Source organism: Microplitis mediator, chromosome 11, assembly GCF_029852145.1.
Source record: "Microplitis mediator isolate UGA2020A chromosome 11, iyMicMedi2.1, whole genome shotgun sequence".
Lineage (NCBI taxonomy): Eukaryota > Metazoa > Arthropoda > Insecta > Hymenoptera > Braconidae > Microplitis > Microplitis mediator.
Genome location: NC_079979.1, coordinates 3,454,305 through 3,526,393, shown reverse-complemented (window position 1 = coordinate 3,526,393; position 72,089 = coordinate 3,454,305). Strand labels below are relative to the sequence as shown.

At 32.6% G+C, this 72,089-nt stretch overlaps 5 protein-coding genes across 6 annotated transcripts; 2 read left to right on the top strand and 3 right to left on the bottom strand.

Moving 5' to 3' along the window:
• Positions 1–1,706: 1,706 nt before the first annotated feature.
• On the bottom strand, positions 1,707–4,117 carry LOC130677746 (uncharacterized). The gene is made up of 3 exons (XM_057484598.1): positions 3,806–4,117; positions 3,626–3,718; positions 1,707–1,844 (listed from the first exon to the last, which is right to left on the bottom strand). The coding sequence occupies exons 1-3, from the start codon at positions 4,115–4,117 to the stop codon at positions 1,707–1,709; spliced, it is 543 nt and encodes a 180-aa protein (XP_057340581.1).
• Positions 4,118–17,387: 13,270 nt separating this feature from the next.
• On the top strand, positions 17,388–22,594 carry LOC130677150 (hornerin-like). Its single transcript, XM_057483785.1, has 3 exons — positions 17,388–17,549; positions 20,851–20,934; positions 21,030–22,594. Exons 1-3 carry the CDS (start codon positions 17,501–17,503, stop codon positions 21,827–21,829), a joined length of 933 nt encoding a protein of 310 aa, XP_057339768.1. The 5' UTR covers positions 17,388–17,500; the 3' UTR covers positions 21,830–22,594.
• A 9,725-nt stretch (positions 22,595–32,319) lies between these two features.
• LOC130677605 (uncharacterized) lies at positions 32,320–37,969 on the top strand. The gene is made up of 5 exons (XM_057484448.1): positions 32,320–32,983; positions 33,053–33,119; positions 33,203–33,501; positions 36,413–36,522; positions 36,895–37,969. Exons 1-5 carry the CDS (start codon positions 32,815–32,817, stop codon positions 37,105–37,107), a joined length of 858 nt encoding a protein of 285 aa, XP_057340431.1. The 5' UTR covers positions 32,320–32,814; the 3' UTR covers positions 37,108–37,969.
• Positions 37,085–46,950, bottom strand: LOC130677607 (putative ZDHHC-type palmitoyltransferase 5). Of its 2 annotated transcripts, none has more exons than XM_057484450.1 (3): positions 46,660–46,950; positions 38,186–38,332; positions 37,085–38,112 (listed from the first exon to the last, which is right to left on the bottom strand). In XM_057484450.1, the coding sequence occupies exons 1-3, from the start codon at positions 46,685–46,687 to the stop codon at positions 37,607–37,609; spliced, it is 681 nt and encodes a 226-aa protein (XP_057340433.1). In that variant the 5' UTR covers positions 46,688–46,950; the 3' UTR covers positions 37,085–37,606. The 2 variants fall into 2 exon arrangements, with proteins under 2 accessions (XP_057340433.1, XP_057340432.1); XM_057484449.1 differs by lacking the exon at positions 46,660–46,950 and adding an exon at positions 43,647–43,806.
• Positions 46,951–53,020: 6,070 nt separating this feature from the next.
• LOC130677667 (keratin, type I cytoskeletal 9-like) lies at positions 53,021–61,815 on the bottom strand. Its single transcript, XM_057484497.1, has 3 exons — positions 61,659–61,815; positions 53,792–53,941; positions 53,021–53,709 (listed from the first exon to the last, which is right to left on the bottom strand). Exons 1-3 carry the CDS (start codon positions 61,705–61,707, stop codon positions 53,141–53,143), a joined length of 768 nt encoding a protein of 255 aa, XP_057340480.1. The 5' UTR covers positions 61,708–61,815; the 3' UTR covers positions 53,021–53,140.
• Positions 61,816–72,089: the final 10,274 nt, after the last annotated feature.

Below are 72,089 nucleotides of genomic sequence, written 5' to 3'. Positions count from 1 at the left end.
GTTTCGCCGGAAAAGTAAAAAGATCTCGAAATTTACTATAAATTTGACTTGAAGCTCGAATAACTTTTGATCAGATGGATTTATCAAAAAATCGGAGAAACATTTTTTTGTAAAGCGTAAAATTTCATTTAAAACTGTTTCCTGAGCTTATTTGTAAAATAAGCCAGGTATAAAATTCCAAACTTAAAAATTTTTTTTCCTTATGTTATTTAAATGGGGAATATAGAAGATCGCAATCAGGGAGTACTTAATATTAATATTAAGGGTTCAAATTTTAACAGGATTATTTTTTTTCCTACTGATACTTTTGAGTGTGTCCTTGAAAAAAAAAAAAAACATAGTTGGTTGATATATATACGGGATATAACGCGCCTTGTCACTCGGATGCTAGCCACTATTTTCAACGGATCGCGATCAAACTTGGCATACTCATCCTTTGGCCGATTATCTTGATCGAGTTCGAAAATGAGCCTATTTGGTCGATAAGTACGGAAGGAGTAGATGTTTGCTACTAAAAACGACTGATTGGACATGAAATGCTTTCGATATATGTATGACGATGCAGTATTATACGTACGAATATCCTAGTTCATGAGCCATATCACGAATAGTATAAAATTGATGAGTTTTCTGAACAGATATTGTCTTGGCAACGAGTTCTAATTCGTTTAAATTCTTACATGCCCCTCCTAAATATGATATACCACTATATCCATATTTGGTTTCTCTTGTAATCAACCGATTGCTTCAATGCAAACCAAAAAAAAATAATTATATTCAATTATTAAGTAGACTATAAAACTAATAAAATCATTTTGGTAAAAAAATTTTATGGATTAAAAGTTTAATAGTATATAATTGTGATGAACTTACGATGTCATTAAAACAGCGATATCGTAACTATCAATTGGAAATGCTCTTTGGTACCGGTACAACCATCGGCCAAGTGTCAACAGTAGTTGATCAGGATCTATTAATCCTGGAGAGTATTCTAATTTTGGAAAACCTTTTGGGTCCTGTTGAAATATATATTTATTCAGTGAATAAATGACAAACAATAAACTGGACTGTTTTTATGTATCAAGATTACAGTAAAAGGCATACATGCAATAGTTATTTAAATTATCAAAAAAATAAAAAAATCCATAAGATTTGCTGCGTGACGAGATGTTTTGGGTTAATTACCGTTTTATTATTACATTTCACTCAAATTCAGTGGTTTACCATAAAAATGAGTGATTTAATGTATATTCAATCATACTTTTGATCGATCAGAAAAGACTGTATATTAATTTAACATTTTATGAGAATAAATTTAGTCAGTTAGATGCGTATTCTTCAGCATGAGTGACATGAAAATATTTTATGGATCAAGAAACAAAAAATATTTGCTAAACTTATGCAGATGGTCTAAACTTAATTCAGTTTGGAAAAATCATTACCTCAATTATAAGAATTGCTTGAATATTGAATCGAAATTTTGGACTCTCGAGATTTCGAAACAACAAGTCTACGCCGTTCCAATATGCTAAAATATGTGTGATAACATCACGCACATTGCCGCCCAATTTTTTGAATAACGCATTGTCGACAATTACGAAAATCTCAGGATATACTATAGAAGGATATGGTTTTGGTACTGTCCCTTGAGTCATTTCTGCCAAGTCAAATCATTGATAATTATTATATTATATTTTATTGTTAAATCATATGAACAACTTACGACATTTTATATTTGATTCCCGATGGTTTATCTTCAGCATCTTGGAAATTTCCATGTTTATTTCCATCAGAGTTTTGTGTCGAGCAGATTTGCCACGAATTTTATTTTCAACTACAGTGCTCTAAATAATTAAAAATCAAGAATTTCAATCAAAATTGCATTGTATTTGAAAATCATACAAAATATTATGGTTGCTTATTTGCATAAGGAAAAAGACCGAAAGTACCCCTCGCAGATTTGAATCACGGTGGAAACACCGTGGAAGTGTAAACACCGTGGATCCACCGTGGTTACACGGTGGGTTTGTTCCATTTCACCACCGGGTATACACAGTATATCCATTGTGATTACGCGGCGTATCCACCGTGATTCCACGGTGGCTTGACCACTGTGTATACACGGTGTTTCCACTGTGATTACGCGGTGTGTCCACCGTGATTCCACGGTGGCTTTGTGCTATTTCACCACCGTGATTCCACGGTGTATCCACCGCGTAATCACAGTGTATCCACCGCGTAATCACAGTGGAAACACCGTGTATACACAGTGGTCAAGCCACCGTGGAATCACGGTGGATACACCGCGTAATCACAGTGGTAGAATGGAACAAACCCACCGTGTTTCCACCGTGATTCAAATCTGCGAGGGACGTTAAGAAAATGTTAAAGATAAATTTACGAGTTAATGTTGAGAGTGTGCGAGTAATTCAAACTTACGATTGTTTGTATCGGAACCACTAATTAGTGTAAACGTTTTATTACAAATTAAAAATATAAATTCTTTTTTTATAGATTTCTCATTGTAGGTATAAATTTTTTGTTAGCAAGCATTAATTTGTTAGAAAATTCAAGTACATTTTTAGACAAATAAATTTCGAGAAAAATGTTTTTTTAATTTATACATTTCGCTCAGATTCCTTTCAAAAATTATTTATATACATTAAGGCGTGTTGAAAAACAACATGATTTTTTTTTGGGCACCACCAGAAATTGATAGTTTATGACAAAATAGAAATTCTGTCAGATCAGCTCTTAAATTCAAGTTTGGAATTTTTTACTTTGACAATAGCTTATTGTACAGACAAGCTTAGGATATATTTTTGTAGGAAATCAAACGCTCTACAAAAAACGTCTCTCTTCATTTTTTGATAAATTCATCTGTTCAAAAGTTATTGGAGCTCGAAGTCGAGTTATAGTAAATTCCGATATCTTCTTACTTTTCCGACGAAACCATCCGACTTCATAAAATGTCGGGTTATCTTTTTTGTAGGCTATTTTATTTCCTACAAATTATCTATGAAAAATTTTTTTCGGATCCCGCATAATTTTCTAGTTATTCCGACTATAATTTCAAGCTCCTAAAATCAATCAGAACACTATTTTTTCAAGAGCTTGACATTAAAATGGAAATAATTAGAAAATTATACGTAATCCAAAAAACCTTTACCGTAGATAATTTGTAGAAAATAAAATTGTCTACAAAAAAGACTCTATGACATTTCATGATAAGTCTGATAGTTTCGTCGAAACAGTAAAAAGATTTCGAAAATTGCAATAACTCGACTTTGAGCTTCAATAACTTTTGAACAGATGGATTTATCAAAAATTGAAAAGAGACGTTTTTTGTAAACCGTTAAACTTTCTACAAAAACACATCCTGGGCTTATTTGTACAATGAGCTATTGCCGAGGTGAAAAATTCCAAACTAAACAAATTTTTTTTTCCCAAGTTATTTAAAAGGCAAATGAAAAATCGCAATGAGCTACCTCTAAAACTTGAATTCAAGAGCTGATTTTCTGACAGAGTTTTTATTTTGCCATATACTGTCAATTTCTGGTGGTGCCTAAATAAATAATGTTGTCTTTTGACACATTCAAATATGTATAAATATAAATATAATTACCTGTTCTTGATGAGCTTTGGGAGGTTTATTACTCGGTGTAGTAATTGCATCAGATTTGTTTTCACGCAAGTATGCAATAACATTTTTCATGGCCTAAATTAAATAAATTAAAAATTGATATTAATATGAATCATCGATCATCAATCCAGTTTATTTCATAATTGTTTACCAATTACTTACGTCCTTATGCTCAATAATTTCATATCCAGTGTTGTTCACAGAAACTTTTGGCTTGCTTACTAAACCATAAACAGGAGTATTTTCCGTTGCTAAAACTCCCTCATAAGGAGTGAGCCATGACTTAATGTCATCGCCAAAAAGTGCTGTTTGGGTAACATGTTTCGCATGAGCATTATTTACTTCAGCTTCCGATAAGTGAACCTTCAAAATTTTATGTTTTAATGTTATATAGAATTTTTTTTTAGTTTTATTAATAATTACCCCTTGCAACAGAACTCCAAGAACTCCACAGAGAAAAATTATTTTGGTCATAATTTCTATTAGTAAACCTTCAATTAAATTTTATATACATTTGTATAATTATACACATTTGAAAAAATAAAAAATCTTTTTATTTTTTATATTTTTATTTTACAATACTTCTAAATAAAAATCTTCTAATTGTTTGGATTTTATAAGCCAGTCGTCAAACAGGCGGACTGATAATGACAATATTTTTTGAAAATTCAAGTACTTTTTTTCTTTTTTTTTTATTGAAAATATACATAAAAGGTACAATAGGCCTTGGGAATTTCCAAGCTAGCCAAGAAAATTCAAGTAACATTGAACTAGCTCTAGGGCTATCTAACAATCACAGATCAAACTTGATCGCGACGGGTAAATTTTGTCATATTCGGAAGCGGTTTTGTTTATCAAATTTCTCACAAATGCCTGATCTAAGCAATCACTCAATTAAACCGTATTCATATCTTAATAAATTCAATTAATTGCAAATATAATTTTATAAATTGCTCAATTAAGGGGGGGGGGGGGTAGGATTTAAAAATTATTTTTTTAAATTTTTTTTCTGAATGAACAATATGTCGAGAATATCGTGTACGAAGTTTAAATCAATCCGAGTAAAACTAACGGAGTTACAGCGTTCTAAACAACCGTCCGTGATACCTGATTTTTATACCTGCCCGATAGCCGCTCGATATCTTTAGTAGAAAGCAGCTGAAATTTCCTTTGTTTTCCCTAATCCCTTTTCTCCGTCTATGTGTCTTTCAAAGGATGTAAACTGATGACTCTATGTAAGTATAAAATTTTATGTTCTTTCATTAATGGTTTATTTCGAATTTTCACGCATAAAAAACTTTAAATCGATTTTTCCGAAAACGTCATTTTTGAACTTCGTGAACTTTAGAGCTCAAAATGTACTGAACCGATCCTTTTAAAAATTTGAACATTTCTTCGTCACATAAATCAACAGGCAATCACGGAGAGTTACTTTGTATTTTAATTTTTTTCTATTTTTAAAAACAAATTAACCGCGATTTTTTGAGCTAAAGTCACGGTTTTCCCTTCCAAGTGCTGCAAAAAATAGAAAAAAAAAACTCTTCCTGATTACCTCGAGAAATACATCACCTTTAAAATGCATATCCATTTTTGTTTTTTCAAATGATCCGGTAACGAGTTATAATGTTTACCGCAAAACCACATTTTTTCAAGGCACCTCTGGAGATTTTACGTCACCGGCTTATTCGTCAATATTTTTCATTGAAAATTTTTTCTGATATACTTTGAAAGTTGTACAATAATATGAAATTAAATTTAATAGAATTATATTTCTCATCTTGCTGCGAAAAAATCACAAAAATAAGCTTTTCTTCTCCTTTAAAACCCTACCTCCCCTTCCTTGAGTGAAGAGTAAGTTTGATAAAAAAATTAAACGATTGCTTTTAAAGTAAATAAGACTTTATGATTTAACAGAAAAAAAAATCTGAACAACGGTGGACGTTGCGGGCTAGCTTCAAAATTTCTTGCTCCTTGAAGCCAGCCCCAAAACTTCAAGCACTTTGAGCTCAAAAATACTCTTGAATGTCTTTCTTTTTTCAAGCTCTTGAAGCTTAAAAAAAGTTATGCATTGCATTTAACTCCGATAAATAAAATCTCAAACAGTTAATAACAAGAAATTTTTAATTTTTGTCAATATGATCTAAAAAAAAACGTCTGGATTTGGATAGAACTGAATATAAATAACCCTGAAAAAGAATGAACGGAGTTTTGAATTAGATCGTATCCTCGGAATATGAAACATCTGAAAAAAGTTTAGAGAACAATCATTTCTCTAATATATTGTTGACAATGGAATCTATACTTACGAGCTGACTGTTATAAATTTTGCAGCGATTAAAAGAGACAGTGAAGGTGAGAATCTGGTATAATTTTTTAAACATTTAATACATTATATTGTGGTGGCTCTGAGCCGAAAGCTACGCCTCTGCAGCCAAGAGTGCCAAATAACGCGACCAAAGCACCGCCTACCAGGATAGGGCCTGCCAATACAAAAACCGACCGTCAAACCGCCAACGGAATGATTAAAACTAGCATTCAAAGTTCTACAAAGTGCCACAGCTGTGGTGATACATTCATTACTAACTTGTGAATGATACGCTACAAAGCGTGATACTACTCATAAATAATTACTGTATTGTTGATAGTGCTAAGTTACATAATAAAATATAACTAATATATATATATATATATATATATCGTTCGACTTATTTAGTGTCATAAAAAACCACAATTGGTGACCCCGACGTGATCAAACGATACCAAGTGACTTATTTGTGATCAACACAGGGACATGTGTCTGCAGTTAATCTCAACCTTCCGCAGTTTTTTCCAGACTCCCCTGAAGTATGGTTTGCAATCGCCGAAGCTGATTTTACAGCAAGTCGTATCTCCAGCGATAGTCAAATATACAGCCAAGCTTTAAACGCACTTCCACTCAGCATTTCAAAGCAGCTATAGGAAATTATCGGTGCACCAACAACGACAGATAACTACAAATCTCTCAGAACTGTTATTCTTAGTCGCTTTTCTGAATCCAATCACACTAAATTACAAAAGCTCCTCAAAGAGATGATGCTTGGTGAAAAAAGACCATCACAACTTCTTCGTGAGATGCGTAACTTGGCAAAAGATAGCCTTACGGATGAAGCACTCTATCAATTATGGAAAAAACGTCTTCCTGCTTGGTTACGTTTATACATTGTCATATCAGAGAACCTCAACGACCTTAATGCCCTGGCGGAAGTTGCAGATCGTCTCATAAGTTCATCTGGGAACTCAGTCATGGCCGTGCACGTCTTGGACAGCACAAAATGTATCAGGTCTAGCACAATTCGAACGCAAGCTCACTGAGATTCAAGCAGCGTTGAAATGCTGCCTGTCAGATGTCAATAACCTCAAAAATAATCAAGAGCTAATGCAAAAACAAATGCACGAGATGCAACAACAACAACAACTTCAGAGTCAAGCTTATAATAATGCACTCCTGGCACAGCAAGTGAACCAAAGTGACGCATACGCACGTCTTCACAGACCACGAAACAGATCTCTCACACCTAACCGTAACAGATATTGCTGCTACCACAACAAATGGGGAAATGACGCTCGTCATTGCACTCAGCCATGAAAATTAACGCCAGTTCAAACTCATAACCAGGGAAACTGAACCCGCTGTCACTTATTGGGGCAGTTGGTGATAGCAGTAAACTTCCGCCCAAGGAACTGCGCCTACACATGAATGATTTCACAACCACCGAAAAATTTTTAATTGACTCTGGCTCAGTGGTATCTATCATTCCGATAAGTCGTTTTAACCACAAATAGGAAAAAGATTCACTTACACTCTACGCAGCAAACACATCAGTCATCAGTACCTTCGGATCCAAGACCATCAATGTCAACCTTAATCTACGCAGGAGTTTTCAGTGGACGTTTATTATTGCCGATGTACAAACTGCAATAATTGGTGCCGACTTCCTGACGCATTTCAACTTACTCATTGACTTGAAAAATCAATAACTCATCGATCCTCTCACATCATTATCAACTAAAGGCGAAACTTTGGGCACACCTTTCTACAATATTTCAACTGTTGATTCAACGTTACCCCCAGCTTACGCGGAATTACTCAATCAATACATCGAAATTACAAAGCCAATCTTGAAACCAAATCTGACCAATCTACAATACGCACATCGCATCATCACGAACGGTCCTCCAAGTTTAGCCCGTGCCTGCAAGCTTGCAAGAGAAAAAGCAATCGCAGCAAAAAGTTAAATATCAGAAATTCTGGAGGAAGGAATAATCAATCTTCAAGTAGCTTCAAGTAGCCCTTACGCCAGCCCAATACATATGACACAATAGAAAAATAAAGACTGGAGACTTTGCGGATACTATAGGTCTCTCAACTCAAACACGGTACCAGATATGTATGCTCCACCACTGATTCAAGACCTCTTTCTACGCTTATCATAAAACCGCGTGTTCTCCAAAATCGACTTGGACAGAGCTTATCACCAGATACCCATGCCTCCAGATGACATACAGAAAACGGCCATAACTCCTTGGGGACTCTACGAGACTCAAGAACGCGACGCAAGCGTTCCAAAGATTTATGGACTCCATCTTTGGAGACATCGACTTCATCTTCGAGTACATTGATGACATTCTCATCATGTAAAAAAACATCGAAGAACATCAAAAACACTTACAAGCAGCATTTGAACGCCTCAAGACTCACTCACTTAGAACGAATTCCAGTAAAAGTGAATTTGGCGAAGCAGAAGTCAACTTTTCGGGTTTCACCATCGGTTCTCAAAGTTACACGCCTATCAGTGAACGTGGCGACACGATATTTAATTATATAAAACCCGAAACCAGTGAAGAACTAGGACGTTTCCTGGGTATCATCAATTATTACAGAAGATGTATTCCTCAAGTGGCTCACACTCAGCTCTCGTTGAATAGTTATCTCAAATTATCAATAAAAAAGACAAATCTAAAATTACTTAGACAGAAGAGGCTGAGAAAGCTTTCACTGAATGCAAGAAAAAACTCGCTAACATCACCCTTAGGCCTATCCATCAGCCACAGCGCCATTATGCCTCACTACTGATGCTTCATCAACGGCCATCGGAGCAAAACTCGAAGAACTAGTAGATTATGTCAACAGACAGCTTGGATTTTTTTTCGAAAGTTAAGCCCGACAGAGCAACGCTATAGTACGTATGATCGTGAGTTACTAGCTATTTTAACTTCCATTAAATTTTTTCATCATCTACTAGACGGCCCAAACTTTGTCATTAGACCGATCACAAACCGATAATCTATGCCTTCAAACAGAAATTGGACAAGGACTCTGAAAGACAACTCCCAATTTTATTTCCCAATTTTTCTACAGAAATAATTCATGTGAAAGGCGAAGAAAACACCGTGATGGATGCTCTTTCAAGCCCACATACAATCAGTATGCCAGCTGTTCTCGACCCAGAAGCTATACGCGATGCTCGAACAGAAAATGAAGAACTGCTAAATCTACTGCAGAATCCCAACTCGATCAACCTTCAAGAACTTGAGGTAGAACCTGAAATAAAAATCTATTGCGACATAAGCACGAGGATAGTAAAGCCATACATACCAGCTTCGCTACCTAAAACTACCTTTGAAACCATCCACAATATTGCACACCCTAACACACCACCAGTACTGGCCCGGAATTCGGAAAGACACCACACGGTGGACACGAGAATGTTTAGCCTGCCAAAAAGCGAAAATACATCGTCACTCTAAACTTCAACTAAATCATATCGACGTCACGGATTCAAGATTCAATCATCTCTACATGGACATCATCTTCCTGCCAAACGCCTCAAGATATCAATACTGCCTGACTATGATCAACCGCTTCTTCAGGTGGCCAGAAGCCATTTCTATACGTGACATGACAGCAGACACGGTTGCAACAGCTCCATTCGACAACTGAATAACTCGTTACGGATCTCCAATTACCATTACTACAAACCAGGGGACTCAATTTGAATCATCCCTGATTGAAGCTCTCACTAAAATCGTTGGCTCTGACAAAACTCGCACGACGCCATACCACCAATACGCCGTAACACTATCCAATAGAATAGTGGAACGCATGCACAGAACACTAAAAGCATCCTTGATGCCATTTATTATTTAGTGGCATAAGAGACCACAATATTATACGTATCTAGGGTAAAGTGTTGTGTCTAAAATTTTTGAGCATCGATATCTTTCAAACAAATAAACCACTTCCAACAGACAATACGGCTATCGACGCGTTTTATCGAGTTCTAGAGCCAATGTGACTTAGAAATCGATCGGTTCAGTCATCTTGAAGATATTCGAAAAGATTCACTTTTTACGCCTCGGAAGCGAAGCGGAGAGGTTGTGCTTTATAACCAACCTGTCAAGGTCACACGATTTCCACTCATTAAATTGCATATATTTTTTTTCTATTACTCTTACACATTATGAAAAACACATCAATATAAAGCTGAAACACTAATAAATAATCCTGATACTTTTTTTAATTTGTCTAATATGTATTAATATAAAAAAAAGTTCATTAAAAAAAATTTATCGTGGACGTCCATTAGTCTGTGGTTAAAAAAAACGGCGTGGTACGGATATCTCGAGAACGACTTGACGAAACTACTTAATTTTTTTTTCAAAATTTTCAGAAATAAGCAAAGAAGGTTCCTTTCAAAAATCACTACTGTAGGCCTTCTCGTTTTTTTAAAAATAAATCATTACATGTTACCGTATATTTACCATGGAAATTTCTATGGGAAAAGAGCGGGATATTCAATTTTATTCGAAATTTAACTTTAAAAAAAAAACAACATGAGCGTTCGAGGCGTGCACTTTTGGATTTTCCAAATTTTTTTTAAATTCCTCATGAATCGAACAACCAAACAAACAAACGTATATAATATATATTTTTTAATTTCTATCTCCAATAATATCGTTCGAATACGTTCATCGATTGAGATTTTTCTTGCGACAATTGACGCATTTTTTTAAGTTCTACAGCTCACCCAACTTGAACATTGATCGAGAGTGTCACAAGAACCATCTGAATCGGTTTGTTCGTTAAAAAGATACAAAAATTTACATACATACATACATACAGACACTCGGACACCATTCTGAAAATAGTCAGAATAGTTTCAGAGGACCTCAAAATGTCGACATCTGATGAAATTTCGATTTTCGAAAATCGGGGTGAAAACATTCACTTCCCGAATTTTTCGAAAATCGTCGATTATCTTAGCAGGAAATGAAAAAATAGTTGTGCGCTTTACAATATATAAAAAATTTAAGATTCTACAACGGAGTCAACTTTTCCCCAGATTTTTGAGTTTAAAAAAAAAACAAAATGTTTTGAAGCTGGTGCATTAAAAAAAAACAATCAGTCTATCAGTTGACCCTGTGGGCCAGCCCTAAAACCTCTCTCTATTTTCGAGCTCCTGGAGCTCGAAAACACTGTTGTAAATACGTTTTCGAGCTCGGAAACACTTTAGGATGCCGTTGTTTTTGAAAAAAAAAAAACGTTTTTTATTATTTTTCCTCCAACGATATCTCTCAAACGAATAGGCCAATTGAGACGATTAAGGTGCCAATCGATGCGTTTTATTGAGTTCTAGAGCTGATTAGATTTTGAAATTGATTGATTCAATTTTTATTCAGATATTCGAAAAAAACGATTTTCACTATTGCTTTTATCAACGATATCTCTCAAATGAATTGACCGATTAAGACGGTTGAGATGTTGATCGACGCGTTTTATCAAGTTCTAAAGCTGATCAAATTTTGGAATTGATTGATCATGTCGTTCCTGAGAAATGTCGAAAAAAGAAAACAAAAAATTTTTTTCAATTCTTTCGTTAACGGTTTCTCTTGAGCGAATGAACTGATTTTAATGGTTGAGGTGACATTCGACGCGGCTCATAAAGTCAGACCTGATTAGATTTTGGAATCAATCCATCGAGCAAATTCAAAGTTGTTCAAAAAAAACATTTTTGAAAAAACTTTATTTTTAAAATATCTCCGAACACACCCTACCGATTGAGCTTAATTTTTCACAGCTTATCGTATTTAACAAGCCGCGTCAAATGACAGAAGATCAAAATCGGTTTATCCATTGAAGATCAAAATCGGTTTATCCGTTGAAGATCAAAATTGGTTTATCCGTTCAAAAGTTACAGAATAGTTACATACATACATACGTACGTACGTACATACACACATACATACACTCGGACATCATCTTGAAATTAGTCAAAATAGCTTCCTAGAACGTCAAAACGTCAAGATTTAATAGATATTCGATATTCGAAAACCGGACCGAAACCAATAACTTCCCGAATTTTTGAAAATTTACAATTTTTTTAGCGGGAAGTTAAAAAATACAGAATTTACATAAAATTTAAATAAAACGATGAAAATTCACAAAGTAAACAATTATAAAATAAGGTGATGTACTTACAATATATTGATAGAACAGTGCCTCAAAATCGAACGCTTATGTATTGCAGCCAGTTAAACGAAATTTATGTCATTTTATATTTGCTGTTATCAGGGTAATGATGCTTTGAGATGTTTAATGACTCAAATAGGAACTCCTTAGGCTTCTTAACGTGACGTTTCATTTTATAATAGGTTCTTTGTCATAAAATAATAAAGTCAAAAATTCCATTACGTTAATGATACTTAGTTTGTTTTTTTTGTCGATAAGTTGAATTAGAGCAATGATTAAGAATAATCTATATATCGAGATACAATCTATGAAAAATATAAACTGTAAATTATAACATAGATGTTGGAATTCAAAAGTGTCCGAGCGAAAAAAAATTTATATAAATGGGCCATTCTATACCAAATCACCTGATTTCGAAAATTATATTTTTTTATTTCGCTGAATTTTTGACATCTTTTTGTATGTATCAAATGATGGTAAGAAATCAAAAGTGAATCCTCTCGAGTATAAAAAAAACCTATATACTACTCTATTACTTCGCATGTCGGCTTATGATAAATTTTATCGCCTATTTAAAAAATTTGCTGTAAAACACTTGTCTGCATAGTTTTGAACCAATCAAACAAAGTTTACATAGCCGAGTAGAACTTGTCAATACGTATATTGGGTCCCAATTGGGGATTGCTGTGACATGTCTAGTGGATCTATTCCAGCCGGGATCCAGTCGAGAACTTTTTGGGACATCCCAGTGCAAAAATTTGTTACCTGACATCAGTTTTTCCTGAGTGGGGCCTGATTGGGAATTTGTTGGGATAGTCCAATGCAAAAGGTATTATTATATTAATAACTTTGATGATTCATTTACAATCTGAAATGCTCAAAATTTGTTAATAAAAGTTTGTTTTTTTCAAAAAAGTTAATAATAATACAAATTTGTTTATCACGTTTGTATACGATATTTATGTTAAAATTACTTGTTTTCATCTAAATTGTTCACAAACAATTTCATTTTATCCAATTTATTTAATTATCAAATCGAATTATTTTTCACTTCTTCTGAACAGGATATTCTGTTTTGTGTCCCTCTCTCCTCTCGTTCCGATTCTTTCGAGTATAAATTTGATTGGATGATTTTTTTTCTTTGTTTAAAGTACCGTAAAGTTATGATTTGATAATCCATTCGACCGTAAAAATTTTTGTTTTTTAACTTTCCGCTAAGAAAATTGTAAATTTTCGAAAATTCGGGAAATTATTGTTTTAACCCCGATTTTCGAAAATCGAATTTTCGTCGTATGTCAACGTTTTGAGCCCCTCGGAAGCTATTCTGGCTATTTTCAGGATAATGTCCGATTATCTGTATCTATATGTATGCATGTGTGTGTGTGTGTGTGTGTGTGTGTGTGTGTGTGTGTGTGTGTGTGTGTGTGTGTGTGTGTGTGTATGGATGTAAACTCTCTATATCTTTTTAATGAATTAACCAATTGAGATTGTTATTGCGGCAATTAAAAGAGTTTGTTGACCGTCACTTGTTCTAAAAATTTCAGATCAATCGATAAGATAGACTCAAAGATATTAAAGAAATACAAAAAAAAATAAATTTTTAACTTCCCACTAAGAAAATTTTCAAACATTGGGGAAGTTATTGGTTTCAGTCCCATTTTAAAAAACTGAATTTCTATCAGATTTTGACGTTTTGAGGTTCTAGGAAGCTATCCTGACTAATTTTACGATGATGTCCGAGTTTATGTATCCATGTACGTATGTAAATATCTATAACTCTTGAACGGATAGACCGATTTTGATCGTTGAGGTGTCGTTCCACGCGGCTTTTTAATATCTAGAAGCTGAGAAAAATTGAGCTTAACCAAGAGGGTGCGTTCGGAGGTATTTAAAAAATAAAATTTTTCCAAAAATGTTTATTTTGGATAACTTTTAATTTGCTCGATGGATTGATTCCTAAATCTAATCAGCTTTAAAACTTTATAAGCCGCGTCGAATGCCACCTCAACCATCAAAATGGGTTCATTCGTTCAAGAGAAACCGTTGACGAAAGAATTAAGAAAACATTTTTTATTCAGTTTTTTTGAAATTTCTTAAAAAATGACTGGATAAATCATTTTCAAAATTTGATGAGTTGTAGAACTTGATAAAACGCGTCGATTGCCACCTCAACTGTATTAATCGGTACATTCGTTCGAGAGATATCGTTGATAGAAAACTAGTCAACAACGTTTTTTTCCAAATATCTACAAAAATCACCTCAACCATCTCAGTCGGTAAATTCGTTCGAGAGATATCGTTGGCGAAAGAAATGGAGAAAAACGGTTTTTTCCAATTTTTAACTTCCCGCTAAGAAAATTGAAAATTTTCAATATTTCGGGAAGTTATTGGTTTCGGACCAATTTGCAAAAACTAAATTTCTATCAGATTTTGACGTTTTAAGGTTCTAGGAAGCTATCCTGACTAATGTCACGATGATGTCCGAGTGTATGTATGTGTGTACGTACGTATGTATGTATGTAAATATTCATAACTCTTGAACGGATGAACCGATTTTGATCTTTAAGGTGTCATTCCACGTTGCTTGTTAATATCTTGAAGCTGTAAGAATTTGAGCTTAGTCGGTAAGGTGCGTTCGGAGATATTTCAAAAATAAAATTTTTTCAAGAATTTTTTATTTGGATAACTTTTAATTTGCTCGATGGATTGATTCCAAAATCTAATCAGCTCTAAAACTTTATAAGCCGCGCCGAATGCCACCTCAACCATCAAAATTGGTTTATTCGTTCAAGAGATATCGTGGGAGAAAGAAATGCTAAAAAATGTTTTTTTAGAAAACAATGGCCGGAATATTATTGTCGATTCTGTCAAGCACCTAAAAGTGAAGCCCAAAAATTAACATTAGAAAATGAAAATATTCTAAAAAATAAAAGCAATTTTTAAACAGATTTATTGAAACGTTGCAATGGTGTCAAAAATCCAGGTGTTTTCAATGAAATAAAATTTTTTCATAATACTTGCAACTGGACATTTGATATTATGCACGATTTATACTTAGGCATATATCGGTACGACATGGCAAAAATTATTAAGCATTGCATTAGTAATAAATATTTTACTTTATATCATTTAAATGATAGATTAAAATTCTTTTATTACTGTGAAGCTGATTGTGGGAATAAAATATCAGCAATAACTGAGAGTCATATTACAAAAGAGCACATAATTATTACAGCAGCAGAAATGTCTTATTTGGTAGCGTATTTTGGAATACTAATAGGCGATTTAATTTTGCCAGATGATTTATCGTGGCAATTGTACACTTACTTGTTTGATATAATAAATATAGTTACATCTTCAATTATGTCAAATGATGACATAATTTATCTCCGTGAATTGATAAAACATCATCACAAATTATATTTGGAAACGTTTAAAGGTCATTTAACAGCTAAATTTCACAATTCAGTACACTATCCAACTATAATAAAGATTCTAGGGCCACCGAAATTCTACTCATGTTCACGATTTGAAGCTTTTCATAAGATATCTAAACATCATGCTCATATTGTAAATTGTCGTATCAATATATTATATACTCTCGCTAAAAAATTACAGTTGGGTTAGTGTGATAAATTTATACATGATAAAGGGTCCAAAAATGTTGTTGAGCCTGGAAAAAGTACAACTGCTACGTTACAGACTAATAATAATTTGAGAACCTTTAAATCCATTAAAATTAACAAAATTTTATATCGGTCATCATAGGCTTTCTATGAATCTAATGATTCCGAAAATAGTCCTGTATCCGGCATTATCACTACTATTTTATCTGACTATAAATCTGTATACTTTTCTTATAAAAAATGTGTTACTATTGGGCTCAATAGTGATATTAAAGGATATCTATTAACGTTGCCAAAACAAAATGACCCAAATTATTTTATTCAGGTCGATTTTGTAAGATTTATCAAACCGTTAAAAACTCATTTACTACCAAATGGCTTATATGTCATTTCTCAACGGAGTTTAATTTAAAAATTTCAACTTATGTATGTTACAATTATGTGTATTATTTGGATAAATTAAACTTATTTGACTAAAAATTTGTTATTTATCTTAAATACAAAATTATAATAAAATAAGGTTTTTTTTTATAATACTATATATTTTTACTTAAAATTATTTATTGTTATCATTTGAATTTATTTTAAGTAAAACAATTAAGTTAAAAGAATTAGTTCTTTAATCCCAATAAATGATTGATTATGCCCCAATAAATCGTTTCTTAAATACTACTAAATATTTGTTTGGTGGAAATAAATGAGCTTTACTAAATGATTTGGTACCTGTAACCAAATATTTAGTATTGCAAGGTTCGTTACTAAATCATTTAGTAAATACAACCAAATCTTATTAAATACAACTAAATCCTTCTATCAGTGCACGTTAAAATTCGATGAGATACCCCAATTTTTCCTCAAAATTCGGTAGCAGTACGGAATACTACGGTATTCCGGTTTTTTACGGTAGCTTACGGGACTTTACCATAAATTTACCGAAATTTCGTTTTTTTCACCGTATTTCAGGTCCGCCAGGGACTGCCATTTTATTAAATTTCAGTTTTTTCCTTCGCCCGTGGGTCATGATATGGGAAATATCTTTTAGTTAAATTAACTTATTCGGTTTGTTTTTTATTTCATGCACTGTGAAGGTTGATATTACTGCAGCACTGGGGAGTCTTTTTTTTGAAGCGTTAGGAGATTTTGAACAACTCATGGAATTTTGAATTTTTTGGTCCGAAAATTGTATCCTGTATTTCTCATATATCCACAAACATATCTTTAGAAAATTAAAACATTCCATGATGTAATTTTCTTTTAAAAATTTCTCAAAAATCATCGCTTTTTCAGCCAGTCACTTAGTGGTCCCCCTTTAATCCCAAAGTTTTATAAATAATTAACCCAATAAACAGATTATTCACATCAAACGATTTTTAAATCAGTCAAATTGTAAATCAACATAAATACTTAATAATATAAATACCAAGGTCGCTTATTTGAAACCGTCAACATGATAAAAATATCTGACGCTGATGTCATTGTCATTAAACACACTAAATTTTTTGGGTTTGACCCACTATCAAATTTCCCAATGATTGTAGTTATCTCCATTTCTTACTCCTCCGTTTCTCACTCTGACCACTGCCGCACTCTTAATAAATATATACATGTAGATGTAACTATAACAAGTGACGCTTCAGTTTCATTTCATTGTAAGCTTTCGTACGAAGCGAGTATATTAATAAATATAAAAATTGTATCTCATTTGATATAGTGATTTTCAAAATGAATTTCGAATTACTTATTGGATTTATGATTTTGTTAATAATTTCACGTAAGTAATTAATTTTTTTTTATGATACTTCGAAAAGTAAAAAGAAAAATTTATTTTTTTACTTTTTATCAGAGTAACGTTAAGGGGTATAAACTCAAGCACCAACTTTGATTGTTTATAACTTGGTAAATAATGGTTCTGTCTGTAGGCTGATTTTTTTGTGGATCCTTTCCGAACAGAATTCATACAAAAATTTTTTTATTTTAAATTATCGCTATAATTTATAGTTTATCGTCACGGACTATCTTGAAATCTAATTAAGATACGAATTAGATTCTAATTTGTATTTACGTAGAAAGCGATATTAAGTATTTTACGTGAGTGATGACTAATGCTGATCGTGATTCATCTGAATTATAAGCTTTTTTAGTTTTTAAGCAGGTGTTTATGACGGTCATAAGCGTAATAACCTTTTGTAAGTGATACATAGCCCATTTTCGTAGTCACTGAAATATACCTGGACAACTGTATTTTGTTGTATTGTCCAGTCTAAGAACTATGGTCAGAAAATTTAACAAATAGTTTGAGAAATTGTTGAAATAAAATCTTGTTATAATATTATTAATAATTACTTTACATTGTTTATAGAACAAGATCTTGGTTCTTTATTTTATTTTAAAAATGTGCGTCGCAAGTATATTTTTTTACAATTTTAAGATATCAAAATAATTAGTTAATCGATTGTAATAAAAAATAAAATAAATTACAGAAAAGAACATATTTTTTATTTCTCATTTTGTTAAGAAACATTTAAGCTAAGAATTGAACCATTTAATTATTTTTTATAGGAATAAAAATTTAATTACTATTTAATTTTTTCATCAAATAAAATATAAATGTCTTTCAGCTAGGAAATAAAAAGTAACTTTTCAAATTTTGAATTTCCCGAACGAGCGCGCACGCAGCTTCGTCATGCACCGTCACGTTTCGGCAAGTTCCGGCGTCGGAACAGCTGATGTATGAAAAATAACATCGAGTTGACGAAAAAATTAATTAACATTTACATAATTTACAAATTACAGCTCATAGGAACTTAAATAAGGGCTCATTTTATTCATTATTTCTTTTTCTTTAAGTTTTATTCAGATATTTTTTGTCCATGTGCTATAGTTTATTAAATATTTGCGTGAAACCGGAATTTCGACCATTTTGTGATAAAAAAACATATTTGCGACGCACTCTGTTGTTGAATTTTTTCGGTTGTCGTAGTTTTAGCATATTCTGAATCATTCTGTGAACAAATTAGTCGGCCAGGAATTTTCACCAGCACAAATTACTTATCTCGACTGGACTATAAACGTCAGAATGCAGATCACACTTCTTATACTTGTAATTTTAATCAACCATTAAGGAACGTTACGATTTACTTATTGCTTACTGGCCATTTAATAAATTTTTATCACAATTAGACTGAGAGAATTTAGATAATGATTCTCAAAAGGGTTCTTCTGATCAAATAAAAAAATTATAATAATAACAAAAACAGTTAGGCTGATTAATTGTTGTAACTAGAGTTGTTGTGTTTAAAACTTTTTAGACATGATAATTGACAATCCCCGTTTTTGGGATTAAAATAATTTATATCTAATTAATAAAATAATTTATCGACTCAATATTAGGTTGAAGTCGTTAATTAATAAATCGTCGTTGTATTAGTTATTAATCTAAATACGTATTACGTTTGTTTTATACTTTACATAAAATTATTATCTAGGGCTGTGCGAATATTCGAATTTACGATTTATTCGTCTTGAATCGTATCGAATCATTCGAATAGTTCGAATTTTTCGAATAATCTGAATTCAAACCAAATAATAAACTAATTATTAAATTTAAAAAGAATTTGTATTCGTCGTATTTATTGACATTTTGTTTCATTTTTTGATAAATTTTATGTAGAAAAATTAAATAAGATACTAATTCTGGTGTGAGAGAAGTTCTTTTATGGGTTATCATATCTCATGTTAAAGAAAATAATCTTTCTCTTTCGTCAGCTTCAAAGTAAATAAATAAAAGTTCAGTTGCCGTTAAAACAAAAAAAATTTCCTTTTGCTGGCAAAATGGGGCACCCTTCAATAAAGGTGAACAAAAATTTCTGCATATGAAATAATTTTGATAAAATTAATTTTTTTTGTAAGTAATATTCGTAAAGAAAAATCACGTTCTACACAATTAATGGATGCAAAAGAAGGAAAAAAAATTTTTATTGGATTTTATCATAAAACAAAAGGCATTAACATTTTTTGACTGACACTCGATTTTTGAAAAAGTTTAACAACAAATATTTAAAACAATGCTAAATTATATTTACAAAAGTGATTTTCGAATAATTAAAAAACATTTAAAAAATAAAATTTTTTGTTTATGAAATTTTGGGGGTACCTCATTTAGCCTACCCTACTCCGTTTTGCTCCCCCCCTCCCCTAAATAAGCTCTAATTTCGACTGCTATAACATAGTTCAATGATGTGTCTTACATGTACTACAATGTTTGAACTATGTCTGTAGAATTCAGATAATGTAGAACATGTAGAAAAATTTGCAGATGAAATACTTATTGCAGACTGTCTGACGTGGAAAATTTTTTTAAATTTCGCGGTGTAGCATGTTTGATTTAATTTATGTAGAAAGTAATTTTCGAATTAAAATACGAAATTTACTTTTTCATTCCGGATATGACCGGATGACACTTTTTTAAACAATAAAATTTTTATTATTTTAGTAATGAGTTCTATGAAAAAATATTCAAATTGAGTCAAATACACCCGAACAAGACAACTTTTCCATCGAAATCGATTAATTTAAGTGCACAAGACAATTATACAAATAATTCGAATTAGTCGAATATTCGATTCGAATGATATTCACACGACCCTATTCTAATCATAAAATTTATAAAAAAAAAGTTATGTCTAGTAACGCAAAATAACCGTCAGTCACGACTTTTTCCAACTCTCGAGCAGTTGACAAGCACATTTATGACGCCTATCATTACGGATAACCCTGCAGGCTGACCACGGAATTACCCATTCCGTATAAGCTCAAAAACTCTGAAAATATAGTGACTGTGAGCACACTATCTACATGTATTACATAATATACTTGTGTTTACTAGATTGCTGTTTATCAGCTATTATGAAGTATAATAAATACTAACAGATATTCCCATCAAAGACATTGACCTTTTTTTTATCGGCCTGATAGTAACTGACTAGAAATGGGAATGACAGAATCTTAAAAAGTCAACAATCGATGAGTTTTATTTTCTAATGAAATCAAACGAAATTTTAAATTTATTATAGATGTCGATGGTTGTGGGAAACGTCATAGCAGAAGTCATAGGGGTGGAGGCCTCAGAAGTCTATTCCGTTCATCACACTCTTCAGGTTTGAGATTCAGTTATTTACATCTAATTATACTGTTCAAAGTATTGTTAAACATTTTTCGATATAAGTATTTAAGATTTAAATTTTTTTGGTAGGACACTCGAGTTCATCTGGATATCATGGATCTTCTGGATCATCTGGATCATCTGGGTCATCTGGATATCATGGATCTTCTGGCTCATCAGGTTATTATGGATCTTCTGGATCATCTGGGTCATCTGGATATCATGGATCTTCTGGCTCATCAGGTTATTATGGATCTTCTGGATCATCGAATCATTATGGATCATTAGGATCATCGTACGATAGATCATCTGGATCATCTAGACATAATGAATTAACTAATTATGGATCGTCTAGATTATCTGAGAATGATAGTCCCAGTAGCATCCAAACTACTAGCAAAAAAACGTCTCATATAATTCCTGTTATGCATTCCCCTGCTTACCATGCTTACCATCATACTGCATATTCTCATGGTTCCTCTAACCAAGTGAGTGAACGAGTCGAATCAACTACATCATCAACAACTAACGAACCAATGTATCAGAACAAGGCAAATTATCCCTCGTTTGACTTATCGCCATCATTATCTGATCCTATAGCTGATATGCGAAAACTCCTTAAACAATTAGATGATGATGCTAAGTCTGCTGTGTTAAAAAAGAATCTAACAACCTCTACTTCAACAACACCATCTACAGCAAATATTCCTGAAACCAAGAATCATAAATCGAAAACAGAAGATAAAATCGAGCCGACTCAATCAAACCCCAAGTCTATGTTATTTGATCCTGATAATCCTCTCAATTCTATCAAGAAAGTCTTCAAAGCAATCGGTCTGAACATGAATTTTGACGACGAGTTCCCCACGTTAAGACCTTTCAGACTCTGAAATGCTAAAAAATGAATTTCTCATGATACCAGCATTAAAAACTTCAAGCTTCAATATCTCTACAGTTAGTCAAAACAAGCTAATTTCAATTCGACACGAAAAAATACTAGCAAACGCATTAATTACGAATGGTTCAAGTCAGCGTGTAGAAACTTATGTATTTCATGTCTTGGGAAGAAACAAATAATGTTTCTGCCTACTGACTGAAGTCATTCGCAACATAATCTCTCGTACTTGACATTTATTTAATAGTAATTTCAGACCTTCAATGAAGGGAAGAGAGAGGGTCAGGGTACTAGAGATAAAACTGAGTTTTTGGGGACTCGAATATGATAAATCATTTTTTTTTTATGATATTAAATGTACATAGAAAAAATTTTTAGTCGCCATTAAAAAAAGTTTTCATTTGTTCCGGGCAAATGGAGTGCCCCCTGAAACAGGTGAAAAACAAATATTTCTGATAAGTAAATAAATTTGATTAAATTCAATTTTCTTATAATTGACATAAAAAAAAATCACGTTTTACATTATTCATAGATACAAAAGAAGAAAAAATAATTTTTAATAGTTTTTGTCATAAAACAAAAAGCATTAATATTTTTTGACTGACACTTTCGATAAAAAGCTTAACTACTTACTTTAAGTTGTTAAATTTTTATTTGTTATCACTACTTATTATTAACTTCGAAGTTTAAAGTTTAAGTTAGTTTCAATTCCAAAGAAGATATTTTTTAAAAAGCAACTTCATATTGGTTAGAGTAATAAAGGAATAGAGATATTGACATTTAATAAAATTTTAAAATTATAAAAATTTCAATTATGTTTAAGTTGGTTATTGAAATACATCTGAAGTAATTTGACCCTGGGAGTTTTTATTTTGTTTTGTAAATTGATAAGATCCAAATTGATTTCATGCTATTTTTTTACAGGGACAGAATTTTTTGAAATAGTAAAAATAAAAATTCGGAATAATGCTCAATTATATTCATATATAATTGCCAATCCAAACCAATAAGATGAGCGTAAATCTGACCGAGCAACCTCCACGCGATACGCTTTGGGTAACGCTAATGCCGGCGGTAAAAAAAAATTGAGGAATTTTTTTTGACAATGATAAATCATTGCGGATATAACTGAAAAAAAATTTAAAGCTTCAGGACACATTGAAATTTTTAGGGTTTTTTTAGGACACTTTGAGGTTGAAAAAAACACGACGGTATCCTTTGTTCATCCGTTATATCCAAAGTTAAACCAAGATTTCCGAATATCCTTAAATATACAAATTTGTACCTGTTTTTAAATAAACATTATCGCTTCAAATAAATTTTTTCCATCAAAAGCAACTAATTTTGACTTATAGAGAATGTTCTGCAGTTTCCAAAACCCTACTTCCATTCTCTGTACGACCAATACGTCCGGAATTATTGACCATCAAAGCCAAGATGGACTTTTTTGCTTTGATCAATAATAACTCGGCGCCAAATCGCTGTAGAGACTTTTTGAGGCCGCCAAATTGAAAAGCATTAAATTCCCTAAAAGAGTCATACGGTCAGATTATCCAAAATAATTTATTAAAGCCCATATACTTGTTGGCAGACGATCAAAAGTTTTGAAAATTTTTTTTTTGTAGGTTTTCTTAAGATTACCCCGGAACCGTGCATGATAAAAGTTAAGTTCCAGAAATGAAAACTAGAAACTTGAGGCTACAATTTACTTTTTTTAATTTTTTTTCTACGACTATTTTTCACTGAGTTACAACATGTTGGAAATCACCCAAAAATTTAGAATTTTTGTTTCCAATCCCTTAATTTTTGTGACCAGTGTATAATTGATTGCCAAATTAGATTGATCATTTTTAAAAACATTTATGTTGATATAGGAATACTCTATTAGTATCATGACGCCTAAATATATGATTGAATATTATTATTAACAGCTATGCCACGGGGTACAAAATTATAATAGTATTTGATTCGATATAAATTCATGAAAGATTTATAACATTCGTTTACGATTTCATCATTTTTGTCACATCGTTCGTCAAAAACTGATATAAACTTGTCAATTGAAGGATCAGCAGAGATAAAATGCAAAAACATGATACAATAGTGGCCGCACAGTTGAGAATTTTCCTGTTGCAACTGCTTGTCGGTATATTTGAACCATCGGCAATTGTGTTTGAGGCTTTCAAGGTGTTGAAGAATGAGTGGTGGTAATTCATAACTGTCAAAGTACCATCCATTTCATGTCTATCGATGTACATGAATTAATCTACCTTCCAGTTGATAACCTATCCATTAGGCCCCTAGCAGTTTCATTGTTGTAATTTGTACTGTCTTCGGTAGTTTCGGTCCCACCGACTTCTTTCAGAATTAATATACGTTGAGAATTTTTCTGAAAACCAAAAATTATGACACTGTTACAATATGATTACAATCATCGATATTAAATGAATGTTACTATGATTTACTTAGAAAATACTTTCACCAAAGTGGCTAATCATAGTTTCATTCAAATTTTCACTTAATTCAACCGCACAGCATAGAGCACTCCATATAGAAATATTTTCGTTTTGTAGTTTTATTTTTTCACGTAGGAATTTTTCAAAATTTAAGTAGTCCGGATTCCCATCACTGTTGGCCCCGAGCATTTCTGAAGTAATTTGAACTGCTCGATCAAACAATTGCAGCAGCACAAATAATAGACTTCATGTGAGGTTTTAAATTGCAGCATAGGAATGGCTGCGATTTGGTAAATTCACTGATTGCCACTTCCGGAAAAGATCCTAAAGAATAAGTACATTAATTATTGTCACATGTAATTAATATAATAAGTATAGGTCGACGATTTAAATTATGACGTCAACCGTTTTTTTATCTCGCGACGGAGACGCGAATAAACCTGGTAATTCGTATGTAGTCACCCACGTGTGATAAAAATAATAAACAGTAATTATAACAAATACGACTTAAAATAATAAATAATTATAAACAAAATAATAGCGTGTCTGAACCAGCTCCTCAGGTTAGAGTAGTCCACGAGTGTGCCAGCCCGTTTTTACAAAATGAACAATAGTATATGACGCACCCAGGGAGGAAAGTAGAACATTGCAACCTGCGTAATATTGTCACCCGAGCCGAAGGCGATCTTCGATTTGTTTAAACAAATAGAAAAAACGTCGAACATGGGATCCAGAGAAAAAGTCCCTGAGCGGGGTTGAGAGACGGAGCCTCAATTCAAATGTTTTTTTGTATAGCTTTTAAGAAATTGTAATTACTAAAATTGACATACATTAATGTTGTAATTACTATTTAAAATATCGTTATTTATTGATTGAGTTGTTCAAAATTGATATTTTAGGGTTCAAATAATAATAGGTTTATTTTTTGCTATAGTAGAGTATCAATTTTAGAAGAAATAGAACATTATTTTTTTTTTTTTTCAGAATTAACATTTATAGAATAGAATATAAATAATTAACATAAGTAATTAATAAGTTCATCATTAATAATTGATAATGAATAATATTGTAAATAATTATTCAACAATCTTAATTATAAACAAATAATATATTCATATATTCAGGCATTTATTATTGAGTTTAACAATTATTTTTATCATCATTAGTGTAATGATTATTAATTATTAAATTTTGTATTTTGCACTTCTTAAATTTTATAAATCCGGAGCAAAGAGTGACTGAGTGAATACTATCATTTCTTATTTCATTCTCATTTATACGTTTCTTAATACCTGTTATTGTTGTACGTATAAGTATTTTATTTTCAGAGGATAAATTTTGAATTTGTTGAAGTGGTTTTGTACTCGGATTTATTTTTCTGGAACACTCAGTTGACTTTATAAGGTTGTTAGAATTTTTTCGTAACATATTTGAATTCTCATTAGATTCAGGAGGTAATGAGTCTGCATTTTTATTGGTTATTGAAGCCAATGTTGAAATCGATGACTGATCGGAAATTCAAGCTGAAGGTAATTCGAATTATGGAGTTGATGGTGGATCTAATGTTGAAGTTACCGGTTAGTTGAATTTGGAAGTTGATGAAAGATCAGATGTAATTATTTTTTCAAATATTTTTTTTCTGTTGTTCAACGAATGCTTAATACAACCCTCTTCAAAAGTGCTTGATTTCCACCCTCCATGTTGTTTTATTTCAGTTGAACTTGCATCAGAGTTAGCCAATAAAGTTGCTGGTGAGCGACGAAAGCAGTGACCAGTATATTATTCAGGTACTTCTAAGTTTATACAGATGGCAATTATTTTTGGCACTTTAGAAATTTTATTTTTACCTGTAACTTGTCGTGTACACTTTCTTCTTTGGTATTAAAAAAAAATTATTTCTTCTCGATGTCGTTCGGCCTGAATAATACATATGTTTTAAAAATTTTTTTTTACTTAGTGTAAATATTTCAAAATCTATTTTTTACATAATCTTGTACTTTTAGTTCGCAAGCTGTAAATATGCACTCCTAGGCTCATCCAGATCGAAGTCCCAGTATAGAAGTAAACCTGAAATGGTTGACTGAACTCTATATATTTTCAGTATCCCTAACGGCTTGCAATTAATTAACTGGCAATTTACTTGCAACTGATCTGGCGATTAACTCGCAATTGAAAAGAAATTTCTGGTGATCTAATTGCATAACTAACGATCAACTCACGATTGAAAAAAATTCTGGCAATCAAGTCCGATCCATCTGCATACCTGCCGAAGCATGTACCACTCTGCCAAACCCTGGACTCCATAGTAATGATTAATTTGAAGGTCTATATATATTTATCATAGCTATCTCAATGCTCTTACCAATGCAAATGAAATTCATCGTGATAAATGGGCAATTTATAAATTTTTACTGTTTTTATATAGAGATGCAATAAAGAATGTTAAGGTTAGAGATTTTTTTATTTGAATCATAATCGATACTCAAACCACTTTCAATTGTCATGTACACGGAAAGAACAAGATTCGACTGGGTACAATGTCAGATTGTACTGAGCCCCATCTGTTGAAAAAAAAATTTTCAAACTGGAGCTGCTACAATCTACACTGTAGTGGCTACAATGTAGGTTTAAGTCAGTCCCATCTGAGATTGTACTCAGTTCCATCCGAGATTGGACTTCGTAAAATTGATAGGACCTATTTGGATCTAATATTTATTTAGTTACCATGCGACATTTAACTGATTGGGATGTTAGGTAGGACGCAATAACATCTTGCATTTAAAAATTCATAAACCTTAAAGTTTGATTAATTTCAGGCGAAGTTACTATTAAACCATGCCACCAGTTATGAATGCAATTATTTAAAATAATATAATTCGTATATAAACATTAAGTATCTTTGGTTCACGATTTATTTAGTTATAAATTAGTAAATTAATATTTAATAATTATTGTCATGATATAAATAACATTCGTATATTTATTAATCGGATCCGGTTAACGTCCCCCCTTAGTCGTCACTCGATTAAATTTTTCAGTTAATAGTGTCTTCTGGGGAGGGAATACCAGTATCCTCACATAGCGTCTATACTTAAAATAGGTAAGGGATCGGCTTTCGTAAAACGGAGGTGGACTTCGGTCCCGTTACATTTATTAATTAATACTGAAATGGTGCAACTTATTTGCCACGTGAAGATGATACGAGAAAAATTACATGTTTACAAATTTATTTCCTTCAATAAATCTCCATATAATTCACTTAACTCATCATCATCATTTATTACGTTACTTTTGAATTAATAATATTTCGACTTATATATCTGAGGAAGCCACGATTCTCAGTGGCTGAGACCCACCAACTAGCTTCCAACGTTGACAATTACTTAACTACACGACAGTTACAGGAACAAAAATATAGCTTCTGTGAAGGCTTACCTGTGTTGTCACTGACCCAATGTATTTGATTCACCACGTGGAATATTTATATAATACTTAATTGAAAATAAAGGAATTTATCTTGTGTAGAATAAATCTCTCAACACGCGGTTAAAACGACGGATAACTTTGTTACAAAATTACTAATTAAACGAGCACTTGGTCCACGGAAATAACATTTTTAAAAAATATATCAACAATGGCAACAATGCTTCAAAATATAATCGATACTTCATCTTGAAAGATTCCACAAATTTACTACGATTTTTCTATTGTCACGAGAAAATGTGACCACTAACTATAATGGCGGCCTAGAGAAGACGGAGTTTTCCCCTCCCCGCAAATTTCGAGGGTCAATCACTTTCCACAATAGTGATTTATGGTTTTAGCAACATCTATGATCTTACGTCGATACAGGTTATCGACCGCTTGATTGATAACTTTGCCTTACACTAGGAGACAGTCTGTACAGTCTCACATGGTATCGCTCCGAATATCTAGCTGCGTATACTCCTTAATTGATGGTAAAAAAGGAGGCCAACCGCACGTCACTAATTGGCAGGTTGATTATAGTCCCTCTAGGGCCGTAAACACATCACATGGGCTTTCGTTAGAGAAATATCCACACGAATATTTCTCTTGTTGACTACGGGCCCTCTGACAACCTGTAACAAAGAAAAGTGATTTTTTGGACAGCCACGCAGATAGTTTAAATAATAAATGTAAACAAAAATGACAGGTAACATACGTATCATTTGTTTAATAGTAGTTTCAGACCATTGATTGTATTTACGCAAATGACAGATCTGACGTGGTTATTGAATTTTATAAAATTGAGTGTTAATAATGAATGCTATTTATAATTTCTGCTTAAATTATGAATTGTCATCCTCAATCAAATCCTCAATTTACGTTTACGCTAATAATTGATCACACGATCGGCCTTAAATGAACTCAGCTCCGACTGGTTGCTGACATTTAAGCCTAAAGTTCTAATGAAGGTTATCGTGAAAAATAAAGTATTAGACACAAGATGAAACACGATGTCGGAATGCCGCTTATGTCAGACCTCTTCTGCGAGTCGGACAGTTAACTTTACCCTGGTCTGAAATCCTGAAATCGATTTGTTCCATCCTGTATCACACAATATACTATTATATCATTTGCATTGAAACTGCAAGTTTCAATGTCTGCTTCACTAGTTGTTATGTCCAATAAATTTTTTTTGTTAATTTATTTTATTTCATAAATAAATTTACGAAACTCTCCTTTTACAAAAGCACGCGAAAACGCAGCGTCAGTTTCACCTTCACTTATGTGTATAAAAGTAGCGTGACGATTTTTGCAATAACGATTGACGAATAACTAAAAACCTGTCGTCATTTTCCACCAATGACAATAATTAAATTACTACTATCAAAGTTATTAAATAGCCTGAGCACCATAGCTCAGGCTCTTAGTTGTTGATCACATTTTCAGATCTCGAGTTCTACGGTCCGCGTAAAACGATGCCGTGGTTGTTGATCAGATCTTAAAATTTCGAGTCCTACAATCCGCGTAAACATCATCGATAGCCCATAATCTTATTGAAAAATCTGTCCTTGACATAGCAATAAGTAACCGTCCTCAATAAAAGGTACTAGGCCGATAGTTCCTTATATTCTTTATAAGTTGCAATCCATTGTAACAGTTTTAGTGTAAAAGTGCTGTTCAGTTAAAAAATATTGTAATTGAAAAGTTAAATAAAAAGACAAGAGATCATAATTTTAACCTAGTGAGTTCATTCGAAAATAGTACAGAAGATTCTATCATATTACCCCAGCCGCGCCCATTCAACCGAATCTTTCAGGAAGAGGCCGGGTGAGCCGCAAAGTCCTGGAGGGATACAGCCTGCCATGCTAGTAGAAAGGCTCATCTCAAGGTAAGTGAAAGACATTTTAAATATCTTTTCTCTCTATCATTTCATTTATAAATGCAACGTAACCAAGGTCAGAGGCATTTGGGTTCATTCTCTTCAAAAAAACCACTATAAATAATAAAAATAGGAAGAAAAATTCTTCCTCGTATTCTTTATTGTTGTCCACAACCTGCATATCGCTTATCAAAATTTTCTATCGCTACCAAGGGGAGAAATTCCGCATAATCAATTTTAATCAAAGCGGTGGACATAACATAGTCGAAACCAGTTAATTCGAGACCAATGCAATTTAATGAGGAAAAACCTTGACATTTAAAGCAGGCTTGATTTTTGGAAATCAGACTGAAAATAACGATTTTCCGACTGTTAACAAAATTTTCATTCAATCACCATGGCCTTTACATAATTAGGCTTGTCGCTCGAACTTGGTCACTGGCCTAATGTGGGCTTGAATCTTAGTCTTAGCCGAAAATATCAGTCCTGTGAGATTTAGCCTGCTGTCGATCTTATGAAAATCCTCAAGTCTCAATGTACCACTCCTAACAGTTTATAGTTGCTAATGATTCCGTTAGTTTCAAGTGGCTTTGAATGACAAAACAACGAAATTTCCATTTCCTTAGTAGGGACTTAAAAATAAGGCTTACATTTTTTTTACTAGTGGATTTTTTTTCATGGGTATTTTATTCACAGAAATTCCATCAATGTTTATTTGTCGCGGGTATTTTTAAGTGCAGCTATTGTGTTGTCTAGTTATGTGAGTTATCAGTTTTCTATATATATTTATATATAAATATAAATCTGTTTAAACGATTACGCTTATACATTCTTGAATATGGCTATAAAAATAGTTGAATCGTTTCCTAAAACTCTAAAACCTCGACCATTTTTGTCGTTATAAAAAATACAGTTTTATTGCATCGTAAATTGATTAAAATAAACTATTTAAACGAAATTTTAATTAAATAATCAAAGAGAGGTGGCATTAAAAGTCACCTGACTCCAAATCTATCATACACTTTATGAAATAAATATGTTGACATTGCTTGCTACCATTTAATTGTGTTATCACTATTAATCTGTGACATTGACTGAACTACAGAATAATTGAATTGAAAGTTTTTTATTTTCCACTAAACTAGTCTCTTCAGAATATAAGATCTTTGTAATCGATTGGTGAGTATATTTAAATAATTATTAATCAACGACGTCAATAAATAAGCCCAGGTAAACGTCTCAAACGCTCATGTTTCAATAAAATAAATTATTAATTTTATTTTTTAAAGAAAAAATTTTGTAAGAAACATCTAGAAATTCGTCGTTTTGTTATTTTCAATTTAGTTAATTGGGTGACAGTTTGCAAGTCAATTTGTCACGATGGTATAATAAAAATAACCAATCTGAGTGACGGCTGGCCCTGCGGGCCAGCCCTAAAACTTCCCACTGGTTTTGAACTCCTTAAGTTCGAGACCATTATGGTGAATACATTTTCCCCAATATCCAAATGAACGATCAGTTGATGTCTCACCTACTGACATTACTTAACCTCGAAATTACTGCAATAGTTTGTTGGACAATTTAAATGACTCCAACTTGCTATCAATTTAAAAGTAATTTTTGTTCTTCGATTTCCTAGCAACTTAGCGACAAATTTCTGTGTTGACTTGTCTTTTGATTATATCAGTGGATTGATCTCAACTCGTCGTTTAAGTTGTATTCATATTGTAGTCACAAATTTAAAAGTCAAAAGTTGGCAGCAACATGTCCAATTGGAGAAAATTTCTGCTGATCAAATCTGGTTATCTTTGTATATATGTATGAGGCTCGTTAAATCCATAGCTTTCTTCTTAACTGACAGTTGTGACATTCACTATAATATTAATAATATCTTTATGTGTATATGATTACTGCGACTATTATAACCTAGTAAAATTTTAAGGAACTCTGACGTAAGTGTGTCGTCAGTCTTCAGCAAGCCTGCATAATCAGTCTCGGATAAGTCTGAGGTATTCATTAGCTCAGATTTTCTGCCAAATCGCTTAAGATACCTGAACATGGTTGCCCTCTGTCACTTACCGAACCATCTAATCGGTTTGAGATAGTAAATGCAGTGTCGCCCACTTGATCTATATGAATAAAATGATAGAGGTCTGCAGTTGTGCGCGCATCACGGAAAAACTACTTGATAGATTTTTATTTCAGTTTTCTAAGGTTTATTTCTTAAACATTTGGGCCATATATAAAAAAAATTATTGCGGTATCTTTATTAAATATAAAGTTATTGAAAGTTTAAGAAACAATGATTTCTATAAGCGCTAAGTGTTCAGTGATGTATTTCCTTGCCATGGAGAAGTGGGGCGTACGGTGTAGTGCACATGCGTAGGAGAGGAAAAGTCTCTTTTACCTTTGCCTCATGATAAAGTTAGGGCCGACTGTTATAGGGATTTACTCGCCGGAATATTAACGATTGTCTCTATCCCGCGGTTTTACCACTTGCAACTTTTTTTTTACATAGAAAAGTGCCAGAGAAAAAAAATATTTATTGATGTTCTAATGGTAAATCCTACGATATTATCAATTATCGGGACAAATTATAGAGTCGTCTAACATTACGAAATGCCCAGCAAATATAATTTTATCGAGCAATAATACTATTAATTAGTAGCCCTCTAATTTAAATGAGAGCCACTGTCTGCTATAGGTATGCGTTTGAACATGGAGTAACCTGGAGATAAACAACTTCAATATCGTAAAAAATTCTGCAGCACTTCTGACCAATTACTATGATTTGGTATGAACATTGCATAAAAATTGCTGCACACTTTTTCTAAAGATTTCCGTAAGTCTTTAAGAAGAATCTTCAACAAGACTTGATGAAATAAGATACTTGCTAAAGGGCATTCGCAAAGTGGCTTGCATAACACAACGCTACTAGAATACAACGCATTTATGAAAGTATTTATCTGAAAACTGAATGTCTAACACAAACTGCTGAAGAAGTTTTACTTCTTCCATGAGCTCGTATGAGTGAAGCTCACATATTTATCGTTTTGATAATTACGCTTTCTATAATCTATATAAAATATCAATTAATCATTTCTGACAACTTCAGCTATTTCAGGGAAAAAATTCTTGAAATCAAATATCATTTTACCTAAAAGAGCATACACCAAAATGAATATTCAAAAATCGGCGTCGATATTTATGATCATCGTCGCATTCACTGAAAGTTGTGTTCCTCTTTTCTACCCAAATACCGTTGAAGAACACAATATTATAAATTTATCACGGTGGACCGTAATCGTACGTCAACGTACAATGTCGAGATTTATATTCAACGATAGTGAGTTTTCATGTTAACATATCTGAAAAACTTATTTTATGTGCTTTAGTAATAAGTGATTATTTACAGCTTTACAGTACGGTTCTATTATTCATTTTCAAGCCGTTCTTACATTGAATACAACATTTATGAACATGTACAATTTAATTTCATTCATCTATTTTCCATTCAAAACCGTCAATGAAAATTGTTAATTTGCAATTTCAAATTAAATTTTAGGCCTCACGCAAACTTTACTTGCACTAGTAGTTGTCAAGTATTGAAAACAAGCAAGAATTTAGACAATTGTCACAATAGACATGTTATCAAAGTTATTGACGTACGTCGCAAGGCAGTTACTCAGTATATAGACTACAATAATTTTGTTATATTGATTCTTGAGTCACCTTTTCTAAGTGAAAAGGTTAATGTAATCAATTTAGCAAAGAGTGATGATTTAATAATTGCCAATGACAATTGTTATTTTTATGGTTTAACAGCATCTGTGAAAGAACCTCGTTCACTTACAATTGATAAATGTAAGTAACGTATATTTTCAATTAATCATTTTGAATAACGCTTTTAATGCTTAACGACTTTACAATATGATACTAAATTACTGTATAAAATAAACCATACAACCATTTCAAAAATTTGTAAATTGATCACATCTAGAAGAAAAAAATTAAATCCAGCAGAAGTGCTATAGGGAGACAAAGGATGAAACAAATCGATTTCAGACCAGAATGAAGTTGGCTGCCCGAGCCGACATCATCCGCTTTCTGAAATCGTGTTACATCCTGCGTCACACACGACATTTTCCACGATTACCTGGATTGAAACTTTAAGACCAACGGTGTAATCAACTATTAGCGTGAGTGAAAACTGTGATTTTCGATTTATGATCAAGCAGAAAATATCAACACTATTTATCATTTACACTTATTTTTATAAAACTTCATCACGAAATCAGAATCTAGATTTACATCTATAAAATTAACGGTCCGAAATTAATGCGAAACAAATGACGAGTATCAGAATTGGAACTGCAAATGCATTTAGTCAGTGGGCAGAATCAATATTTTTGTATCCCAAGGTACAAATAGTATGATACACACTAAGGGTGGAAACTAGAACATTCCAACCCACGTGTATAATTGTCTACCCGAGTCAAAGCGTGGGTGGCAACTACGTGGATTGAAACGTCCTACCTTTCTTCGTAGTGTGTATGCTATCTTTCATTAGATCTGCACCTGAAAGTTAAAGTTATTGCCTCAGATTGAGGGAGGAATTCCGCACGTGCTTATCTTAATCATTTGTTTTCTCATGAGAGGAACAAACTTCTTTTTTCCTTCTGCCCTTACGGAAAAACTAATGAATAGTTATGAACATTATTGAAAATTCATTAGTGTTAATAAGTGTTTTATTAGAGATCGTTAGTGACCATTAGTATTCTGATTAGTGAATCTCACAACACTATTGGAAGTTATTAGTGTTGTTTTAGTGTTCATTAGTCGGAGTATCAATGGATCTTGTAGCACTATTGGCAGTGATTCGTGTTGAATAGCGTTTTATTAGTGATCATTAGTAGTCTGATTAGTGAATCTTACAATATTACTGGGAATGATAACACTAAACACATTAATGACACTAAACCATTAGTGCGCGAAAGTCTAAATCATTAGTGTTTCTCATTAGTGCTAATTAGTTTTTTCTGTAAGGATGAACAGAGCAGGAATTCAAACTTTCAGCACAGGTATGATGAAAACACATCATTTCCCGTCCGCTTACTAAAGGCATTCGAAATATAGCGTTTGCTAATATTTATTTGAGGCATGGGACTGGAAGTAACTTGTATTTGGCTGGCTGCAAAAGCACTGAAATTTAAAGTTTCGGTGCTGGTATCATGGAAAAAATATTAGTAAACCCTAATAACTATTAATCTGGATGATTAGTCATCATTGCAGACAATATCATATAATTTTGAGAGCTTTGTTAATTCTTGTAGTTAGAGATCATCAATGGTTTTTCAAAACGACAGTTACCAATCATGACCGTTCAGATTATGATGTAGAAATTAAGAATGTCGACTATTAGTACTTTTTGACATTTTTTAATGTAAATTGTTGCGAAATGAGCGAATGCTATGTGGGATTCTGGTGTAGGTGTAGTTAATTTAATAATTAAATTATTGTAAGTTATCCTATTAGGGCTTGTGGGGGATCTTAGTGGGAAAATTCACCGTGAAAATAAAAAAATTATTATCATGTTTCCTGATTAGATTCTGTATGGGATCAAAGTAGGAAAACCCAACGTAAAAATAAACAAAAACTATTGTCATTTTTCCCCTTTGGGTTTTGAATAGGATCAAAGTGGGAAAACCCAACGTGAAAATAAAAAATCATAGTCTTTTTTTCTCAATGGGTTCTGTGTGGGATCTAAGTAGGAAAACCTAACGTGAAAATAAAAAAAACTATCATCATTTTTACTCATTGGGTTTTGTATAGGAACTGAGTGGGAAAACCCGACTTAAAAAAAATTATGTAGTCAGTTTTTCCTCATTGGGTTTCATGTGGGACTATAAAGAGAAAACCCAATTTGAAAAAAAAATTATTGTGTTCACCTTATTTACGATTTTACATGGAGATTGATTGCAAAAAATATCTGGATAGAATGATCCAAAATTTCAGTGAAATTAGAAGTTGTATAATCAATTTCGTATGTAAGTATATGTTCACTTGATTTCAAGTGTAGCTGCTTTAATTTTTATCGATACTCTTCGAATATCATAAAAAGGAAGATTCAACGTATTTGAGTCCCCGAAAACTCAGTATTTCCTTAAATACCCCGTTTCGCCCCCCTATATATATACAAAGAGTACGTCGATCATTGCATCACGGATTTTTTATATCTTCATCATTTATTCTTCGGTGACATAATAAATATACTATTTACACCTACGCGATCACATACGTGGGTCAGTGCAATGAAGAGCATCAAAGACTTTGAACCAGAAGGATGCAGGTTTGAGCCCAGGAGTCACGGGAATTTTGGCATTAGTTAAATTCATGTAAATTTACTCTAAGTAATGTTCCTAGTAAATTAAATCACTTCGGATCAAATTGAAATTTTCTTTCCCAATTTAAGATTTTGTTTAATAGGGATGTGCTAGTAGGATCTCTAGGGAATTTCCCTATTGGGGCATAGCTGGGGCTGCCCAATAAGAACCCCATAAATCTTTACGTTACATCCCCGTGTGCGGCCCCTATTGGGCAACCCCATAAGGACCCAATAGGTCTCACATAAAAATTTCTAGTCGGGCTATCAATTATTTTTAGTTCTAATTCAATTTAAACCTAAGTTATGTAGCTTGAAGTTTACCTCATTTAACGAGGGCACAAAAAAAAACTAAAATTTTTTAAGTGTGTCTTAATATTTATATTAATTTAGATTTGACTGCAGCTCCATATAAGTTCGAGATTATAAATGGAAAATTTAGAAACTTAACTCACGTTGTTGATGCTAATGAACACATCAACGTCAGCATAATTTTATTAATGGTAAGAATACTATTACTTTATTTAATATACTTAATATATGATGATGTATTATAGCACATCACATATCACGTGGACTAGGTGGGTCTTTGTACGGAAAGCACAATGTTTTTAGCACAAGTAGTAAGTGCACATGGGTGAGTGTCAGCGAGTGGATACTAGATATTGGATACGAGTGTTAAGAACATTGTGTTGAACGGATAATGACTTAGCTCACGCGTTATGCACTATACTGTACTAAACTAATGTCTAGTTTTTGCAAATTATTATATCCGAGAAGTTAACCTTAAATCAGGTAGCGTTATATATGACACTAGGTGTGATAATCAGCCATGTGTTAAGTAAAATCTTTAACAATTTATTGTTTTCTTACAGAAAAATTTATATGCAAATCCAGTGATATGTCAAGATCAGTTTGATCCAAGGCGTCATTCCCATATTGGATTCTTAAATATTCATGTCAAAAATTTAACGTTCGAACCATTTGAATTGCAGCTGAATGAATCATTTATATTAATATCTCAACAAGAGAAGATATATAAAGAAATAAATGATTATTTCAATGCAACTCAAAACAAGATTCTTTGAAATAATACTGCTATAATAGATTATGAGGTAAAGAATGAGACAAAATGATGTTAGGCTACGGTGAAGTTTTCTAGCAGCTCATGGAGTACAATAGCGTCTTTTATCTCGTGCTACTCATTATACTTTTCAAAATTACCGACACTAAAAATTTGACTTTTGCTGTCTTCAGCAGATGATCTTGAAATAAAAAAACTCCTTGAACTTTCTTCATAATAATTTATAAATAGCAGTTTTTTAAGACCTAGTTATATAAATTTTGTTAGACAATTTTTATTCAACTTAAATGGATTCGAAAAATGGGTGCGCAGCGAAATTATTTATAAACCTACAAATCAATGCATATTTTATGTCATAACTAGCTTTTCAGATTAAATACCAATAAAATAAAATCAGTTTTAATAAATGTTATCATGGTTATTTGAATACTCTTTTAATTTCTACTGACTATACATGAATTCAAGAATACTCGTTTCCATATTTAGCGATTCAAATTTATTTACTAAAATTTGCTATTGTTTAAATATTCATTATTTATCTTCTGTAAGTTTTCAAGTTCCCGATCTAAGCCCGTAGGTTTCAAAGATGCTTTCATTGAATTGAGCATCTTTGCCATATTTTCAGCCATTGAAACCAGAGAGTTAGAATAGTCGCTCGCCACCCTAGAAGCTTCTGTTGTTGTCGTTATATAATCATATACTGTGGTGGCTTTTTTATTGGTGGCATACTTCTTAACATACTCCTCTATATTAGTGGCCATTTTATCACCAAGTTCATGCATACTTCTGTATTCGTCAGTAGAGTCGAAAGGATATTCAGTTGAACGGTAACTTAAACCTGATGAGTAGTCGTGTTCATTATCGTCGTAGTGTCTATGGTGGTTAGAATTTCTAGGCCCAGAATCTCCATCAGATCCAACATGAGAGATTCCAAATTCAGATAAATCGGAAGGTCTGAATGGATCCGATGATCCTAATGAATGTGAAGATCCAGAGAATCCTGAATAATCTGAAAAATATTTGAGAATAATTCGAACTGAAGTATACACCTACGAAAAATATCGAAAAATGTTATGTATAACCTGATAAAGGAGATGATCCTGAGTCGATTGATCCTGAATTTGATGAGCCAGAATGACCGTGACCAACGGAATGGCTGTGCCCACCACCATGGCTGTGACCACCAGAATGGCCATGACCTCCATGCCCTTTTCCTTCAGAAATGGTAGCTGAAATTATATCACTACACTGAGAGAGAAGTGCATGGTTGTGGTAACAAGAAAGAGATGAGTATGAAAAAATAGTAGTCTTAACTAATATTCATAGTTTCTTGTACTATATCATAGTGTCCGAACCAATTTGAAAGTAGTAATATCAATTAAGCATTACTGACATTTTTTGGTTTGTTATGGTAGCTATATAATATTATTTCTCAGAACTTATAGTTCAACAATAATAATAGAAACACTTTTTTAGTTCACTCCTACAAAGAGAGAATATACCAGTGACTGTTTTAATTTGTTTCTCATCCAATAGATCCTATAACTACTTTTAATAGTCAATGCAACTACTCTGATAATGTAGTCACCGTTTTTCACTACGCATAAATAGTTTCTCTAACTAATTATAGGGTGATCGATTAGACTGTAAAACGTTACTTCAATTAACATTAAAATGGTAATTTATACGATTATTATTAAATAATTCGCCTTATGAATTAACTATTGTTAAAAGTTTGAAGACAAACGTATAGTTGAGAACACTAAGATCAAATTTTTATATTGCAATACACAGGATTAAGCGATCATAATTTTTACATATTTAAGAGAATCTTTGTATTTTTTGACCGTTTCAGGTTGGCCTCAGTGAAATAGTAATTTAATTCGAAAAATAACAAATATTATTAGATTTTATTCTCCGTGTTGCACATGTCGTATCGAAATTAATTATTTACATTAGACGATTGTCATGTATAAAGGAAAAAATTATCATATTATCCACACTGAACCGTTTCGAGGATATAGAGTCAATATTTTTTACAAAATTTTATAATATGCCAATGTCGAAAAGGTAGCAAAAAAAGTTTACAAATATTTCTGTTGAGATTGTTAGTTTTCTATTTTGACTACAATGTCTAATATGAGCTTCTATTTATGACCGAAGATAAACACCATAAGAACAGACAACGGACTAAAGTTTGTTAAGAAACGACTAGAAGATAAACTGTTCAACTAAGGCATAAAGCATCAAAAGACAGTCGCATACACTCCTCAGCAAAATGGGAAAGCAGAGAGAAAGAACAGAACAGTAGTTGAGGCAGCAAGGACAATGCTAGCTAATGGTGACCTGCCCAAGTCATTATGGGCAGAGTCAGTCAACACTGCATACGTGCTAAACAGAACAGGCATAAGTACAGAAAAAAAAGACACCATATCAACTCTGGTTCAAAGAAGAAGCAAGTCTGACTCAGTTCAAAATCTTCGGTACAAAAGTAATGATCCACATACCAAAAGAAAAAAGAACAAAATGGGACAGAAATGCTGATCAAGGAATAATGGTTGGTTGGTTGGCTACAGCAACACGGTCAAAGGATACAGAGTCTGGTTCCCAGGAATGAAAAAGATAGAATCATTACGAGGTATCCAATTCCTGAATGAATCCACAAACAATGAAGCTGTTATAAACTTCACTAGTGCAGAAGAAGATCAGTCAAAGCTAGAGGATCAATGCGATCAGGAAGACCAACAAAAGCAAGAAAATCATCAATATCAAGAAGATCAGGAAAAATATGAAGATGCCACAGATACAAATGAGCCAGAAGACTCGTCAGATTGAGACAAAACGCTGAAAGAAAACGGCTCAGGTGATGAGGAATCAAATGAAAGTCTAGTGACTGATGACGAAGACGAGTGTAGTGCACCAGAGTGCATCAAGCCGAAGGCAAACATAATAGACTAGGTCCAGTGTGACCAATGCCAAAGCTGGTACCACCCAATGCATAGAAATTCAGCTCAAAGATGTAAAAAATCAGGAATATATCTGCGGAAGATGTGCAAATACAGATGCCAGAATACTTGTAAGTGAAGAACCAACGAACTTCACACAAGCCCAGAAGGGTGAAGACCATCAGAGCTGGAAGAAAGCCATGCAGGGAAAGATGGAAGCTTTACAACAAAATAATACTTGGATCCTGTTGGATCGACCAGATGGAGCAAACGTACTGACTAACCGCTGGGTATTCAAGAGGAAACTCAAAGCTGATGGAACCATGGAAAGGTTTAAAGCAAGATTGGTGGCAAAGGGATGCCAACAGCAAGCCGGGATCGATTACGGGGAAACTTTCAGTCCCGTCGTCAAGTACGACTCTGTAAGATCCGTTCTTGCACTAGCAGCGTCAAACAACATGTATGTTGAACAGTTCGATGTCAAGACGGCCTTTTTACATGGAGACTTAATCGAGTGAGTGTACATGGAGCAAGCTGAAGGATTTAATGACGGCAGTGGGAGAGTATGTAAGCTGAAAAAAAGACTATATGGTCTGAAACAGAGCCTCAAGTGCTGGAACAGGCAGATCATTAAAATCTTCAAGGAATCAACTGGAACCAACGGACGCTGATTCATGCGTATTCAGATCACCCGGAAGTGTAAAAGAATGCTTAATTCTGACACTACATGTTGATGACGGCCTAAGTGCTTATAAGAAAAAGGTCAAGAAGTTCATTAATTGACTGGGACAAATATTAGAGACCACAGTATCATTACCAAGTATGTATTTAGGAATACATTTGACAAGATTAGAAGATGGTTCATTCCTTGTAGACCAGAAAATGTATAGTGAACAATTATTAACGAAATCAGCATACCAGCAGATACCTATCAAGATCTCTATGCCGCAAATGAAGAGAAAGGAAATATATTATCTGAAAAAGTTCCCTATCGAGAAGCCCTGGGAGGATTATTATTCCTAGCAACTGTGACGTGACCAGACATTGCCTTTGCAGTGAATCGCGTAAGTCAATTCTGCGAAAATCCACAGAAAATTCACTGGGAAGCCATCAAGAGGATATTTAAATATCTTAAAGGCACCACAGCAGGTGACAACAGAGCATCAGCAGGTGAAAACAGAGTATCAGGATACTCAGACGCTGACTACGCTAAGGATCCGAACTCAAGATGAAGTTTGACTGGATACTTACTAAAGCAGGGAAGCTCACCGGTGGCATGGGGTACAAGAAAGCAGAAGTCAGTGACGCTCTCCACTTCGGAGTCCGAATTTATAGCTGCGTGTCACACAACAACAAGTTTAATATGGTTAAGCCGACTGGTTAATCAGCTAACTGAAAAAAAAGTTACACCGAGGCTTCACATCGACAACATGAGTGCTATCACCTGGATTAAAAACGGAGAGTTCCAAGCAAGATCAAAGCATATTGATATCAAGGACAAGTTTATTATGGAAAGATATCAAGCTAAAGAACTCCATGTAAAGCACGAACCTTCAAAGACCCAGCTAGCAAACATTTTGACCAAGCCGCTGAGCAAGCAGCGCTTTGAGACTCTAAGACAAGAGATTAGAGTCATGAAAAAAAATAGAGCTCAATAATTAATGAGTGATTAAAGTATTACTAATGATTTAGATTTTTTTTTGTTTTAAGTTTTGTTTAAGGTCGATGGCCAGCAGTCAAATCAACCAAAGGAAGACGAACCTGGTCACTACCTGTGCAATTACAAAAGAAGAAAACATTAAGATTAATAATTTTTTTTCTGTCAGTTTCATCCCACATACAAATATAAAAAACTAAAGTGGGAGTGTTGAGATTGTTAGTTTTCTATTTTGACTACAATGTCTAATATGAGCTTCTATTTATGACCGCTAGGGGGCAGCTACTATTGTATTATGTTTATTATGTTACCCTTATCTATCTCCAAATGGCTATATAATAAAGCACATGTTAATATAAATTAAATCAACGTTTATTACTAACATCAATATTATCCTTTAGTAATTAATCACAATTTCCTCGAAAGTATTGCTAAAAAATAAATTTAAATTAAGTAAAAGAAACATATGTTACAAATATTCCATAAACGTTCTTTATTTTTTAATTATTTTGAATATTTTATTTAGAAATATTTTTGAATTCTCAAGAATGCTACCAGGGGAATAGGAATTTTTTTTTACAGTAGCCCCGTTTCGAAATTCGATTCATAGATATTCAGATCTTTGACATTGTGTTTAGTTTTATTGAATAGAAAATATTCAAAGCAAGGATAAAATACTAATGGAACATGAAAAATAAAATAATAACAAGTTACAATTAGATCATCATAAAAGGTCAATACTGCCAACCACCATACGTATACTTGCGTCACTTGTTTACCGCATCGCAATGTTATGAGTTCCTGAACGTAAAATGAAATTACTATCTATACGAAATTGTTTTCTAAGATAACTTCCATACAGACTGTTCGATTGTATTGGAAATGACTGCAATCACATAAGGTTATCAAAACTTATAGATAAGGAAAGTATCTGTTTCGTCAGCCGAAATCATTATCAAATGTTTATTATTCAAATTACTTTATTTTATAGTTTTATTTTTCAATCATAATAGATTATTGCGCTTCCTGATGAGTCCAAAAAAATTTGTCAAAAATATTATAAAAGGCAGCTAACTTTATTTTGGTCTCAGTCCAATAAATTTACCAGATCAATCAATACACAGTGTCGACGAAAAGCTTCTGGACACAATTATTGTTTATTTTTAAACTAAAATAATTCATTTGAACGTGTAATTTAATCGATAACCAATGATGCTGTTTTAGATCGAAAAGTGTTTATGTTCATATCGTTGACTTGACTTCACCCCCCCCCCCCAACCCCCGAATTCTTATCGATTAGTCGAATAAAATCATTGGGATATCATTAAATCCTAATTTTTCTGAAGATCTTTGGGGAGCCTTTCTGTTTAATCATTAAAGAGTTTTCCATCGATGGTTTATTGATAGGAAGAGACTCCAGCAAGATGAAATACAATAAATGAGGAATTTGATTATTTCGTTCTTAGAATTTTATCTGTAACTTTACTAGAATTAAATTAATAAATTTGCCTCAATAATGAGTTTCATAAAAAATTTTTTTAACAATGGTTCACTTTGCCCAAAAACTTTCTATTGACAGTATATTTGCTTGGTAGGCAAGGAAGACACAAGTAACTATTTTAGTAAAATTTTTACGTGTTTAAGTCAATAAAACTTGTAAATCTTTCAACAGAATCATTAAACATTAAAGTTATTCGATCCATAAATTATTTTTCTATTAAATATGTGACAATTTTGAAAAGACGGCTCAATTGATGATCAATTCCAATCACAAGAAAAATTAATTTTGATTAGTAAAAGACATTTTTTGCTTTCTGAATATCAAAAGGTTTGAGTATCGATCTACGAGTTCGAAAAAGTAGGGAGTGTTATATTCTAAAATTTTAATTAAATGTAATTCATTGTTAACTGTTTAATTCAACAAATTACATAGAAACTTACTTGATATGATTAGTAGAACCACTAAACTAATAAAAAATTTATGATCCATTATTAAAAAATCAAACGTAATAGTTATTTCAAGAAATTGATAGTTTAACGACACAACGTGAAGTCTGGAAGTATGAATAGAACTAAAACTAGAACGATAATCACCAGTATATTTATGACGCTTTGATATGAAACATCGCAGATGGGAGTTTTATTATTTCTAAGCGTTTATTTGAATTACGAGAAGGTCATTGTCACTCATTGAAGTATCAAGAAGTCTACTCATTGACACGTATTGCGTTCCATATCAAAAAATTTCACGTTGGATTGCATGAGATTGCATGGGAGCCTGTAGGAGTCCATGTAGGAAAGTATGGATTTATGCAAAAATCTATAGATATAAATATGGGAAATCTCCATAAGGAATTATAAGTGCCTGTATTCTCACAGGGGAATCCATGTAGAAAACCACGTGTATCTGAAATCCCACGTAAGAAATCTGTATAGAAAACTATGAGTACCTGGATTCTCATGTACGAACTTCATATAGGAAACTATGTATCTGTGTGCTCACATAGGAACTTAGGTATATGGATCTCTTTGTGGGAAATTTACAGAAAAATCGGAGTTTATCCATAGTGAATATATAAGAATTAATGGATAATATAATAGTGTATGAATTTACATAAAAATCTAAATAGGAACCTCTGAGCAGCTGAGTTCCCATATAGGAAATCCACATAGGAAATCGTGAATACCTGGATTCCCATATAGTAACCTGGATGTATGGATTTCTTTGTGAGTAGTTCAAATAGGAATCTGGGTTCCTACATGAGAATAAAAGTAATGCAACTGAACACATCCTGTGGAAGCAACAGGATTAAAAAATTTTTGCTTCGAAATTTGAATTTTTTTTCAAAATTTGAATTTTTTGACAAATTATAAATTTTTGCAAATTTTGAACCTTTACTATATTGACAAGAAAAATGGTACACGAATGAGCTCTAAGAGCTTAAAAACATTAGTATAAATACATTTTCGAGCTCGACAATACCTTTGCTTCCCTTTTTTATAAGCTTTTCAAGCTCAAAAGGGTTGCGGTCTATGTTAAAGTTTAAAAATTTAGAATCCAAAATAACGAATGAATGAGCGTTTTTTATATATTTATTTACACTTATGTTCAATAATTAGCTCAAAAATAAGTATTTACGTGATTCGTTGTATTTAAATCGTGTAAGTATATCGTGATACCAGCGAACATGACGATTTTTGAGCAATCACTTCCAATGACTTATATAAACAAGAACATTTTAGTTTTGAGTAATTATGTTATTCGATAGAAAAAGTAGATATAGATTTTGCATTTATTATTCCATCGACGATATCTCTTGAACTGATTATCTGATTGGGACGTTTTTGGCAGCAGTCAAATGCTCTTATCAGCTGACTAGATTTTGGAATTGATCAATTCGATAGTTTTCAAAATATCCACGAACAACGAAAAAGAAAAGATTTTTATCCATTCTTTCGTCGACGATATCTCTCGGACGGATTATCCGATTGAGACGGCTGAGGTGGCAATCGGCGCGTTTTATTAAGGTCTAGAGCTGATCAGATTTTGAAATTGATCGATCCAACAGTTTTCAAAATATAAAAAAAAAAAAGCGAAAAAAAATTTTTTTTTTTTTCGTATTTCTTAAATATCTCAGAGTCTATTCAACTAAATGATCTAAAATTTACTGAAAATCCAAGTTCAGAAGGTATCTTTCAATTGCCGCGAGGAACATCTAAATCGGTTCATTCATTAAAAAGATATAAGAGGTTTACATCCACACACACACCCACACATACATACAGACAGACATCGCTCTGAAAATGTCAGAATAGCATCTTAGCGCCTTTAAACGTCGAGATACGATGAAAACCCGATTTTTGAAAATCGAGGTGAAACCAAAAACTTCCCCAATTTTTTTGAAAATCGCCGATTTTCTCAGCGGGAAGTTAAAAAAAAGTTATTGGTTTTGGTCCGACTTATTTTATTTTAAACAGTGTTTGTTTTATGGATAACTTGTAATGTACTCGATGGATTGATTCCGAAATCTAATCAGCTCTAAGACTTTATTGGCCGCGTTCAAGAGAACCGTTGTCAAAAGAATTGCAAAAAAAAGGTTTTTTCCAATAAAATTAAAATTGTTGAGCTAATGGATGAAAGTTTTTGTTTGAATGTATAACAGTGCGTTTTGATTTTCGATTCGAAAATTGAGCGTGAATATTTAAGATCATCCTACGGCCAACTATTATGATAATTGGATGTTAATCGACACACTCCAGTCACCCGGGGCTATGACAGAGGCCCCCTGGATCGGATTCTACTTGAATTTAGACGTCAGTGGGGTAGTGCCACGTTGCCAAATTTTACCTATAAAAGGGCCAGCAAGCACTTGCATGAAGACTTAGGCCCTGGCTACCACATAGAGTGAACAACAGGATAGTGGACTGATGACGCATGGTGAGGTCTCTACCCTACAACCAGAGCTCAAGACAATTTAGATGAACCGGCCTAACGATAAGTTTTATCTAGACATCACTCCCAGTGACAAGTTTTACTTAATTCATAGTATATATGGTATATATACTTAGTCAATTCGCTTACCTTTCGACTTTCGCCAGCAGCCACCAGAATTCGTGGGTTGAACTCTGGCTTAGGTTGGCCTCTAACAAATTTTTATTTTACCGGGACAAAGCGATGGGCTAGGATTCTTGCAAATCAATGACATGCACTTATTCAAACACGGCACCGTATGTAAAAACTTATCAACTTACCTCACGGCTTATGACTTATAAATTATTTTCTTATTGATGGTCGATTTATTATTCGGAATTCGATTAATAATACCTTTATGAAACTATTCAAGAATCTTACTAGTATAATAGGATATGAATAGAATGAAAGGTAGATATAGTTAAGGAATTAATTACAACAGTGGAAATTTACAGCCAATTATAATAAGATTCAGTTACGTACAATAAACGTTGTCCACGAAATTCAACATAGGAATAGTCCTGGTATAAACGCTGGATATTCAGGTATCCACGTGGAAAAATGCAACTTTAGCACAGTGAATTTACTATTTTTCTTGATGATTATTTATAGCACAAGTATATCACCGATAACGCATAATAATACTTAATTAGACTAAAATTTATTTATGAAATTCAATAATTATGACAATAAAACATAATTAATCACTGCGAACAAGAAATTACGAGAATTGAACGAGTTAGTTCGAGTTTGAACGAGAAGGAGCTTGTACGAGACTACAAGCCATCGCTCTGCATCATCAGATCTGTCGCTGTGCTTATCATCACGCCGAGTATTCATCAACACCCGAGTTACGCATACAGTCCACTTCGAAAAGCTACAAATCTGAGTTCACTCCACATTCATTATAATCAAGCAACAATACAATTTATTATTAAACTCGAATAAATTTATAAAACAAATATTTTTAGTTCTCACCCAAACAACAATTTATTAAGAAAGTTAAAGATAATAAAATTACGCTTTAAATTTATATCGCAGCGGACTATTAAAATAACTTTTATATTATAAATATACAATTTTCTTATAGTTATTTGCAAATGTCACACGTGTAAAGATTAAAAAATATCAAATCCGAAATTTTTTGGAAGGCCCACTTTGTCCCTAATTTTCGATTTTTCAATTTTAATAGACGCAACATACTGAAGTGATAATAAGTATCAAGGGTCTACAAAGAAGTAAACGCGTAAAAAAAATGAATGATATTATAATTATTTTCCTTAAGGGGCTCACTCTGCCCTCCTCTCCCCTACTTGGTCTCCTTCCACGTACAATTTATTTTAATGCTTAGTTGCTACAAATTTGTTTCAAATTAACTGAATTGAAGTTACTTTTATATTGTAGAATGGGTATTTGGTTAAATAAATAAAATATTTTCCGTTAAGATAATGTATCACCAAAATCTTCTACTCAATAAGCCACCAGGTCCTTTCCTTTTATAATTGACGAGTTAGACATTTTACGGGAACGAGATAAGTCCCCCCGAGCTCGGGAGATTAATTGATTTAAGTGATTATAAGTAACCTTAGGCCAGGACAAGAGCTAGCCCAGCGACTTGACCACCGGTTATAAACGACAGTGGTTTAGAAACTGCGTCAAATGCCTTTTTGAGAGTCAAAATTGGTTCAATATTTCTAAAGATATTGTTGATATAAAATAAAAAAAAAAGAGCCATCCGGCCTAACCCGGAATGGAGAGGTAGATTTCTCATTTAGATACAAAAATTTGGTGAACTTCATAAAAAATAAAGTACTGAATTAAAAATACGATACGGTAGTGTAAACAATTTTAAATGTTATTTCTAATAACTTCGAAACGATATGGCATAAAATAAATTATTTAATAAATAATAAAAAACGATGATTATTATATCAAATAAGATACTTATCTAAAGCTACAACATGAATTTCAAGGAATTGAGGTATGCCATATCATTTCAAAGTTATTAGAAGGGTCAGCTGCAAAAATAAGCTTTTTTAATTTATTGTGAAATTTTCGATATCATCAAATTGTTAGACAAGATCCTTAAAAAAACAAGTATTACAGTGAAAATTAAAGCTAATCGTTCAAATTTTGAGATACTTTTTACAGAATTGAGTTATCATTTTCGGTTTAAAAGTTATTTTAGGATAAAGCCAGAAAATTCATTTTTATGGAAATCAAAAAAAATTTCAAACACCCACAACTTCCAAACTAATTGACCGATTGGGCTCATCTTCGAACTTAATCAAGGTAATCGTCCAATAAATAAGTGTATAAAATTTCATTAAGATCTGTTAAGAATTGCGGGTGCTATCGTGATGACAAGGCGCGTTATATTGTATATATATATATATATATATATATATATATATATATATATATATATATATATATATATATATATATATATATATATATATATATACATATATATATATATATATATATATATATACACTTATCCAAAAAATTAAAGGAACAAGAAAATTTTATAAATTTTTTAGTGATTTATGGAAGCTGTATTTTCGTGAAAAATGATCGTATCGAAAAAACAAAAAAAGAAAATTGAAGCTTGAAATCTCTAGTTTGAAGATCTTTCAGCAAAATAGTTTTACGAGTCACGGTTTTTGCGGAATCATAAGGAAAAGGTCGAGACAAAATTTTTCTAAATTTTTTGGTTTTGTTTTTAAGGTCTACGGGGCCGGGAAAAATTTTTTCAAAAAAACGAATTCATGACTCGCTTAGGAAATTTATTCAGCTACAATTTGCCTTTTTTGTTTCTCTGTACGTCAATTTGCTACTGAGATATCAGCCTTTAAATGAAAAAGGATCCTTTTGTCTTTGATTATTGATATCTCAGCAAATAATGGCCGCACAGTAATTCAAAGGGCAGTTTAAGAAACTTGATTAAATTTCCTACAAGCTCCATTTTTGATTTTTGAAAAAAAAAATTTTTTTTCATCCTTGATATTCATTTGAAAAACCCTTAAAAAATGGCGATTTTCTGGTTTTTTAGTCGACTCATCGCTACTCTGCGCATATTGATAAAAAAAATAATGTTGCCAGATAATTTTACAGCTTAATGTACCCTCAAAAACCCTGGAAATTTTTAGATTGATCCATTGAACCGTTTGTCCTGTCCGATTGCTCAAAGTTTCACCAAACTATTAAAGGAACAAGTTTTGTGTAATCGTTATCGAAATTAAAAAATCAATTTTTTTCGGATTTTCTTTCATTTTTGCGTTAGTTATTCAGTAAATGTAAGGTAAAAGAGAAAAAAAAAAAATTGTCCGAAAATTGACTCCGCGACACTCAAGACTTTAGGAGTCCATTGGAATTCCACATCGGATACCATAGTTTATACCGTCAAGCCTATTGTGCTGGGAAGCCTCACAAAAAGAACAATTTTTTCAGAAGTCGCAAAAATTTCCGATCCCCTGGGTCTTCTCAATTCGGTCATTGTAAATGCAAAATTGCTTATCCAAGAATTATGGAAGTTGCAGCTAGATTGGGATGAAAGACTACCTGCAGCGTTGGATACTCAATGGCAAGACTTTGTTAGTCAACTACCTGCGCTGAACGAGGTCTCATTCGATCGAAAGGTTGTTACGGGTGCTCAAAGAATAGAACTTACCGAAGGAGTTTAAAAATTCTACCTTGTGGAAGAAGGGTCCCGGCTGGCTATCAGATGGAGAAGAGAGATGGCCTATACAACTGTGGTCTATACCTGAAAAGGTACCTGAGGTCCGGCAACCCAAATGTCTTCTGTCAACACCGATTGATTTGAGTTTATTTGAAAAATACTCGTCCCTATGCTAGCTTACTCGTATGGTTGCTTGATTACTTCGTTTCTCATCCTTTGCTAATTTGATAGAGAGAAGTAAGAATAAATTTCTGACAGTCGAAGAATTGCGAGCTGCAACCCAGAGAATTATTTTATTGACGCAGCGAGTAATATTCAAGGAGGAATTCAAACAATTGAGAAGGAGCGAGTCGGTATCGGGTAAAAGTTCTCTCGCTTCGCTAAGTCCCATACTCTCGGAAGATTGTCTTATAAGAGTGGGTGGCAGATTGCACAACTCGGCATATAATTATTCGAAAAAACATCCTATTATTTTGCCGAAGTCACTACATGTTACCAAGCTCATAATACAACAAGAGCATGTATATAATTTACATGCAGGGGTACAAACTACACTATACGCAGTAAGACAGATCTATTGGTTGATAGACGGCCGAAACCAGGTCCGTCAGGTAGTCCGCGCGTGCGTTGTGTGTGCACGCGCGAGACCTATCATAGTAAAATATCCTATGGGTCGCTTACCCAAGGCACGTATTGACGAATGCCGACCTTTTACCAATATGGGAGTGGATTACTGTGGTCCCTTTCAGGTAAAAGAAAATAACTATAGAAATAGAGGGACTGTAAAGGTTTACGGGTCTATCTTTGTCTGTTTCGTTACTAAAGCCGTGCATCTGGAAGTCGTTTGGGACTTAACAGCTGAAGCATTTCTCGCCGCTCTGAAAAGATTCATATCAAGGAGAGGACGATGCGCCAATATTTTCTCCGACAACGGTACGAACTTCGTTGGGGCGAACAATGAGTTAAAGGAGTTATATGAATTTTTAAAATCTGATGCGCACGCCAATAAAGTTCATGACTTTCTTGCAAATAAAAATATACAGTGGCATTTTAATCCTCCTTTGTCTCCACATTTTGGTGGTCTTTGGGAAGCTGCTGTCAAATCTTTCAAGCATCATTTAAGAAGGGTGATCGGTGTTTCCGTTTTTACGTTTGAGCAATTTTATACTTTAGTCATTGAGATCGAGATTATACTTAATTCACGACCCTTAACTCCTCTTTCGGCTGATCCTAATGATCCTTCTGTATTAACTCCTGCCCATTTCCTCATTGGCGATACTTTATCGAGTTTGCCGGAGTATGACTTTTCAGATACACCAGTCAACAGGCTATCGTCGTGGCAACATATTCAGAAAGTCAAACAAGATTTTTGGGAGCGCTGGCGTAAAGAATACGTCAGTGAGTTGAACGTACGCCACAAATGGCGTGACGGAGACCATGACATCAGTCCGGGTAAGATTGTTATAATACAAGATGACAATCTACCTTATATGCAATGGAGGTTGGGACGTGTCATCGAAGCCAGTCCGGGTGAAGATGGTATCATCCGAGTCGTACGATTGAAAACATCCACAGGAGAAATCACCAGGAATGTCAAGAGGCTTGCACCACTTCCTGTTGAGACTGCAGATCATAAAAATTGCCAAAAATCGGCATAGAGACTTATAGTGGCTTTATAATTTATTCTTTATCCAAGGTTTTATTTTATATTAGTGGTGTTAGTTGATCGCTAGTCTCTCAACCCGGGGAGTATGTTTGAGACTACAATTTTATTTTAGATTTTAATGTGTTTTAAATTTTTGTTCAATATGTATTTTAAAACTCTTGCACGTTATTGTTACTTCAAGGCCTCGACCTTTTTTTTTATCCTTGCTTCGTTCTTGCTTCATCCTTCCAAAACGTTTTAATACGCATTTTTTATTACTTTAATCCCTATATTTTTGAAATAACAAATTTCTTCGAGTGCTTTATGGCCCTCCATAAATGCACTTAAAGATAGAAGGTCCTCGGACATCTGGTAAAGAATTACTAACTTAAAAATATTCATACTTTCTTCGCCTCTTACCTCTTAGCACCCATCCGTTTCACCTTTGACCGTACCATTTTTTCTAAACTTTGCAATTACCTTATACCTCCACTAGTGCCTACCTACTACTCCACGTCATGAGGTTTTTCACCAATCATAAGCCGATTTTTTCTCCCAACGAAAAAAGCCCTTTTTCCGAACTTGAAGTAACTTAACAAAATTGCTTGAGAGAGTCAGTAGAGAATTACCACTCGAGAGAGCTGGTCACGTATTTTTGTTCATACACCTAATTTATTCGTATACCTACATTTGATTCTACACCTTTGTTCATACACCTATCTTATTCTCATACCTACCAACTATATTGTTTGTAATCATAATTGTTCAATTCAAAATTCATATTATACCGATCAATTAATTTGTAAAAAACAGTGTAAAGTTATATAGTGCGAAGTCAGTTTTGAATAGATATCCAACCACATATTTAATCTGAATCATATTACAATAATTATTTCATATGCCAACTATCTATTTTTTAGTAATATAAAAGATAGGAAAAATTGTTTAACGCAATTTACATTGATCAAAATATAATATCTTACTCAGAAATAAATGAATCGATGTCGTTGATCTGTATCGAATGAACTGAATCTTTGAAACATTATCTTATTGATTTTTCAAAAAAATTCTCCATACTTATCTTTCATAAAACTCCGGAAAGATTTTCATTTCATGAATTTAAATAATTCAGGAATATGTGTAAGCAAAATACTTTATTATAAAACTACAGATGATTTCATACTTTATACTCCATAGCAGACAGTGAGATTGAATAAAAGTATGACAAAATCTGTTTCAATTAATGTTATTACAGCAAAATCTCAGTAATGTGACTCTTCGTAGTGTTACTCTTTCCCTGACTTTGAAAAAAAGCTTAGTGGTGGGCAATTCAAATCTCCCTACGTGCACCTGTATCATTATACACGACTAAATCCTACCTTGAAAATGTGTCCCATTTCATTCCCCTCCATTACGCATTTCGCTGTACAGTCCAGCGTAAATAAGACACAAACATTGGTATTGTGAGAGTGACAGGATTTGTTAGCATTAAAATATGGTCCTGGTCAGGAGTGTTAGAATTATAGAGATTTTACTGTATTAGTATTTTAATTTTTCTGCCGTCTTTATCTATGTTACATTAATTCTAGAATATTCGTTTCGACATTCAACTACTTGTATTTATTTACTTAAAGTTAGTTTCCCCTTAGATATTCATTATTTATTCTTTCAGCATCATCAAAGTTCACATCCATACCCAAAGGCTTCAGTGATTCTTTGATTGACTTGAGAGTTTTTGCCATATCACTGGCTATCGATTTCATGAAGTCAGGATCGTCATTCGTCACCTTAGGAACTTCGGTTGTTGTCGTTGTGTAGTCGTTATTGTTGGTAGCCTGTTTATTCGGAGAATACTTCCTAAAGTATTCATCTAACTCAGCAGCCATCCTATCACTATGTTCCTTCATTCTTTTAAATTCATCAGTAGACTCATAAGGAGGTTCAGTTGTATAGTCAATTGAACCTGATGAGTAGTGATCATCATTGTCGTGGTGTCTGTGATGGTTGAAATTTCCACGCCCAGAGTATCCAAAAGATCCAGAATCTCCATCAGATCCAGAGTACCCAGATGATCCATAATGAGAGATTCCAGATCCAGATAAATCTGATCCTCCATATGAATCTGATCCTCCTAATGAATGTGACGATCCGAATGAATCTGATCCTCCTGATGAATGTGAAGATCCAGAGTATCCAGATGATCCTGAAGAACCAAAATTATTTAATAATCCATTGTATTGAATTATAATCACGAAAAAAAAAACTATGAAAATGATAATCATTACCTAATGAACTGGATGACCCTGAATCGGATGATCCCGAGTGTGATGAACCGGAAGAACTGTGACCACCACCATGGCCATGACCACCACCATGGCCGTGACCACCACTATGGCCGTGACCTCCACCACGCCCTTTTCCCTCAGAAATTTCAGCTGAAATCACATTAGTAATCAGAAAAGTTCATGATAGTAGAAATCAACAAAGCATAAGTATTTTCCCATCAAAACCATTCCGTTTTGTACAACTCAATTACGAAGCCAAGACCTTAGTAGCATTGTTTTAAACAAGTTACTTAACGAATGTCCTTTAGCATTTTTTTGCAGACGATTTAAATAAGACTTATAGGAGGTGTATTTCGTAAGTTAACTTACTGCAGATCTCATCTAACATTGCTTAAAATTTTTCAAAAAGACTTACAAGACAGAAAATTGTAGGAACAGTCTGCAGTAGCTCTTAACCTACAAACGTACAATAAAATAATATTAGGTCAGAGTTGCTGCAGGATTGCATAAGATATCGGGTTTCGTTTTTTCAGAGTCACTTCATGCTCGAACGCTGTACTTGCAGCAAACCCAGTGGTCTTCATCTCAATTTAAAGTGCTATAAATGAATAATATTATGATTCGATGAAATTATATCGAACGTTAAGTAGGTGCCACTGAATTTACCATACTAATACACTGTAAAAAATGATTTCTGGCGTCAAACTAGATTCGGTTGGATCACGTACTCTGCGCGTTTGGATACAGCTAATCGCGTCAAGCGATTAAGTCTACTGCCCTTTACGTGTGACAGTATATTTTGTTCCAACTAAGAATTTCTTGAGAGAATGTACCGAGTCGTTTGAACTAGTGATTAATATAGTTTACGGGCTTGTATCCACCTGGTTATTTAGATAATCAGCGTGGTTGTTCTCACCCGCGCAGTGGCGCTGATTGGCTTCCTCAACTCAGAACCCACATTTACGATAGAAGCACAATGGCATATCAAGTGGTAACTGTTGTGGTTGAGTAATAGTCCCAAAACTCACGAAGAGGGTGGCACGTACTTGGACTGGCCCCCTCTAGAAGACACCAAAACCCCTTTTGGGACAAACATGTGATCTGAAGCTTTCTTATTTACTGCCCAAAGAGTCCCGCTTTGCAAAACGAAGTTGCCGCTTTCCACCTCCGTCGAGAGAAAAATAGCATACACTCCTCGGGAAGTAAATAAGAAAGCCTCAAATCACATGTTTGTTGACCTCGGATTCGCCTCGGCCAACAATTACATGTGATCTGAGACATTTCTTACTTTCCTTCCCGAGGCGTGTTTATACTATTCTTAATTCGTTCGACAACGAATTCTCTTGAACGAATGAACCGATTTTTATGGGTGAGCTGGGATTCAATTTGGCTATTAAAGTTTTAGAGTTTAGTAGATGTTGGAATCAATCTATTGAGCACATTAAAAGTTTTACAAGAAAAACATTTTTTCTCGCATCCAGGCGAAAAGCGTCAACTTTCGTCCCGCTGTGCAGAAGTTGCCGCTTCCCGCCTCGATCAAGGAGAAAAATAGTATACACGCCTTGGGAAGTAAATAAGAAAGCCTCAGATCACATGTAATTGTTGGCCGAGGCGAAGCCAAGGTCATCAAACATGTGATCTGAGGCTTTCTTATTTATTTCCCTAGGTGTGTAATATATTATTTAAAAAATTTTATTTTCGGAATATTTGCGAACGCACCGTACCGATCAAGCTCAATTTTCCAAAGCTTGTAGGAATTAAAAAGTCGCGCCGAATGCCACCTTGAAAATCATAATCAGTACATCCATTCTGAAGTTACAGAATGTTTATATATACGTGCGTGCATACGAACACACACACACACACACACATACATACACTCTGAGATCATCTTGAAATTAGTCAGAAGAGCTTCTTAGAACCTCAAAACGTTAAGATCTATTGAAAATTCAATTTTCGAGAATCGGACCGAAACTAATAACTTCCCATTGTTTTTAATTTTCAATTTCCTGAGTGCGAAGTTAAAAAGATTTTTTTTAATTTTTCGTTGACGAAATCTCTTGAGCGAATTACCGGATTGAGACACTTTTAGCAGTAACAGAAAGCTGTTATCAAGTTCAAGAGATGATTAGATTTTGAAATTGATCAATTTGACAGTTTTCAAAAAAGTAAAACAAAGAAAAAAAAAAATTTTCGTAACTAACAAATATTTTCGAGTCTACTTATCGAATGATCTGAAGTTTTCAGGAAAGTTGATGGCCAACAAGCTCTTTCGATTGCTGCCTTAATCTTCCAAATCGATTCATTAGTTAAAAAGTTAAAAGCCGTTCACACACATACACACGCACACACACACACACATACATACATACACACAAACATACATACATACATACTTACATACACACAGACACTCGAACATCATTCTGAAAATAGTCAGACTAGCTTATTAGGACCTTAAAACGCCAACATCTGATGAAAACTCGATTTTCGAAAACCAGGATGAAAACGATAACTTCCCGAATTTTTTGAAAATCATTGATTTTCTTAGCGGAAAGCTAGAAAATTAAAATTGTCAAATACTTTTACAAATACAAATTATTACAAGTAATAATTATCATTGAATTATATCTCATCTCATAGAAACATATACATAAAAATGGGTTTCCCGACGCAAGGGAAATTTTATATTATGAAATCGAAACAAACGTTACCTTCGATCTAGAAAAAATTTATTCATGCAACAAATTGTTTTTGTTTAAGAAAATTTTTTCTCACCCCTAGAAAATTTGTGTTTGTAATTCACAATGCAAAAAGTTGCTAAGGGCAAGTGAAAATTTTTTTATGGCGAGTAAAATTTATTTTGCGCCAAAAAATTATTTTTTTCTGTCTATTCAACAAATTACAATTAAAAATCGAAAAAGTAAATTATAAAAAAATGTCATTAGATAATTTCATCGTCACAGAAGGTCAATGTTGCTTATAGCAATATCAGTACTTGCGTCATTTCCTCGCGGTATTGCAATATGATAACCTTCTGAACTTAATATAAGCTTGGAATTTATACAAAGTTATGTTCAAACATACATTTTATGTAGATCGATCGTTACTATCGCGACTAACTGCAGTCGAATAAGGTTATCAAAACTAACAGATAAGGAAAGTATTTATTTCGTCAATCAAATACTGTATAAATTGATAACAATTTAAAAAAAATTACTTTTAAGATGTTCTCTCAATTATATTCAATTTTCGCACCACCTAAATAATCCATAAAAAACGGACAAAAACAATATGAAAAGTTTGTGGAATGTCGCATTGGGCATTGAAATCGGTCGATTGATTCAAATGATATTGATGAAGAAGATTAATCAAATAACGATTAATCTAATTTTCTGAATTATTATTGGTTTTTAATTTTTCCCATATGAAAAAACGATGCATGGTAAAAAAATACATTTAAAGTACCAGAAAATATGGCCTATTTAACTATATTTTTGATTATATGAATTTCCATACGGGAGGGTGTTGCAAGAAGGCCCCCCAATGCCAGTTATTACTGTTTGTAGCTTTTAACCATCAAATCACTTTCCTTTTGTCCTATTTTGAACGAATTCATGGACATTTCGCCGAAACTGAAAAAACATTTTTTTTTTCTGGAGCAAGAAGGCTCCTCTCCAAAAAATAATTAAAACATATTTTTTTTTGTTTGTGCTTTTAAATTGTTTTCAACGTTCAGAATGGATTTCTTTCACTTGACAATTATTTTTGCTTTTATATCAATCGAAAAAAAAAATTTGAAGGTGTAATAAAGCGGTCCCCCACTCTTACTAAATGAAAAGTTGATTGTAATGATTTTTTTACAACTATTGCAATACAATTTAATTTGAATTCAAAATTGCCGCCAAAATAGAGCAGAAAACACCGGAATTCAGCAAGAAGAAAACAAAGTAACACATCAGAATAATTGTTCAAAAGTTAAAATTGATGATTGTGACTGTCTTTATTGCAATGTATTTTTTTCGGAATCTAAGAAATGGCAAATGCAATGTAAAAATTGTAAGAAATGGTTTAATAACTGGTTTAACTCCTGTGGATGTATAGATGAATATTATTCTCATGAGTATATTTGTGAATACTGTCAAAGTTAATCGAATTGAAATATTTATCAATTAAAAAAAAAGTTATTATTTTCGAATAATTTTAGTGACCGAATTTGCCCCAGGCATAAAGAATCAGAAGAAAAATGGAAAAGTATGTCAAATTTTTTATATTTTGACCGTAAAATTGCCCCAGGCATTGTGTGTAGGGCTAAAAATGCGCAAATGTATCGGATTAATGGTAATGAGAAAAACAAAAAAAAATTATTTTGATAGAATTTTCAGGGGGGGGGGGGGCTTCTTGCCCCATCCCTATATTGAATTTATGTTTTTTTATCATACATCTAAATATATCACCTTACTAATTCTAAAAGGGCACATTTTCATTCGCTCTTTTGGCTTTAGAAAAACTTCCTAACGCCTAAACAGCGTATGATTCTTTTTTCATTGCCAATTGTGCGACAGACATATTTTAAAGCTCAAATATAAAATCAATAATTCGAAAGCCAGAAAAAACGCGTGACATTTATTGCATGCCCTTTTGGCTTTCAACAATTTTTTTGCAATTTTGAGCTTTAAAATAAGTCTCCAAAATGACTTTTGAAGAAGAAAACCGTCATGCACCCTTTGGGCTCTAAGAAACTTCGAAAGCCCAAAGGGCTTATAAAAATGTGTCTTTTTGGAAATAGTAACGCAAAATATGGGTTAAATTTCAACAACAATAACAATCATATAATTCTATGAAATTTTACAAATTTTTATAAAACTTTAGAAAATCTTATAAAATTTTACCAGGCCATTTTCAGTATAAAATTTTATAAAACCATTTTTTCCCGGGTATTGACAATCATATAAAAATTAAAGTTTAAGCTCGAATAACTTTTGAACGAATAGATTTCGCGAAAAATCATAAGATACCTTTTTTGAAGAGCGTTGAGTTCTCTATAAATCATACATGTCTTATTATTTTAGAATTAGTTGTCCCGAAGTTACAGAATTCTAAGGAACGAAAGAAATTTTTCCCATGTTATTTTCAAAAGAAACTTTGGTTGGAATGCGGACTATCTTAGAGTTAATATTAAGAGCTCAAATTTTCAGGGAATTTTTTTTATTTATTCGGAACCATTTGAGTCCCTGGGAGCAAAGAAATTCAAAAACATCTCTGCTAAGGGCCACCCTATTATATAGGGGAGGGCCGCGCAAAACGGAGACCTTAAGGAAATACTAAGTTTTCGAGGACTCAAATACGCTAAATCGATTTTTTCTGATAGTAATCAAAGTATATAGATAGTTTTCAGTTGCCGTTGAAAAAAATAAAATTTTTAGATTTTCGAGAAAAATGGGATATCCCCTAAAAAAGGTGAAAAAAATAAAAATGTATGGATTTTATATGAATTTGATCAAATTAAATTTTTTTGTAAGTAATTTATATGAAGAAATATGATATATCACTTGATTATTTTATATAGAGAAAGAAAACGAAAATTTTCAATAGTTTTTACCACAAAACAAAAGTCGTTAACATTTTCCGACTGACACTCGATATTTGAAATAGTCTAACAAAAAAAATTCAAAACTACGCTTAATATATTCACAAAAGTGATTTTGGAATGTTTAAAAAGCATTCAGAAAAGAATTATTATTTTTATAAAATTTTGTGGGTACTCCGATTTGCCCAGCCCTCCCCTATATGTATATGTATATATCTCTCACTTTGCTCGACCGGATAACTAACTTGGTCTTGATAAGAATGCGCCCATAGCCCTAAACTCACTTCAAACCGTCAGAATCCCTACCATTGCGCATATGTATCAAAAATAACTATTTTTTTCATAGGGGTTCGTAGACCTAGGCAACAAGTTGTCTTGCCGACAACTTTTCGCAGGCTCGAAAATGTATTCATGATATTGTTCGTAACCACAATACAAAAAAATTTACGAGCCTCCAAAGTTCGAAAAAAATTAATTTTTTTTTACGTACAATGATTGTTTTTACTTTATCGTTATTTAATTGGTGGTCTTTTTTTTTAATTTTAATTTGCAATCTTTCACAGAAAAACTATTTTTCCGCAAGACATTATTGTTTTAGCATGCTCATAAAGTGGAAGAAAAATAAAATTAACGAGCTTTTAAGGTATAAAATAATTTAAAACCGTGACGATTAACTTTTTTTTATCTGTGTCAATCAGTCAATAAAATATGTTTTTTTATAAAAGATTGCTAATTAAATTTAGAAAACGAAAAATACCACCAACCAATTAACAATAATGTAAAAACAATAATTATACATAAAAAAAAAATTAATTTTTTTCGAACTTTGGAGGCTCTTAACTAAATTTGTATTGTAGTTACGAGCATGGCTATTAGTGAAATTCTTGTAGCGAATGAGTTTTTCCTATGACGGTATGAGAGTCAAAATCGGAAAAAAAAAAATTTTCTTTGATTTTTCTTCGAAAAACTAAAATATAATTTTTTTATGCGTATTTTGAATGGGAAAATGAACTTGTAAACCGCCAGCTCAATTTTCGAGCTATATAGTTTGACATTGAACTGATTTTTTAGGAGGATTATTTTTAGGTCCTAAGGAAACTTCTGAGACTATGAGACCTAAAGAAAAAAAATCTTTTTCTCCCCTCCGGGCGAAAAGCGTCAACTTTTCTCCCGCTGTGCGAAACGAAGTTTCCGCCTCCGTCGAGGAGAAAAATAGTATTAACACCTTGGGCAGTAAATAAGAAAGCCTCAGATCACATGTTTGTTGACCTCAGCTTCGCCTCGGCCAATAATTACATGAGATCTGAGACAATTCTTACTTTACTGCCGAAGTGTAAAATATACTATTTTTTTTGACACACCCTATTATATATATACAAATGGTGACATCTACTTTGTCTGTATTATTTATGGTTTAACTATATATATTCATAAATCAGTTCATCTTTATCTACACTGTAGTGCAGAAATAGAGATTATTCTTTATGACATTTTTCGGACAATTATGGATAAAAAATTAAAAAAAAAACTGTGCTTTTTTCATTACAAACCTACATAAATTATGGAGTATAATAATTTGGTAGTGTCAGCATGATTATTACTATTCAATTTTTATTAAACTAAAGATTCTGAGAGTATATAGTTCGTTTTGGAATTATTTATCCGGACATGAAGTTTATTTTTATAAACAATTTAGTAGTATTATTGTCATAGAATGAATGATTCTAAAAGAATAACTTTTTTTTTTTTTTTTTTTTTTTTTTTTTTTTTGTAATTATACTTTTATATTGAAAGAAATTCTCCATTAGTGACCCATTTATTTTACGATTGTTGTTTTGTAATTTATACTAACACAACTTGTATAATTCACTCTATAGTATCTGATTTTTTCTTTCTCGTAGTAGTATAAATTATAAAATAAAAATTACGATAGTCTATTGTAAAAATTATTATTTAAAACTTATAGTCCAGCGTTATAATACTATATAATGAAAATACCGATAGTTAAATCGTAAAAAAAACGTGAATGTTTTTTCAATCATTTACCAGATTTTTATTGTATGTTATAATTTTTTGAGAAAATATTCGTTGAGAATCGCTTCTAATTACTGAAACCATTCCAATTTATTCAAATAAAATCTTTGTAACTCTCTGATTAGCAATAAATTGAAGTTCTAGTCTATAAACTCGAAAAAAAGTCGAGAATTTTATATTCTCTAATTTTAGTTCAATAAAGATTATTACTAATTGATCAATTTTGAAAATTTGATCACTTACTTGAGATGATTAATAGAACCATGAATCCAATAAAAAATTTATAATCCATTTTCAAAAATTCAAATGTAATAATTATTCCAATGAATTAATAATTTAACTAGCGAACGTGATGTCTGAAAGATAGGATAGAACTAAAACTAGAATGATCATTACAAGTATATTTATGAAGTTATCATATGAATCATAGTGAACGGGAGTATTATTATTTCTAAGAGTTTCTTCGAATTACAAGAAGGTCATTATCACTCATTGAGGTATCAGTAGTTCGATTCATTTACGCATATTTCGCAATGATAAAAACTTTTCGGGCTACGACGGTCTAGGTTAATTAATAAATTGATCAGATCCGTGACTCATTACTCAATTAAATCTGGTGTTCGAGAAATTAAATTTAAAACTATTATCATTATAACGAACTACTAACTTAGCCATGGGACTAAGAAATTATGATATTTCATTGAAAAAAGTTGAAACTTTTTCAAAATAAGGGGCATTTCACACCAAATCACCAATTTTTTGACTTGATCCTCTTCGATTCCGTTCATTTTTTGGTATATTTTAGTACGTATCTAAAGTAACTTGCACACCAATTTTCAGCCTTAGATTCCAAACTGGTCTTAAATAATCGATTTTTTTCAATTTATGAAAGAAAAATTTCTAATTTACGATAAAACAGTTGTGAACATCGATATCGAAAGAAAGTTGAGTATGAATTTGTTCGTCTTTAAATGAATTCTCAGAAAAAAAAAAACAGGAGAGAAATATTCGAAATTACTTTAGCTTAATTAATGAGGTTCAAACATTTTAATCAACTTTTTCGAAAGATCTAAAACCTTTGATTTTAAAGAAAAAAATTTCAGAATTTTTAATCTATGCTACGAAATTTTCAAGCCACAATTTCAGTTGTGCCCATTTTTAACTTCCCGCTATGAAAATTGAAAATTTTCATAAATTCGGGAAGTTATTGGTTTCGGTCCGGTTTGCGAAAACCGAATTTCTATCAGACTTTGATGTTTTGAGGTTCTAGGAAGCTATCCTGACTAATTTCACGATGATGTCCGGGTGCATGTATGTGTGTACGTACGTACGTATGTATGTAAATATTCATAACTCTTGAACGGATAACCCGATTTTGATCTTTGAAATGTCATTCAATGCGGCTTGTTAATATCTTGAAGCTGTAAGAATTTGAGCTTAATCGGCAGGGTGCGGTCGGGGATATTTCGAAAATAAAATTTTTTCAAAAATGTTTTATTTGGATAACTTTTAATTTTCTCGATGGATCGATTCCAAAATCTAATCAGCTCTAGAACTTTATAAGCCGCGTCGAATGCTACCAAAAAAATCAAATCATTTGTTCAAGAGAAATCGTTGTTGAAAGAATTCAAAAAAAATTTTTTTTTTGTTTTTTTTAAATTTCTCAAAAACGACTGGATAAATCAATTTCAAAATTCGATAAAATTTAGAACTTGATAAAACACGTCGATTGCCACCTCAACCGTCTTAATCGGTGAATTCGTTTACGAGATATCGTAGGAAAAAAAAAATGCCAAAAAATGGTTTTTTTGAAAACAATGGCATACAAAAGTATTTTCGAGCTCGCAGAGCACGAAAATGTATTCACAATAATGTGAACGCGATCACAAACGTGAGTCAGCGCAGTGGATAGCATCAAAGACTTTGAACCGGAAGGATGCAGGTTCGAGCCCAGCAGTCACCGGAATTCTTCCATTAATTGAATTCATGTAAACTTCCTCTAAGTAATGTTCCTAATACATTACTTAGATCTCTTGGGTATTTCGCAATTGGGGCATAGCTCGGACTGCCCAAGAAGGGCCGAATAGGTCTCTACATTACCTCCTTATGTGCGGTCCCTATAGGGCGACCCCATCAGAACCCAATAGGCCTCACATAAAAATTTCTAGTTGGGTAGCTGCAGTGATGTCGAATGAGACTCCTTCTAATAAATGAGCGCTTGATTATTAATATTTAGAGGTCTCTCATTAGGATTTCTGTTCCTCATTTAAATACCATGAGAAAAATTTTTTGAAGCTTTGAAATTTTATAACTCGTTACTCGATCAATGGATAAGATGGTCAGACCAAATTTTTCTAAAATTATTGACGCTTACAAAAGAGTTTATTCAAATTTCTAGTAAATTCAAATTTTGTTTGACTTTCTTCGCAAAATTTTGAAGCTTATCAGAAAATACCAAAAGATTTTTTTTGTAAATTATTTCATTTTCTATTAAATTAATTAAATATATAATTTTCATACTTTATCATCTACCGGTTACAGGTTTCATATATTAATTGATTTGATAAAAAAGTTTTTAGCTTCTTAAAAAAGAAATTACGTTTTTTTCGAAAATACTTCTTTCTAATTTCAATATATTTATAAATTGTATAAAAATTATTCAATCATTTAAAGTTTTCATGTTGAGTTTCAAAAGTATTCAAATAAAAATGAAACATTTACTCAACTTTTTTTTATTCCATGCACGTATAAGTATTTATTTAATAAATTTATCAGCGAAATTGTAAGCGTAGGGTATAAATAAGGAGTAAGTAAAGACCGAAGATTTGCTTTTCCGATTGAACTTAAACCACAGACACGATCGTGAGGGAGGAGATGACTTTCAACGCACGACTGATCAAAGGGGGTTGTAAAAAGAACGAGAGTTCTCTGCCCTTGTATACACGTTAATCGTTAAAGCATACTCTTTTTATAAATTTTCTTACGATTCAATTTAAATTCATCCAACCGCATAACTTTAACTGCTAAATCTGATAATCAATCAATTTAATTTATGTATTTATTTAGGGAACGCTAATGCTTAACGAGTTTAAAAAATATGATGTTTTGTTTTAAATTCCCGCTAAGAAATTCGAAAATTTTCAAAAGGAGGGAAGTTATTAGTTTCGATCAGATTTTCGAAAATGGAATTTCTAACAGATCTTGATATTTTAAGGCTGTAGGGAGTTATTCTGACTAATTTCAAGATCCCCGGGTCGAAAAATTTGATCTGATTTTAGTCTAACTGGGCTGTATTTGGACTACATGGTCTGTTATTGAACTTCGATAAAAATTGTAATCTGTTTTTGATCTACCCGGACTGAAAAATTTGACCTGATTTTAGTCTGATTGGACTATTTGATCTGATTTTGATCTTTTATGAAAATTTTAAGCTGATTTCGACCTGCTTCTTTGAAAAACAAACGCATTACGAGCAGACTAAATTAGATTAATTCGTGAACTTAAAAAAATTTTAGTTCTGAAAATTTACAAGGACAAAACTAGATTAAATCATGGACTTATAAAATTTTAATTTATGGGCAATATTTATGAAAAAATATTAAGTTAAAGAATTGATTATGTTTTATTTACTATTTATTTACTATCTTTTGTTTAAAAATGTCGGCAGTTAATGAAAATTTGACAGCTTAATCTTTTAGTTGTCTTCATTGAATATTTATATCATTGAATAAAAGTGATAAAACAACTCTTAAAATGTCAAGAATTTTCTCTTATTTACTGGATAAAATTGAAAATATTTTGGCATAAGAAAACATCAAAATTTTTGTGCTACGGAGAAAAATGTTGGCTCGAAATCTACCAATATTTATTATGCTGTCGACCAAACTTGAAACAGAAAGTAAAGTATCCAAAAAATTACTATACTCTTATAAAAAATTATTATGCTGCATAAAAATTATTATAATGTATGTAAGTAATTGATATTGAAGCTCATCGATAAGTTTCTCGCGCGTAATAAGTAATGTGATACAGTATAATCATTTTTTGTAAGAGCACGATAATTTTTTGGATGCTTTACTCCCTGTTTCAAGTTTAGTCGACAGCATTGTAAAAATTGGTGGGTTTTGAGCCAACATTTTCTCTGTGTGATATCTTATTATGGAAGCGCATTAGCATGTTTTAAATACCAAGAAAATTAAAATAAATTACTAAATCTAGATTATTATTATTATTATTATTATTATTATTATTATTATTTATATTTATAAAAAGTCCTGCATTTTTCCTTAAAAACAATTGAACACAGACTAAATATCATAGAAAATAAAGTCTGTTTTTGTCCTTAAAAACAATTGAACACAGACCAATAATTATAATAAAAAAGTCTGTTTTTAGTCTAAACGCCATTTAAAACAGACTAAATATCATACGAAAATAAGTCTGATATTAGCCTGGATAAGGAATAGTACGGGCAAAAACAGATTAAATTCTTATATAAAATAAATACGATTTATAAACTTGAATTAAAGGAAAAATATTTGAATTGATAATTTATTTTAAAACAGATCTAATTTTTCGACCCGGGTCATGTCCGAGTATATGTCTGTGTGTATGTACGTGCTTACGTATGCATGTAAATATTCTGTGACTTTTCGCTCATATCTTTAAAACGACTGCACTAATCATTTCTAAAATTTAATTAGCTGGAAAATTTAATAATACGCACTGATTGCTACATCGAACATCAAAACCCTTCAATCAGTATAGAAGATATCGACGACGAAAAGTTGAAAAAATCAAATTCTATGTCATTTTCCCCGGATAAATCATACTGCAATTTACTGTAATGTGTTTGAGTTTTAAAAAAGTGGTGGTGAAAAGTATTTTCAAGTTCAAAAGGCGAATTACCGTATTTCAAATCCACCAGGGTAAGCAAAAATTAAAAATTTTAATCCTTGATTTTTTCTAAAAGAAGCATATGATTATTTCTTGTGTGGTCTATGAATCATCTATAAATGACTTTTAGTCGAAAAATATAGCATTTTCGGTTTTAAAACTGTTTAAAAATGACTAAAACGCGATCTTTCTTAAGAAAGTGACATTTGAGTGCAAATAACTAAAGAGTATTGCCGAATTTAAAAAACTTGTTAGAAGATAGGGTCAAAATGATCCCCCTCCAAAAAAAAAAGGAACTATATCCTGAGTTATTTTCTCTCGTTCTACTTTTTTTCAGTCCTTTCCTATGCATTTGGTCTCAATATGCCACGCCTATTGAAAATTTACAATCCCAAAATTTAGGGCAAATAAACCCCCTCTTCTGCCCCAAATTTTTAAGATTTGACTTTTTTTACCTGTGTTACTTTTTCAAGTCTTCTGTCATACATTCGTAATCAATATGCTCCAAAAATAGAAAAATAGTTTGGGGCTAAATGCGCACTTTAATAAATCTACTAAAATTTGGTTATCATTTTATTTCATCTTAAAAGCTAATTAATAAACTTCTAGAAAATTGATTTTTCGCGCTTAATTATTTTCATGTTGTTAAATGATCTATGTTTGAGCGCTGATTACATTTCGGAACGCATGCGTACTGATAGAATTCTAGCATACATACGTATCAGCTGTTTAGTCTAATTTTATCACTCGTTGACAGCGTTTGGTAAGCATCGATAAATTAACTACAAGTGGAACGTCATTTCATTTATTAAAAAAAAAAGTGACTAATTTTATACAGTACGCAACTAGAAGAAGAAAAGTGGTCATCAGACATGGGGTGAAGTAGCTATGGCCAAAAAATAGCAAAGAAGTTATTAATGGAGCGATGGTCGAACAGCTGTTGTCAGAGCATATAACAGCCCTCAATGAACATTACAACGTCAAATAAAAATCGAAAAAATCCTTCCATCGAATGATTGATCAGTACTGAAACAACTACTGATGATGGTGATACTAACGCTAATAATACTGATATTGAGACAGTTTCTAACATCGTTTGTGATACTGACCCTGTTACCGACACTGACTGTAACATTGATACCGAAATTGGTGATACTGTTGACGTTGACACTCATACTGTTAACGACACTGATGGACGAAAATTACAACAATTGATTCGAGAATGAGCTCTATCACAGTTATGGCAGAAACTATGCAGCAAGCAAATTCTGAAGCCGTGTCAAATCTGGTAGTTGAAACTGAAGATGAAGAAGATATCGCGCACTCTTCAAAACTAACAGCAGCTACGTATAAGTTACAATTTTACAAAAACTTTTCGATGACGATGACTTTTAAGACATATAAGCGACATGATACAAAAAATAAGTCAGAAAACTGACGGTTTCATGATTTTTCCCCGCATGGTTTTACCTTTAACTGAAAACAAAATTCAAACTCAGACACGAAAATCAAAACGCAACGGTACTGCCATTTTAACTAGTTCACCTTATTGGATGCACTTGCTGAGGAGACGAGAGAGCAAAAAAAGGAAAAGAGATGAGACTGCCATCAGGAATAAAACAGCAATAATAAAAAAGGGAAAGAAAAAAAGTAAATTGAAGCAATCGGTAGATGATACGGCTTGGATTTATTGCAGAAAACTGTACTCTGAATGAATGGAGTCATGAATTCAATGCGGCGAATAATACGTAAATTGGGCCCACGATTCATATGCTGGAGTTAAAAACAAAGTAGTTAAAAAATACTTCTGTGGGTATTGTAAATCAACGTGAGAAACAATTATATTTATATATTACACCGTAAAAAATCACTGGGGTAAGTCCAAGCGGTGTAGGTGTTGAAATTGGCGGTGTTAAATTTCCACACCGAAAGCGGTGTGAAAATAACGCCGCCGCCGATATAAATATTCTGTACCGGTGTTAAAATATTTTTCTCCTCGACGGGCGGAAAGCGTCAACTTTCATCCCGCTGTGCAAAACGAAGTTGCCGCTTTCCGCTTCCGTCGAGGAGAAAAATAGCATACACACCGAGGGAAGTAAATAAGAAAGCCTCAGATCACATGTTTGTTGACCTCGGCTTCGCCTCGGCCAACAATTACATGTGATCTGAGACATTTCTTACTTTACTTCCCTCGGTGTGTAATATACTATTACTTTGTGAATATTTTTACTTACTCGATCACTATACTTGTTAAAAAATAATATTCTTTACTAATTTTCATAAAGAACTGACATTTTTTGTGTTTTATAATCTTTAAAGTTAATACTGCAAGCAAACGCAGTTTACCCAGCTTTAACACCGGTATTACTCCGATTTTACACCGGTTACCCCGCTTTTACACCGATTTTACTCCGCTTTTACACCGGTTACCCTGATTTAACACCGGTATTTTTAACACCGGTGAATTACTCCTCCTACACCGGTGTAATTTTATTTTAACACCGGGCGGAGTTAAAATGAGTCCATTTTTAACATCGCTCTTTTTACAGTGTAGGAACAACAGTCTTTACAATAAATAATTTTATAATTTATTCTTTTTATACTCAAATTGTTTAAGTTATTTTTATTTTATATAAAATTTTATTATATTATTTAATCCTTTACGAATGATCGTATCGGATTATTTTAGCTATTAAACATTTTAGCCCCCCCCCCCATCCTCTATATTGAAAACTGTAAAAATTACGATTTCCTTCAAATGTATTTTTTGCTTTCCGGAATAAAATTTATTTTACTACAGAAAAATGAGACGTTTTATCTGAAATGAATACAAACTGTCTTTTACAGTTTCGTTTTCAAAGCGATGTATTTTTATTTAATAATGTAATAAATACTCAGATGTAAAATTATTAATTGTTCTCTTATTTCTGTGTTAATAAATAAATAAAATTGGTTATCTACTTTTTAACCGAAAAAAAATTATCAATGAAACTAAACGTAACTTTAATTTAAATCCTTAAATTACTTCGAAACCCTAATTCTCTGTTAAATCTATAATTCATTAACTTTAAATTAGAAAATTCTAGTGGTGGTAACAAAAGAATGAAATGAGCAAAACAGCAATATCCATTGTAATATTGGCCTGTTGGACAGTGGACAGGGTCAAATAGATCTCGTAGCAATTGGTTGAGTAAGGGAGAAAACGATCGTACGTAAACGATAGTGTATACCAAAGGCCAGTTAAACTGTTCGGAAACTCCGGAGCTATCCAATTAAGCGGGAGATCCTTAGGATCCGTTCCCGGTTCGTGATGGTCTATAGGGTCAAGGACCAAGTCTATATTGCTGACCACATATTTAACACTACATCAATTCAGACCTACGATCTAATCTACTTATTTACAAATATCCTCAATAACTGATAAGATTAATAACATTCTCAATTCAATCTAATTTAATAATGTTACCGGGAATTAATAATTTTTCAAACCCTTGTTTAATTAAATGATATCATGACTAAATCCTTGGCTCTTTACCCATATGAAAAAACCATATACTGTCGATAATATATAAAAAAATATATGGTAAATAACTGAACATATATGGCGGCAAAATTATTAATATATGATTTATCATATATAATAATTTATACGTTTAATATTATAATAATCCATATCATTTATAATATATGTGATTGTATACATATGATATTACATCTCAAATTATATTCTCGTTTTATATGTAAACTTATAATTTCAATATTATAATAGTTTCGATATTATTATACATAAATAATTTTAAAAATACACTCATACCAAAAATTAATGGAACAAAAGAATTTTAGAAATTTTTTAGTGATTTTTGCAAGACTGTAACTTCATGAAAATTAATCATATCGAGATTTTAAAAAAAGCATTTTATAGCTTGAAATCTCTAGTTTTATATTTGTGCAAATAAATAAAAACATATATCTATATAAATATATATTTACATACATTTAGATAAATATATGTGAACATATATTTATATAATTATATATTTACATGTATAAATATTATATGTGAGTCATATGATTAAATCATATATCTTATCATATAACTTAAAGTATAGTATAGAATGTTATAAGCAATATTTATAAGTTAGCATGTAAAAAAAATATATTACTAATATATATGTTGCAAATTATAAAATCATACAATATTTCGGCAAAATTTTGTATATGGCTCCATATATGACTTCTTATAATTCCATATAATTATCATATATTTTGAATTATACTGAAGCTCATATATTGCTTTTTCATACGGGTATGGACAGACGTAATTTTGTCCTTTGCGGATTGTGTTTTTCAAAGTGCAGATATAATTTATAACTCTATTTGACGCAAATACTGCTTCAGCGCTTTTTCTGTAGATAATTTAATTTCCCGCAAAGATATATTGGGTGGAATTTGAAAAAAAAAATTTTTCATAGTCTTATTAACAAAAAACTAAAATGAAAAATTTCCACGTGTATTTTAAATTGAAAAGGGGGGCTCCCTTTATAACAGCCCAATGTCAAAGACATCTGGTTGAAATTTGGTGAGCATTTTCTTTACAATATTAAGTACTTTCTGAACCCATGAGACGTTAAAAAAAAAATAATTTGTTTCGGGACACCCTAATATACATATGGGATATAACGTGCTTCGTGGCAACTATAATTATAAATGGATCGTAATAAAACTTAGCACACTTATCTTTTGGTCGAAATTCTTTCGTCGAGATCAAGTTTGAAGATGATTGTGCCCACATTTCTAAACTGATCTAAATACAACTTGGCTCACATCTTCTCAGTCCGACAGCTTGAAAAACTTTGAAAATGAACCAATCGTTCGATGAGTTTAGAAGACGAAGATGTTTATAGTTTTCCAAATTTAGGAATAAAATCATCTTATACTGATTTATCCATAAATAACTTTGAAACCAAAACTCATTGTGCATTATCATCCAAAATATCATAAAGTTTATCTCATTGGCTTCGATTTCTTCTCCTCAACTTGTTATTTGGATCATTTCTGTATACATTTCAATGGGAATCAGAGAAAATATTTGAAAAAATTTGTATTTTAATTGACTTTTATCGGAAAGCTTCAAAATTAATTAATAAATAGTGAGAAATCAACTTTTATTTCGGTTGCCGAATGGCTTTTTTCAAAATAAAAATAAAACTCTTAATTGATAAGTACAATGTTTTTATGAAGCGGATCGATACTCATCCGACATTAACGGCAAGTGGACATAGATTCCGCAATGTCCAGAGAACAGAAGCAACGATGAAACTAAGGGTAAGTTTCTCAGACCAATACCCACCCATTCTCCTTTCTTTCATCCTATTCTATCCTCCCTCCAAATACACTAGGGTAAATTGTTACGAGCGTTGCGTTCAATTAACGGTAGGCAACGACGTTTGGTCTTCGGTCAGTGGCAGTTAGAATTTTTCGTACTAGTTTAATGTCCTGGGTAAGCCTACTTACTACCTTGTAGCAGTTTCTTTTTATTACCAACCATACAGTCGTTTCCTGCTAATTGCGATCGAACTATTATTTCCGTTCATTAAAGTTACCGCAACAAAATAAAAACAAGTACATACGAACATATACTATTTAAGTTGTATAACCATCATGAGTAGGAAAAACCTGTCATGGGATTTGCCGAATAAGGAAGAACGACTATTCCTATCATTTACGTTTTCGACATAAAGCTTCGAAAAAATTTATTGTTTTCATGCAATAAGAAAT

Excerpts from the sequence above, each read along its gene's own strand:
- LOC130677150 (XM_057483785.1), top strand. The coding sequence starts at position 17,501 with ATGAATTTCGAATTACTTATTGGATTTATGATTTTGTTAATAATTTCA. Across the intron at positions 17,550-20,850 it reads GATTTTGTTAATAATTTCAC|ATGTCGATGGTTGTGGGAAA; the intron begins GTAAGTAATTAA and ends AATTTATTATAG. Across the intron at positions 20,935-21,029 it reads CCGTTCATCACACTCTTCAG|GACACTCGAGTTCATCTGGA; the intron begins GTTTGAGATTCA and ends TTTTTTTGGTAG.
- LOC130677605 (XM_057484448.1), top strand. The coding sequence starts at position 32,815 with ATGAATATTCAAAAATCGGCGTCGATATTTATGATCATCGTCGCATTC. Across the intron at positions 32,984-33,052 it reads GAGATTTATATTCAACGATA|CTTTACAGTACGGTTCTATT; the intron begins GTGAGTTTTCAT and ends GATTATTTACAG. Across the intron at positions 33,502-36,412 it reads TTCACTTACAATTGATAAAT|ATTTGACTGCAGCTCCATAT; the intron begins GTAAGTAACGTA and ends ATATTAATTTAG.
- LOC130677746 (XM_057484598.1), bottom strand. The coding sequence starts at position 4,117 with ATGACCAAAATAATTTTTCTCTGTGGAGTTCTTGGAGTTCTGTTGCAA. Across the intron at positions 3,719-3,805 it reads AAATTATTGAGCATAAGGAC|GCCATGAAAAATGTTATTGC; the intron begins GTAAGTAATTGG and ends TATTTAATTTAG. Across the intron at positions 1,845-3,625 it reads CCAAAGCTCATCAAGAACAG|AGCACTGTAGTTGAAAATAA; the intron begins GTAATTATATTT and ends TTAATTATTTAG.
- LOC130677667 (XM_057484497.1), bottom strand. The coding sequence starts at position 61,707 with ATGGATTATAAATTTTTTATTGGATTCATGGTTCTATTAATCATCTCA. Across the intron at positions 53,942-61,658 it reads GGTTCTATTAATCATCTCAA|CTGAAATTTCTGAGGGAAAA; the intron begins GTAAGTGATCAA and ends ATGTGATTTCAG. Across the intron at positions 53,710-53,791 it reads AGGGTCATCCAGTTCATTAG|GATCATCTGGATACTCTGGA; the intron begins GTAATGATTATC and ends TTGGTTCTTCAG.
- LOC130677607 (XM_057484449.1), bottom strand. The coding sequence starts at position 43,695 with ATGGATCATAAATTTTTTATTAGTTTAGTGGTTCTACTAATCATATCA. Across the intron at positions 38,333-43,646 it reads GGTTCTACTAATCATATCAA|CTACCATTTCTGAAGGAAAA; the intron begins GTAAGTTTCTAT and ends ATATAATTTCAG. Across the intron at positions 38,113-38,185 it reads AGGATCATCTCCTTTATCAG|ATTATTCAGGATTCTCTGGA; the intron begins GTTATACATAAC and ends AATATTTTTCAG.